Here is a 68,601-nt window from a genome sequence, read left to right as displayed (position 1 = left end):
TGAAACTTTTTCTCTACTGCAGCTGGCCTCCAAAGTGAAATTTCTAAAATCGGTCCCAGATCTAAAGTCCTTGAGGGATTTCAGAGGGAAACAGTGAGGCCTGCTGGGGCCAGTGACCAGCAGTGAGTGGCGGCGGTCGGCTCACACAAAGACACTGAACAGAGGGAACTCGGACTGATCGGGCTGCAGGAGGTCGACAAGGAAGCAGACGGTCCCCGACAGGCCTTCGAACAGGCTGTAGACGCTGGTCACTGAGTGGGAGCCCGACTTGAACTCCTCGGTAAAGAGGAACTCTGCAAACCTGTGGACAACAACAAAGAGAATCAAGGATTTCAGCTGTTGAAACGGAGCTGCATAATATAATATAATATAATATAATATAATATAATATAATATAATATAATATAATATAATATAATATAATATAATATAATATAATATAATATAATATAATATAATATAATATAATATAATATAATATAATATAATATAATAGCACACATATGTGGGAAGACATATTTTTGGTGTTAATGTTTTCGAGCAGGTTTTTGAAAATATGTTTATTCCTGTTGTTGAGGAGATTGACAGTAAAACTGTGCTTTACAGATCAGATGAATAATTGGATGTCTTCATAATAAATTGTACTCTTTAAGAAAAAGAGCCCATGTGTTGGACCACAGTGATGTTTTGTTTGTTTTGTCAACAGGCATGGATGGGCTTCTGTTTACTCTATAGTGCCACAAAAGGCAGTAAGGGCATCAACAAATTCTATTCATTGGGTAAAATCATCTCTTTTACCCAAATAGGGGTGCTGCAAGCCCCTCGGGATTTCTGAGGAAACTGAAGACGTTATTCACCTTTAAACATCCATTGTTAGGTTTTAATGTCCTTTGAATAACTAATTGTGCATCCCTATACAATTACAGACAGTTTTTATTATAAAGCCCAATATATATGAGGAAAAAACTTTGATCAAGATGGTCCAGCAACATGATTATTATTATACAGCCGGCAAATATTTTTAACACTCTAATCTGACATTATTTTGATTAGTCTGTTTTTAAATTACATTGTTCCTGATTAATTTGATTATAAATCCAGAAAGGACACATCTGGCACATCCTTGGTCATCAAACTCTTTTACAAATGAGGGTTTTTTTGTTGGCTTGTGGAAAAAAAAAAGACTATCTTCTGTGTCCCCGGGACTATAAAGCAGAAAAGCACAGATGTGTGGTGAATTGGTGATTCTCCAGGAGGCTGTCTCTCTGCGTTCGCCCCACGATGGACCGACGGCTTCAGGATGCGACCTTCTTTCACCCACAGTCAGCCGCGATGGGCTCCACCGCCTCACAAGACCTGGGAGGAATAAAAGATGGATGGAGCAGGAGGAGCGTCTTGCCTCTGAGCGCGGTAGATATATTTGGAGTGGCCGGTCAGTCGATAAAGCAGGAGGAAGACGTAAGCGCTGCCCGCGACTCCGTGACAAATCCCGGGTCCTTTCTTCAGCAGACCTTTCTGCCACACGAGCTCCCCGCTGCGGATGCAGGTATCCAGGTACTGAGGCTTTCTATTGATCAGATAGGCTTTGGCAAAAAGGTACGCCACACCTGCACAAGAGGATGGAGATTAATCTGCAGATTAAACACAGCCCAATCCTTTTAATCAGGTGAAAAGGAGCAGGCAGGCATGTGAGTAATGTGGGGGGGGGGGGGGGGGGGGAGTGTCAGGGTAGGAATAGCACTGGGAGTACCAGGGGCGCCGTGGCACCAGTGCACCAGCTCGTTCTCTCTCTCGATGATGGCTCCCAGCTCCGCGGGCCAGTTACAGTTCTGCTCCTGATTCATGAGGAAGTCCACGCTCTGCCACACCAGGTCTCTGTCCGCCCCGCTCAGCACGTCCTGGTAGCTCAGCAGCATCTGCAGCACCGACGAGAGGCCATGGGCTGCGCCTGGTCAGAAGGATAATATAAGGGGGAGACGCGATGCAAGGCAACCACGCAGGCACAACCTGAAGTAGCAGGATTACCGGAGGACTTGTCTTTGTCTTAACCTGAAGCTCACGTTACATACTTGACAGCTGCAACTGGCAGTGAGGAGGAAGTTCTCTCTATGTGAGGAATTAGCAGCCCAAACTTGGAAAATGCCACAGTAGGTTATTGTCTGTCAAGTACATAAGCAGCTGTATGACCTCTGTCCAACAAAAACAAGAACAAAGATTTCTAGACATAGAAGTTTGCCCAGAAATTACATGCTTCACTCCAACTGCAAGAAAGTGGAAATACCCCAATGGACCAGCAAAATGAGAGTGGTAAAAATATTCAAAGTTATCTGGAGTCATGCTGGAACTTATTAATGAACTGATCTCGAGTTATAAAACACATGCGTTCAATGACAAGAACCAGTAAACGTGAGAGTATTTACAGTCTTTACAGTCTTCCAAGCACTTTTCAAAAGTCAAAATTATGAATAACGCCACAAACAAAATGAGTGTTACTTCATCCGATGCCAATGCTTTCCATGGTGTACAAATTAATATCGTCAGTTAAGTTAATTGGAAATGGGGGAGGTCGGATAAGAGCGCTCCCCTCGTAGCAAGAAGGTCTCCAGACTTTCAACTGAACTCCTGTACGTATGAATGTGTGACTGTCTGTGTCGTTGTATTTACTCGGCGATGAACCAGTAACCGTCCTGGAATAAAGTGCCGTCAGCTGGATGTGCACACAGCGCCTTGGAACTGTAGAACAACTACCAGATAACGTAAAGCACAATGCCCTGAAAACACAAATTAATCTATTTCTCATCTTTAAGACAGTCATGCTATTGTATTGTTTACTTGGATTTATTTAATTCTCTCTGCTGATTCGGCAAAACAAATTCACTGGAGAATACCTCCTCGCCAGCATGAGGTGCAAATGATAGCATTTAGCACTATTCATCAGTGAAAGTACTAAGCTACGCTAAATCACGTTTCTTTTATTTATTGATTATTTTATCCATTCACACGAAGAATTTAAATTTTTTTGCCATGAATTCTAACAAAAGAAAAAATCATTTAACTCTTCTACACACTAAAGTCTCGGCTCCTTGTTCGGCATGAGTTTTCCTGCATTGGCATTGAATGTAAATCGTAAAGTATAGCGCTATTGAATATAAATTAAATACATTGAGATGCTGCCTCAAGGCTTCCAGATAAATGCTGACCACATGCAAACCGCAGCTCTCTGGGGTCGGTGGATTTAGTCCAGTCCCAAAAAATGAGTGATATCGAGAAAATCAAGTAGAAACTCCTCGGTATGCAAATCTTTCAGGACAGGCAAACTGTAACACATGCAGCCCCCTCAAACACTTGTGTTCATTTCACCTCCAGATATTACTCATTTAGAAAGAGTGTCATTGAGTTGATGACAATATTGTCCTCAAAGCATCGTATCCATGCAAAAGTGTCCAGCGGGGCTATGCTTACTATGAGCTTTGTGTTGTGTTGAAAGTTACTGAGGATCTCCAACCCTTGACGGGTTTCTTCATCTGATGCAGTCGAGAAAAAGACAGTTAGCTTTACACATATTGACACACTAATGCTGTGAGTTCAGGAGATCCTCTGACACTCCGTCAACTTCAGCTGTGAAAGTCTCAAGAGGAATGGGTCTGCTCATCAGTCACCAAAACAAACTGATCTTCTTACCAAGATACTCTGTTCCATAGTATGAATACATGAGAGGGAAAGGCTTCCTCTTCCTCCGGGAGTATTGTTTTCCCGACTCGATAATGGCTCGGCAAATATATTTGAGCTGGTCTTTGCTCAGAATCTGCAGACGAAGGTAAAGGGTGTCGTTATTTGCATGCGTGACATAAATGACAACCAGAACACAACCAAGGATAACAGGACTGTTCGAGGATGTGCACACTCACACAACGGCATGACCTACTGATAAAGTTTTGATCAAACTGGTGCAAACATGCCTGATGTATTTGGCAGGTATGGTTATTAACGTTTATAATGTGATTGTTGATTTAGTCCAATGTGTCGTGGCTCACTGAGGGTTTCATGGGATGTCGAAAGGAATTGAGGAATTTAGGCATCAAGAAAACCAAAATATCTACAGACATAAAAATCTGAATTAAGATTTGAATACACTGTGCTGAATACTTACCGTTTTCTGAACGTTTTCCTCTTTTTACAACCACAACTGAAAAGTCTCAACTAAGAATCTTCCTTTAGTTGACAGATAAATCAGTCCCAAAGAACATCCCTAATCCAAACACACTGTGTGTCTGCACTTAGATTATTAGTAATACTTTTATTTAGATCTGATGTTAATTTATATGTGTATTTTAATTTGGGGGAAGGCTCAGGATCACATCATCAGCTCTCTCTGGCCTAAATATCAAGCATTTCTTCCTCCTACACGACAATCAAATCAGTCTGTTTTTTCCACCTGGTTAAGCATAATTTGATTGTTGATGAAAACGTCATTTTACATTTTGTTTGTTGCAGGTGGTCCAGGGATTGGCCCTCTTTATTCCCAACGTTCAAACAACAGGTTGAGTTGAAGACGATGGATGGATGGAGAATTAAAGCCCGGAGGTGAGAGACTTTGACTGGAAAGGTTTGAGTCACACTGTCCCCAAATCCAACTGAGGTTTGTGTCAGGACAAAAGGTTTTAATGTGAAATGTGTGCCAAGTCATGCACATGGATCAAATGATCCATGGTGTTAAATCCTAGAAGGGAGGAGCTTTATGATAATCTCATAGTGAGACCTTGTGTCTGTCAGAAGTCGTGAACTATGACACAGAAATAAACAACACGTGATTGAAGGTATAGGTTCAATCCGCTCATGGACTCAAGGTCAGTATAAAAGTTGGTGAAACGAACGTTTTGAATCAATTATTCTTTTGGGAAAATCTAAACAGCGTATCCCCGGTGACCTGTTACAAACTCAGCAGGTCGATGAACAGACAAGAAGCCTCGAGGCCCGGTGAAATCCTTTGAGACAAATCATCTATTTCGTGCCTCCAGAGAATTATGTAAAGTCACAGAAGACCTTATGCAGCTTTTTCCTTCTTCCCCATGCAGTAGCCCTCCCTGGAAGAAAACTTTGCATTGCAGACCTTCCAGGGAAAACAAACACAGGCTATGCATAGAAATGCAATTCAAACATACTATATGTTCACCTGATTTCAGACTCATAAATAATTACGTTAATTAATAATCTTATAGGTAGCTAAAGTGACTTATAACAAATAAAACACATTTGTTCTTGTTGTTGTTTTTATGAGATGACTGATTAAGTAAAACAATGAAAAATAAATAAAACAGAAAATAGCTGATGGTCGATCTGCGCGATCGACCATTGTGTTCCATTAAACAATTTGTCTGTTTGTCGACAAACAATTTGTTTGTAGATATGGGCTGTATTTCATAGGTGAGTGTCCTCCTGCGAGGTTTTCAACTTAGTTTGGTGCTGCGGGCGGTGCGCGCTCACCTCTATGCCCAGCTTCTGTCTGAGCACCAGGGCGGCGCACAGGTACCCAGCGCGCCCCACGAACAGCTCGTCGGAGCCGCACTCCAGGAAACTGATGGGCGCGCACACCTCCCACAGGTTACGGAATTTGGTCAGCGGCTTGACGAAGTCGGCCAAGCCCAGGGACTTGTACACGAGGGCGGCCACGGCGTAGATGCCCGCACCGCCCAGCAGGAACGCTGCGCGCATGTTTTTGTCCGGCTCCGCGTCCGCGTACCGCACCGACACGTCGATGATGCGCTTGGCCGCCTTCAGGTAGACCTCCCGCCGCCCGGAGAACAGCGGACACTCGCTGACGTGGTACAGCATGTAAGCCACGCCGGCCGGACCGTCGTACAGCCCCCCGTCACAGTCGTCGACGGGAACCGTTTGGAGGATCTTCTCGACGGTGGCGACCACCGCGTCCTGCGCGCCCTGCCCGGGCAGCAGCGCGCCCTTGTAGTCGGTGAAGCGGTTGGCAAAGCAGCGGGTGTTTTCCATCACGGATGCAATAGACATAATAATAATTTTAAAAAAAGCAGCTCTCCTCTTCAGGTATCCAAGGATGTGAGAGCAACAAACACTTTGCTTGTTCGTCCAATCCCGTCCGTTCTCCGCCGATTGGACGCAAACAGTGACGCTCAGCCTCATATTGGCTGACGGATGGGACACAGTGCAGCGTGCGTTCATGATCACAGGCTGTTTGCACAAACCATGAGCACAACGTCAGCCTCGGTGGGTTTAATCGGGGGAAAAAAAGGGTTCAGGTCGAAATTGTACACAGCCGGGAAGCTCTTCAATCAAAATCACATCAAATGATAGAGAACTTCACACCCAGATTGCCAACATGGTGACCAATGATTGACCCACCCGCTCTCCAATCTCCCCCCGGTTTTCACTGTGGTCTTCAGAACCAGCCAGTTCCAAAAGCACATCTAATTCTTACAATATTGTCTTTTAATTCAAATATTTATACTTTTTTAATAACACAAATATCGGTAGGAGCTGATCTTTATTTTCCTCAATTTTCACTATGTGAAGCCTTACATTGAACAAACAAACACATGTGTACTCTAAACAGGTAATACACACCTGTGCACATCTTTTTCACACTCAACAAAGTTATGTACTGTTTACAAATACATGCACATTTTTCACTGCTGGTGTAAATAGAAATAGTGCAAAACAACATCCTCTTCTCCTGCTAATATAGCCCAGAATTAATGGCCCTGGTCTTTGCTCTCTATACAGACTCAAAGATTATTTAATTACATCTTGGTTGCCAATTGGACACTGAGGAATACAGCTATACACAATTGTCAATTTTTTGACACCCAAAATGTGTTTATTTATTTATTTGCCTAGTTTAATGCACCTCTTGTCCTCCCGGGTCAAACTTACCTCGTTTGACAGCCTAAATGTTACATAAAACAGAGTCTAATTTTAAAGAAGAAAGCAGAGTGAATTATTATGGGATTGCAAACAGAGGCACACACGTTTTGTTTAATGTCACTGACTGAAAGAAGACATAGTTTAGTCGGGCTATTGCGTTGACACTGCTTTTTATGACAGAAGATTATTGATATTTTCTTTATAAAACATGCGTAACACAACAGCTATCATCATAATTCGAATTTGAACTGTATGGTATCAGTCCATATAAGTTATGTTTACTTAAGAAAGAAATAAAATTGTCAACTTAACACATACATTGTCTTAACCTTCATCATACTTATTGTTTCAGTTCATCGTCTCCACCACTAGGTGGTGACAAAATGCCACAGGAGCCTCCGGTCACTGTCCATGGTGCTGAAAAATACGTTTTTAGTGTTACTGGTTACATTTCTTGATAGGAAAATAATAATGAACCCTTTCAGGGACATTCATTGATTGATTTGAGATCAGAGTGTCTCGAGGTAATTCAGTACTCCAGGATCCATGCTATCCACTGCCTTTGTCCTGTGATATATTGTAATATCTGCACAAATGTACCATAAACATGACTTTTGTATATGTCTGAAATCTTTAACTAGTTTTATGTGTATACTGACTTGCTTATGTGCAGGAATTCAGAGTTCTGGTAATAATAATAATAATAATAATAATAATAATAATAATAATAATAATAATAATAATAATAATAGAGTTCTGTAACACAATTATGCAAAGACATGAAGTACAACAAACATCTGCATATACAAAAACGTGTTGAAAGCAGACAGTGTAGAGAAGTGTTGCTTGTTGTATAAAGATTAAATTAACTTTTAGAGGACAAAATAATTACAAATTGCTAAAATAACCACTGCAAATATCCTCAAAACGTTCTCAAATGTCATAAAAGCTCAGTGCATTCACAGAATCTCAAATCTAAACTTAAAGCAGCTCAACTAGAAAATGGTTGCAGATGACCTGAGCTCATTTTCAATTATCAGCACTGTCAAACAAAGTTTTAATCTGGATCGCGACAGTTAGGATTGTGATGAATTTTCCAAATGAAAGTGGGAGCTGGTCCCACAACAGGGACAAACGATTTCTGAAAGGTCAGCCTCCCATTCTACCTTTTGGAAACTCCAGGTACCTCCAACAACCAGCAGCATACACTCAACAGCGATGTGTTTAAACAGGGATCGAAATTCAAACGTATGACACACAGCGGTGGGAAACCAGTAGTCATTGTTCAAATGGAAATGTGCATGAAATGGTTTATTGATTTCATACTGTGACGTGACATTTGTCAGTTTAACACTGACTTGATAGCAGCTGGATGCCCCTCAAAAGTCTTTATATTGTAGAATATTGGACATACGTCAAGGCTTTTATCTCCATGAATGGAACATCAAGTACAGCTTTGACATACATTCAACCACTACAGTATGTCCAGTTATATTAAAGCTATTGAGAGGGTTCATAACAGGTTTTCTTCATCTTGAAAGGTAAATATGTTTGATTATTGCAGACAAATCTCAAAGGAAGCAGGTGACTCATGTAGTCATTTATGTTCCTGATCCCTGAGTAATTTTCTTTCCATTATTATTACTTATTTCTCTGAAAGCCATGTTGTGTTTCTTCATGTAGCTCGTCTTTCTTCAGCAGTTTCTTTGCGCTTTACAGAATCAATACTATACTCCCAGAAGCCGGCTACATGTTATCTTGAAACCATCTCACTTTTAGAGATACATTAAAGCCACGTGGAGGTCAAATCTCAATATCATTTTACTTCTAAAAGAAAAACACTCCCGGTAATAGGATGATGCGAATATAAATGTAAATTGAAAACAGCTCTTCTGTGCACTTTTCTTCAAACACTGAGTGTGAGATGGATGGAGACGAGCGACTATAGGAGGCGTGAACACAATTGGAAAGCAATGTGTTTATATCTTGGAAAACAAATTATTCAGTCCATCTAGTTATTACTGGGGAGAGCAGAGAACGGAATCACTACCAGCGTCCAGAGTGGATTACTGCTTCTGGTAAAAGCCTGATTCAAGTGCAAATAGGCATTTTTTCTTTGATGCCATCTTTGCCTCGCCCGTTTTTCTTTCTATAAATACCAGAAGGAAAAAAAAATCCAAATCGAAATGGTTCAATTTGAACTCTGGGAATCTTTTTGTGTCTTTTATTTGCTGCATCGATATAAGAAAAACAAAATTTGCATCTATATTATAAATGATTAAGCGCTTTTTCGTTTCCAATCTGATGTGGCGGGAAAATGTGGATGGAAAAAGAGCAAAGAAGCTTTTGAAGAGCAGCAGGAGCTCTGACCTTGAACACCATGAGTGAGAAAGCAGAAGGTAAACAGTAGATCAGACACAATCGACACCAGGCTTCTTCAAAGTTTCTAATTAAAATGTTACAAATTTTTTTTTTTTTTTTGTAAAGGCGTGCATCATATTTTACAGCCACGTCAAACATGACACTGAAAGGACAGACAATAGTACCCTGCTGCTTCAAACCTCGTTCATTTAAATCAGGTGTGTTGGAGCAGGAAGACACACTCATGATGTGAATCCTCAGAAATGTATGTGTCCTTGTCTATGTTTAGTTCTTGTTCACGCATTTGAAAAATGGAAAATGTGAATGCCATTGTTGTTATTGCTGTCATAGTCATATTATTAGAAATTGATTTTATGTGCATTGTGCTGTGGTATAGAAAAACAAATAAAACCAGTCAGAAGTTGAGCTCTTCATTACCTATAAATGACTAAACAAACATTAAATTAATCAGTATATTGACTTCAGTTGGTGCCCTCCACCCAATAATTGTCTAGATCCACCTCTGGTTTAGAGATGGTCATTTCTAGTTAAAGCGGCATTTTTAAAAATTTAATATGAAAAATAAAACACTGGTGTTTTTTCCAGTAACATGAGACTTATTAAACATTCAGACAACACAGAATGGAATGAGTTGGTGCAGATCCTTTGGAGCAGATTGTGAGCCCACCCGGCTGGAGGCAGAGGTGGAGCTGCACGTTCAGTCAGATCAGCCTCAACACTCCAGCCGTTCTCCTCCACCTCCACCGTTTGGCTCCAACAGAGCAAAGCGACGCCGACAATGTCTCTGGAGGACCCGTTTCTCCTGCCCCCGGAGGAGGACGGCGCGTGGCTTCCCCTCAACGTCTCCGCGGCGCCCGGTAACGCAACGGGCGCGCAGTACGACATCTGGACCCCCGGGATCGGGATCGCCGCCGTGTACGGGCTCATCATCGCGGTGGGACTGGTCGGGAACGTGACCCTGATGAGGACGTGTCTGCTGGTCAAGTCCATGCGCACGGTGCCCAACTTGTTCCTGTCCAGCCTGGCCCTGGGCGACGTGCTGCTGCTGCTGACCTGCGCCCCGGTGGACGCCAGCCGCTACCTGGTGGACCGGTGGCTGTTCGGGCGCGTGGGGTGCAAACTCATCCCGTTCGTGCAGCTGACCTCGGTGGGAGTCTCCGTGTTCACGCTCACCGCGCTCTCCGCAGACCGGTAACCCGCCTCACACGCACACCGCACCTCCAACTTCTCTCCGTTTTCGTGCGTAAAAATCATCTCTAACGTAGAACAGTAACTCTATTCTCTGCTTTCTGAAAAGAATGTTTGAACTTTTCAAACATTTCTCACAGAGCAACAGGTTTTACTCTATTCTTCAAACAAATTTCACAAGTTTAAATAAAACACAGCTGGGAGATTTCGGATAAACGTCAAACCACTTTCCTGCTGTGGCGCAGTGGTTTGCACTGTTGCAAAACAGAGATTTTTTTTGCAGGTTTGGGGACTTTTTGTTAAAATAGCTGCACTCTCTAAATGCACACTCATGTAATTTTATTCTATTAACTTATTTTCTTCTTCGAACTGTGTGAAGATTAGATAAACAATATTGCAAATACAGGGTCTTTATCGCTGATACTGGAATTTCCCTGCTGTGCGATTAATTAGGTTTCATGTTATCTTTTCTTTTCATGCAAGATAAAATAAACCTGCAGTGACCAAATAAATAAATAAATAAATAAATAAATAAGCAAGGCCATGTGAAAAACTGTGCCATGGTTCTGTTTGCTTTTTGTTTGTACTATATATGAAATAGATTATTGTGGATAGTTCTCACCTCATAATGAGAAAGCTTTGGCTAAAGTCTTTATGAGCCCTTATTGTGTGTAGTTCACATGTTCTCCCTTTGCGTATGTTAGTTGTCTCCAGAGGAACAACTGCAGTGATGAAAAAGTCCAATTTTAATACTCTTGTTTTTTTGGGGGGAAAAAAAAACCCTCAACAGGGATTCATCTTCATGCATTACTTTTCTTTGTGAAGGTACAAAGCCATCGTCACACCGCTGGACCGGTCCGGTGCCACCCTCAGCGTGGGCCTCCGGGCCGGAGTCATCTGGCTGCTCTCTGGTACTCTGGCCATCCCCGAAGCCGTCTTCTCCGACCTGCACACCTTCACCACCAGCCACACCAACGAGACGTTCGTCACCTGTGCCCCGTACCCCCACACAGGGGACCTGCACCCCAAGATCCACTCCACCGCCTCTTTCCTTATCTTCTACGTCGTCCCGCTCTTCGTCATATCCGTGTACTACTGCTTCATCGCTCACAGTCTGGTGCGGAGCTCCGCCGACCTTCCCGCCGAGGGCCGGCTGCACCTCCACAGACAGGTCTGGCTCCTCCTCTCCTGTGTGTCACACCGGCTGGTTAGAAATATGAATGTTCCCGAATGTTTCTGACGGCTTCGTCATCTTTCGTCACAAGAATGAAACATAGAGGTGAAGCAGCGATCGGTCACATTAACTGAGGGATATGAAGTTTTGTTTTATTTGCCAGTTATTTCAGTGTTCTACCATCAAACCAACGTTTTGTGATGCGTCTCGACACCTTAATGCTGTTTGCTAAGGTACTATAGGATGACTCGTTATTTTATAACTTTTCATTTCGACTTTAAACACTGAAGAAGGTCTGATGCCGACTGGGTCCGGTGACACCACCTTGATTTTGTATTTTATTTGTTATTCGTGACCAAAGTATGTGTTCAGAATTGGCAGGTTTGGTCCATATCAATTACATTCTTGCCCGTGTGCTTCGCTGGCTCATTTACTGGAGTCTGAAGCCTGAACTCATGTGTCATTTCAATCTCACACCGACTGTGACTCGCTCCACAGGGAGCAATAAGGTATCTATCTATGCATCTCTAACTACCAAGGCTGGTTCTGCTGCTGCTGATGCTTTGTTTTAAAGATTATGTCTTCAAAGAAAGGGGCTCAGAAGCAGTTTATTTCTATTCCAGAAAAAGCCTTATTTGGACAAGAAAAATACAAAAGCCCTGCTACGGCTGTGCTGCTAGCTGTAGGAAATAATGTCGCTATACTGTACATTATTTAGAAACATACAGGTTTGTGCAAAAGTGTTTATTTTCTCTCCTCCACGAAACAAAGAGGAAGAATAAACAGAAGATCTCGGTCATATGAACACAGTGGCTTTTGTTCAACGCAAACTCATTCATCACAAATCGAAACACATACAAATACACACAAACACGTAGGCCTGTTTGTTCTCCGGACAAGAACAAGAATACCGATAAACGCAAACGTGAAGACGGAGATCCAGGCTGCGTGTGCTCAGAGGGAGGTCTGGGATTATGGCAGAAGGGCAAATCGACGGAAATCATATAAATGAGCAGCAAATACAATGTGAATACAATGAAAGGCAACGCTCCAAAATGTATGTGGTGGTGAAAGCTGGTGTAATGAATGTAATTATGTCGTAATGGCAAGACCGTAATAAATCATTCAGGACAGTCGGTTGCACAGACCGACTTGAGTTGTCTCGTTCAAACCAAAAGTCAACTCAACAAGTGACTGTGGATCAGCCACTGACAAAGAAAAAACTATCTTTGAACAAATGGAGTGTGTTTCTCACCCACGTCAAAACATACTAAAGCCACATCAATAAAATATCTAAGGTGACATCAATGATTGCATAAATATTCATTCCCTTCACGTCGGCATTCGGTAGATTTGGCAGCAATCATGGCTCTGAACGGTCTTAAACGAGCTCTCGCATCTGGACTCTGTAGTTGTTTTGTTCTTCTTGATTCTTGCTTCCAAATCAGCTCCAGCTCTCAGGTTGTTCGGGGATCAGGCATGAATGAGCAGCTGTTTTCAAGTCCAGCCACGAAACCTCCATTGGATTCCGATCGGGACTTTGAATTGGCCACTTCAAAGCGTTCACCTAATTGTCTTTGGCACATGTAAATCTTGATGGTGCCACCAGCGTGCTTCATTGGGAAGAAAGTGCATCTGTGGCAATGGCAAATGTTTGTTTCCCAAAGATCAGTCTGGTCTGATCTGGTCTGAGATTATTTTTTGTTGCATACTAATGAATCCTCTCCCGGACGATCGTGGATCATTGCCTCTGTCTCACTCATCAGTCTGAGAACGAAGAGCTCAAAGCAGCTTTGAATAAGTGTCTGAACAAATTTGTTGATGGATTTAACTGAATCCAATGGTGTTTCTTTCTTTTTTTTTCCTGAGTTGCTTAGAGTGTTTGTTTTTTGTGGCAACTTTAGCAGGATTAGTGACGAACCCAAGACCGAACCTCAGAACTGCTGGTGTTTTATTCAACAGTCACTCATCAGTTTCTATTTCGTTAACTGTGACGCTATTGCCATGAACCAGCGTCAGTTGCATCAGGCTCGTCCCTTTAAACTGGGTCAATATTATACCAATACTTATTTTAAACTGTATATTTTAATTACTCAAAATCACTCTGTAAAAAGTGATGTTCACGTTGACTTGAAATAAACTTTTGTGGCAATTTATTTACAAAAAAAGCTGTTTAAAAAAAAACCTGTGACTATTATAAATACCAAGGAGAGTGAACTAAAAGGGTGTCAAATACAAAATACAACATCAACATCATGGCAGATCCTTCTGACTCCTGAACGTTATGCTGCTCAGCTCCTCTTCAACTGCTTCAGGTCAAAACGCTGGGACTGAACTTAATACCAAACGTGAGCTTGCATCTGTTACACGCTGGAGAGACGACCTCAGTCGCACACGTTTCAGATATTAAAAAAAAAAAATTTGTGATGAGGAGTCGAGACCGGAGCTGCATGAGCCCGAACACGTGAAGAGCTCCGGGTGTCAGAGGGTCCAGGTGAGACTGGGCAGGTTTGCACTTTAGAGCACTTTAGGTGAAGCTGCAGGATATAATGAGAGTTTGTCGAGGTGGACATAATCGTATAAATTAACAGGAAAGTGCGGTAAGAAACCGAGAGTGACTCACAAGCAGGAAGTGACAGGGAAGCTAATGTGAAACAGTTTCACAGTGACAGACTGTCAATGGTCATTTTTCTTGCTGTCAAAAACACTTACTGAGTCAATTGTTATATTACTGTACCTTAAAAAGTAAAATCAGTACATCGACTTTAGTTAATAGTTCTATCCATGTTGTACTTTTCTTTTCTGTCCCCTCTTGTCTCAAGTGTCTGGTGACTCTGCCCTCTGTACTTCTTCTTCTCTGATTAGATTTGAAGTGTTTCCGCCTGTGTTGCGTCAAGTCTTTCCTCCCGGTTCGTGTATAAGCACTCAGTTTGTCTTTGTCAGTGTTGTTATCTGTTCCATTGCTACGAGTTTTGATCCACTTTTCTGCAGTTCCAACTGACAAATTCATCTCACTAGAAGAGGCTGTGGGCTTTGTGCTTGGCTTCTTCTAGCTCTTCCTGAAGCCGTTAAGGTTGGATTCGGGAATTCCACCAACGTCCTCCAAGCAAACAGATTTACAACTATAAGCAAATGTCCTTTGTTTTAAAATGTCCACTCTGATGTTTATCTATATTGTAATAAATAATAAAGCACCCTTACAGTTGCAAGGCAGCGGCACATCTCCCCGTAAGTCTTCATTTCATTTTTTCATTCAGAGCGACTTGTTTTGCTCCTCTGATCTACGCAGAATCAAGTTATTATGGATTCTTTTAGAGTTTCTCTAAGCTTGAAAGCTCTAACTAAACAGATTTTATTCAGGAATATTAGTGTAGTAGGTAGTGTGTTTGCCTATACCTCTTTTTTCTGCCCTTTTGCAGTGCTCCTTCTCTGAAAGCCAGGCCTCCCAGCATTCACACACGTATTTCAGCTGAACATCGTTGTTCATTGACACGTTCTGGACGATCCGTGGTTTCTGCTGTTGCCGTTCCTGTTGAAGCCGCTCATGCCTCTCTGCCATTTCAGGCTTCTCATGCTTCTGTAGGCTTTCTCATGTGTCTGTACCACCTCATGCTGCGGTTCCTGCTGCTCAAGCTTCTCTTTCATTTCAGGTTTCTCATGCAGCTGTACCTCCTCACGGAGCTGAACCTGTTCTGGCTGCTCAGGTTTCTCTTCCAGTTCATGGAGCTCCAGCTTCTCTCGCTGCTCATGTTTCTGAAGGTCCTCATGCTGCTCTTCCCTCTCGGGCAGCTGTTGCAGTTTAGTCACCTGTACCTGCTGAGACTGCTGTTCCAGGTCACTGCCCTCAGGCTTCTGGATCGGTTCAGGCTCAGGCTGCTGTTCAAGCTCATCCTTCTGTACCTCCTCAGCCTGCCGTCCCTCTTCAGTCTCCCCAGGCTCATGTCCATGTTCCTGCTGCTCCCTGGTGACACTCACTGTTTCTTCTGCACTCCATCCTCGCCTTCGTCTCCATCACCTTCCATCTCCTCTCCTGGAGCTCCTTCATTGGCATTCTCCTCAGCGTTCTCCTCGGCATTAGAGGAATGTAATTAATCCTGAAGATGATCAAACAGCGTGTCGTATTCCCACAGAAGGGGCGGTCTGATTCTTTAGACTTATCGTTATAAGATTGTTTGAAAATCCCCAACATTATGGAAGAGCTGGATACAAACCTCAGAGGCCACAATTCAGCGTTTGTCTGCATTTGGTCTGTGTATATTATAAGTCAACCCGAAAAGGCTTGGACTTAACAAACTGATTTGTGGCGTTAAACGATAAATTGTTGAATACATTCCTTTGCATGCACACACCGAGACAAAGATAATAGTCCAATTGAATGGACTGACTCTATGAACTGATATTTAATGGGCGACTCGATTCAATTCTAAATGCTTATGAAGGAAATACTCTTTTCTCTCCCGTCAGATCGAGTCCAGGAAGCGTCTCGCCAGAACCGTGCTGGTGTTCGTCGGCCTGTTCGCCGTCTGCTGGCTCCCGAGTCACATCATCTACCTGTACCGCTCCTTCCACTACGGCCAGGTGGACACCTCGCTCAGTCACTTCATCGCCAGCGTTTGCGCCCGCATCTTAGCCTTCACCAACTCCTGTGTGAACCCGTTCGCTCTGTACTTGATGAGCAAGAGCTTCAGCAAACACTTCAGCAGGCAGCTGTTGTTCTGCTTCACATCCAGAAACCTGCACAGCCAGAATAGTGGAAGCACGCATGTGACCACCGTGTGAGGGAGCGCTGTTTAAGAAGGGCCTGTTGGCCATAGAATGCGAGAATCGACCTCTCGTACTAAAACACAAATTTGTAATGTGACTGTAATGTTCACATTTCTTGTCAAGTTTCCCAAATTGCCCCAACTGTTTTGTCTTGTAATACAAAGTTGGACCACTAGGTGGTGTATTGCACCATTTAACAAAGTCGCAGGTGTGACTGAAGCTTTTGGCCTTTTGCACAGTACAGTGGTCGAATAAGCAAGTTTACACCATTTGTCCACTGGATCCTATTTGTCCTGAGATTCTAAAATACAAATTCATTTTCTCTGCTGGTGACGTTGCATTCATCTCGGTGCCACTGTTTTTAGCTCTACGTGTCGCCAGTCCACTGCTGAAACACAGTGTTGCTTTGCTTCAGAACGACTTAAAAGAGAAGAAAATGTTCTTTGGAACAGAGACTGACAAAAAGAGTTATTCATGGGAAAAATTGTTGTGGATTAATACAATAACCTGCGGCCCTCATGCCGTGTCCTCATGGGGGTCTTTTACACTTCATCAGTTCCTTTCAGCTTTGACACCGACATAACTTCAGAAACGCAGACCTTGCTTTATAACTTGACGTTTCATGACATGTATTAATCACGAATAACAGCCGACACTATATATTTACTGCCACTTTACGTCTTGTGAAACATTTGTCATTCTGCACTCCTCGTCCACATACCGTGACCGCCACGGCCGTCATCTGTACATCTGTCGCGTTTAACCAAATTGAAAACGATGCTTGGGCCACAAATGTTTTCTAATGTACACATCGGCTGAAAACGTGGAAACGTTCAAATCAAATCACTGACCTTGTTGCCTTCTGACTGCAACAAGGTCATTGTATTGTTTTTTTTTTTTTACGTGGTCAAAATAGCAACAAATCTACATAAGTCATGGCTTTTGTGCCGTTTAAAGATATCTGGAATTATCATTTAAACAAGGACGATTTGAACGTGATGAGCTTTAAACGGTGTAATAAACAGGAGAAAATGTAAATCCGGGCAATTCGTCCTGAGCTGTAAGAATAAAACGCTATTGAAGATGATGAATGGTAAATGGATTTCAGTTATGTCGCTTTTCTACCGCGTGGGGGGGTCCCCAAAGTGCTTTACACTGTTAATCACATTCTCCCATTGACACACAGCTGCACAGGTCGTCAATGTAAACGTTGGAGGAAATTATCGGCGTACTATAGGGATGCAGAAGATTAAGTAGAAAAAGACAGAATGACAATGTTAACAGCACCTGTGATGTTACCATGGCAACACGTACGTAAGTAACTTACTTTGTATAGATGATTACTTTGCTATGGTCTGTTGGCAGGATGATGAAGGCTGCGTCCGCCTTTGTTTGTAGTCAAGTGTTTGTTTTTTTATATTAACTGTGCATGTTTTACCTCAAACTCCTTATGATCTTCATGTATTCCTTACGATTAAAAAAAAAGGAACTTTCACGTTTCTCTGGAGCCATGAGAGCAAAAGCAGCGCAGTAAACTGAATCAAACTCCATCTGAAGCTGCCTGCTTTAAGAGCTGATGCATCTATTTCTGTGAATGTCTCTTGGTCGTGAAACGGTAATAAACGTGTTAATCGTCTGTATTTTACTTCTGTGGTAAAGTGAGACATTATTTCCGTTTGGGTGTCAAAATTAAACAAAGGATGGTGTTTCCATATTAAGTGAGGAAAAGAATCGCGCGCAGGGTTAACCATGCCGGAAACAGCTGTATTTATTGTTTTTGTGATCTTTTTTTATCTGTGGTTTAAACGTGTCAATAGAAACGTGGCGGCGGAGCAGCTCTGTCCTCTCACAGGGTGAAAAACATTTTCAAGAATGTTGTTGTTCTTGTTGGTAATATGTGTGTAAAATCGAAGGCAGGAAAATATTTGTGTCTGATTTTTCAAGTGTCTATAATGAATTTTTATTTTGATTGAGAAAACTGTTCTTAGTTTGAACTAAATCGAATCACAATCTGTGTCATTACTAATTAAAAGTTACAATAACAGCTTGTGTGTGTGTGTGTGTGTGTGTGTGTGTGTGTGTGTGTGTGTGTGTGTGTGTGTGTGTGTGTGTGTGTGTGTGTGTGTGTGTGCGTGTGTGCGTGTGCGTCTGCGTGTGCGTGTGTGTGTGTGTGTGTGTGTGCATGTGTGTGTGTGTGTGTGTACAACCTCAACATCCCTTAAAAACAGGTCAAAGATGCCTTTTGAAAAGATGTCATACATCAATACGATGAAACATTGATTTTTAACTTCTGCTTATATACTTGAGTTAATTTCAGAACCTGTAGTTTTGTTAATTTTACTTAAATGAAGAAGTTGATTCTCTACTCTACTACAAAGTAAAGTGACACTGTGTTACATTGTGGCGTGATGAGAACGTTTTTTTGCTTCGCTTACGTTGTTAATTTAATTTTAGCTGCTGTTTGCTGATCATCAGTGTTTTGCAAGAGTAACACATCAAGATATTTTCTGTGTTTATTGATCTGGTCTTTGATCAGCTTGTTAAGTAAAAAATGTAAACTTACTACAATTCTAGAGGTAAGAATGAAAACCTAGAGATTCAATATTGAGTATAGTAGCCTTTGTACCTGTGATGTGTGTATAACTACTAAAACCTTCGGGATCCACGTGGTCACAATGTGCACGAGACGACACTATTTGATGTGAAAACTTACTGGATTGTCTGGATATTTCTGTCAAACTGAACTATGTTTGTCCCATTTGGTTGCTTTCTGTTGTTGTTAACCCCTGACAGTGAATAAAAATACAAAATCTTCCGCAGAATTGATTTGTATCAAAGTCTTTTATCGTGCTGCTGGTGTGACCTTTTTCCCCAGAGGGCAACGCAACTGAGTGAAGATTCAAGTCACGGGCTCAGAATGAATCCTCGGTTCGATTCCCCGCGTGAACAGAATCATCACAATAATCATTTCTGTCAGCGGTCAAGTTGGGAGACGAGCAGCAGGAGACCCATCGACAACACGGACAAATGAAGACACACCATCACATGGCATGACCCTGTTTTAAGAACGTCTGCTGAAGGCTCGGGCATTTCTTTGCTCTTTAGGTAATAAAATGTCAAGTTCAGTCAGTTCGGATGATATCTCTCGGGTTCGCGCAGATGTAACCTTTCTGGGTGGCATTTGAATGCAGGAGATAAATTCCCCTTCAGCAACTTGAGCCACAAAAATTGCAGTTCTTCCCTTCAGTTCTTTTACAGCCACCGACTCTCACTGCTGCTTCTTTCCACTCCAGCCACCTATAATAACTTCCAACTCCCTCGTACACAGAAACTCACTCGGAGTTATGGTGAGCGTCACAGCTTTGATAAACACGACACAAGTTTGCTCGTAAAAAAAAACGATTTGTATCCACCACAGACAGAAAACAAGGGATCGAGAAAGCATCGGGATCACTGTGCTTTTGCAGACCAAGGTTTTGGTGTGCTGAGACTGAAAAAAATGATTTTTGAAGGAAATTCAATATCTGGCCTCATTTAACCAACTCGCACCACCTGAAGCATGTCGTCTGCCATTGTTGTTGTTGTTGTTGTAGTGTCCAAATTTCTCCACATGGGAATCCGTTTACGAAAATAAAAAAAATAAACGTATTCAGGCTCTTGAAACGCAGCGCAGTGCGGTCGGTCGACCAAAAACAATGCAGTTCTCATGTGGACAGGCCCTTTTCTGCTAAATTTAATCGATTCTTGTCAAAACTCAAACTACAAATGAGGCACGAAGAACCAATAAACAAGTTTAATAAAAATTTTTATGTATACAAATACAATCTATGTGCTGCAAAATCTCCCTCCACACACCGTTTACACGACAACCAATACGAGTTTACCTGCTAAACTTTATGTGCGAATGCACTAGAGGTTTTTATACAGGCTCAAGTGGTGGAGAGATTCTTTCCCCCCTTCCATCACTTGTAAACAAACATGGCGGACCGTGGTGGTATGACTCTGTGTCCATATTCTAATTTTATCTACCACATCAGTAGTTTAATAGTTGAGACTCACCCCTGATAGCATCTGATGCGTCATCAGTCCATGTGAATGTTGGGTGCTCTCCATTTTCTTCACGTTTATAGTGTATTGTTCTTTGCACACCTCTGTGTGGTTTCATTACAAAATCAAGCAACAGCGGCTTCCCATGGCCCGGCATGTAAACTGCATGGTTGTCTCTGTGTCCGCTGCTGCAGTGTAAACTCTTTTTTTTTTTTTTTTAACATATTAGGTGTCACATGAAACAAATGGGGCCTTATAAATACACCATTTCCTGCTACGTTACATAAGCTGTGTGCTTGGAGTCGCGTGTTTGATCAAAATCAACAAGAGTGAAAGAGAAAGTATGCAGTGTAAGTATGCTATGTAAAAAAAAAAAAACAAAGGTGGAAAAGCTTGCAGTTGGGAGTGAGCAGGATGGGCAGGATTGAAAATAGATCGATAAGAGGGACAGCTGAGGTTGAACTGTTCGGAGATGGAGCTGGAGAGGCCGGGCTCCAATGTTGTAGACATCTGCTGAGGACAGATAATACTCAAGTAGATAACACAAAGGATGCTGGGAGATGGAAGACGCCTTCAGAGAGGACTCATGGATGTGGAGGTGGTCGGCGTGACCGTAGATAAGGCAGGAGCGAGGTTGAGATAGAGGCAGACGATCGGATACCGGGATGGCCCGAAAAGGTAATTTACACTGCAAGTTGTTCAATGTTGCATGACTGAATTGATTTGACATTCGCCTGCAGTATCACTTCGCTAAGATGAATTCCTGCCAACTCTTCCCTTTGTGTGAAAAGATAAATGCATCTCGCGTAACAATTATTTTCTCGCGCCAACTTCTGTACAAACAGTACAAAGTCATTGTCACAGGTCAGACCGTCAGTTTCTGGTGACGAAGATCCTTCTTGAACATCAAACAGACCCGTAGAGCATGTACTTTATAACACCATTTCAAAATAATGTGCTGAGATTCAAACTTTTTTTTTTTTTAACTGTTTGAATTGGAGGTAATCATGCCTTTATAGAAGGACCTACAGTCGATACGTGATTTATTTTGAAGTAAAAGTTTTTATCGACCACATTTTATTTGTGTGGAGGAAAACAGAAAAACGTGAAATTCCTTCGGAAAAGCCGTCCTCAAACAAAACTTTGCAATGTAGCATATTTTGTTTTTGATATTCAGTGACACCTTTCACTCTTGATACGTAACTGGCTCTGCTTGACCTGGATTATAAACGAGTTATTGTGTGTCTGTATGTTAAACAAGGTAGATGTGAAACTGCAATAAAAACAATCAGGTAGAGGAGCTGCGTCGAGCAGCAAAACACGTTTTACATTGAAAGGAAAACTCTTCAGCCTAAATTTCAAATGACTAAATGTTAATTTATTCAAATTGATTTCTTTTTTTTAATTTTTCTTCGCTCTTAAGCTCATGTTTTTTTAAATTGATTTATACATCCCTCACTGAGATTGGCTCCAGAGCCCTGCACAGGATAAACAGTATAGAAGATGCATGGTTTTCTATCAGTTTTTGTCGCAGTAGTCATCATAGTCAGGTTATTTACAATGAATTTCTTTCTTTTGAACCTTTAATATTCAATCTTTATGATTTTTTTTTCTCCGTTCTTGTCTTTCCGTGTTTTTATCTTCCTCTAACTGCATCAATCCTGCTGTGAGGCACTTTTAATCCTAATAACTGCATTACAACGGCTCAATAAACAAAGACAGATTGATTACGGCTGCAGAGTATTTCCAGCTCATTGTTTGAACCGTGACTCCTGGTTGATGATTATGTATCTTGGTGTGTGTAGGAGGAAATTGTTAGTTTATTCAGGACAAGCGGCACACTGATGGTATAAGTAGGTTTTCTTTCAGATTTATTGAATGTAAAAATCACAATGTTTTCATAGGCAATTTCCTCTACATTGTTTCACAACCCAGCAATTAAAATATGTAAAATTATGTACATTTCTGTTAGCAGAATAAACAAAAGCAGTAAAACGTTCACAAAGTGCAGAAACAGAGCTTGACCCATTTCTGCTCCTATATTTTTTCAGGTTACGTTATCCTGGAAAAAGAAAAAAGAAAAACATTCCCCTTCCTTCTTCATCACCAAAGTGAAGGCCAACTTTACCCACAACGCAACTTCTTACAGTTGTAGATGTACATTCATGGGTGCAGGTAGCGTCTGATGTAACCTTGAGGTAACAAACACAACCCATAACGTCACTTCTTTTTTTCTTTTATATATCCCTGGTCTTCACATGTGTTTCAGACCTGTACAGTCTCCACACAGCAATAATTCAAGCAAACATTCCCACAATTCCACAAGGAGCAACGTGAGGTTTTCTACAAGAGCAACACCCGTAAAAACGACTCCGACCTGTAAAAAAAACGTGACCGTCTCCCTTGAAGAATGCCTCAACCTCACGCTCAAAAATTATGTTTCCTGAGCGATTCCTATAATATTGAAAGAAATCATCTGAATGCGTCAATCTGCACCAGAAGCCCCCTCCAGCAGGGCGGCGACTTCTCACTGGTAGAGGAGGAACTCCTTCAAGAGTCGAGGGAGGACGAGGTCGGGGATCTGCTGCAGGCGATTCGCTCCGACGCTGCGGCGAACGCTGACTCGGCACAGCTGGGCCAAGGAGCAGATGTCTGGGGAGGACAAGAGAGGCATGGATGGTCAAACTTGGATGGATGGATGGATGGATGGATGGATGGATGGATGATGGTGTAAAGCAGGGAAACAGAGTTTGATTTCAGCAGTGTGACCAACTGTTCCTCCACACACCTCTCTTCGTCAGTGCAGCCCTGACCGCGCTGTTTTCCTTCGCCAGGTCCAGGGGAGTCAGTCCGTTTCCGTTCCGGTGACACTCGTCGGCGCCAAAGTCCAGCAGCAGCGCGATGATCTCTGCAGCGTCGCCTCGAACCGCGGCGTGCAGGGGGCTATCCCGCCCGCTACCGAGCCTCACGTCAGCTCCTGCATGGCAGACAGGAAGGAGTCAACATCTGATTGTAGTTTCTGACTGGGAGGCTGTTTAGTGGTGAGTACTACTGTTTTCTTGGTACTGCAGTTTCATTCCTTGGTCGAAACACAAGCATTTAAGGTTGACTGGCAAGCTTTACCTATTCTTAGCTGGATCATCAGTCCATACGGATGTTGGGTTCTCTTCATTTTCTTCACATTTACAATGTATTGTTCACGACACACACATCTGTGTGATTTCGTTACAAAATCAAGCAACAGCGGCCTCCCGTGGCCCGGCATACTAACTACATCGCTGTCCGCTGCTGCAGTGTAAACACACTCCCTTTTTTTTTAACGGTGTTGTCACATAAAACGTTGTCGTGTAAACGGGGCCTTGAGATCGCAAAGATATCCAGCTACTCACCGGCTTGGAGCAGAAACTCTACGCAGTCTGACGCCTGGGACATGCAGGCGGAGTAGAGCGGCGTCCCCACCACCGGCAGCTCCGAGTCAATGGGAGCACCACTGTGCAGCAGCAGCCGCAGACACTCTTTATGATCTGGTGAGAGAGAAACAGCCCTTTAGGTCACAATCGGATCAATTCCCGAGAAGCTTGAAGTTTTCAACACTCAAGACGTGTTTTGCGCGACGCACTTTTCTTGGCGGCCTCGTGGAGGGGGGAGGCCAGAAGGTCGGCAATGTGCAGAGAGGAGCCGTGTTCCAAGAGGAGCTGAACACAGTCGGCGTTCCCGCTGCAGCAGGCGTAGAACAGAGGCGTGGCTCCATCCAGGGTTTCTCTGTTCGGCTGTGGAGAAGCACGGAAGGAAGGTGAGCAGCTGGGCGAGATACGGGAAAAGTCATTACAGTCAGGTGGAAACACTGAAAGGTGTTGCTCAAATCCAATGTTTTCGATCTTTGTCTGCGTTTTAGGCTCTCATATGCCTGCCTTTTGTTTAGATTTGTGGTATTTTAAAGTGAAATGTGAATACAATTTAGATACAATAGAAATCATTGGAATGAGCAAAGTTGACCAATGTAATTTTATCTAGTCTTTTAAAAGAAAAAGAAAAGATCTGATTGACTGACTGTCCTGAGCCAGAAGGGAAAAGAAAAGCAAAGAAACCAAAAAGGAAAAAATTGTATTAAAAAAAAGTGGAAAAACAAAAAGAAAGCTTTTCCTTTCCAGTTGTCATGACAATACATGATAATAGCATCCTGCCAACATCATGCAGTTCCCAGTGGTTTGTTCTGACTGTTACTAATACAGTAACTAAAAATGCAGAATACATATATGCTAAAACCTTAAAATGAAGTTTCTTTGCCTTTATTACATATTTAAGTGAAGTCGTCACTCAGGAAAGCAACTCATGTGTTACGTCTTTTTTTCTTGTTCTATTGTGTTACTGTGACACATAAACACTGTGAGTCAGTCTGAAGACTGACTCTATTCATCACGTCATCAGAAGTTGCGTCTGATCATTGGAGGAAGATGCTCTAAAAACTGGATGTTTGCAGCTCTTGAAAGAAACCGATCCGGAAAATATTGAAAATATGACAAGAAGCAATAAAACAGCTGAGGTGGAAATGTTGAAATTTACAGTTAAGCTTTTTTTGCTTTATATTTTTAAGATCTTTCCCATGTTAAATGTTAAAGATCTTTTTTGTGTTACCATCAAAGCATTTGTCTTCAACGTCTCTGAGCTAAAGAGTCTAAGCATTCGATTCACATGGGAACATTTTCATTTCCATAAAAATGAAATCATTTTTCTTACGTCTGCGCCGTTCTCCAGCAGGAGCTTCACACACCCGTAGTGACCGGCGAGACAGGCCTCATGGAGAGCAGAGACATTGTCCGTGGTGACCGTGTCCACTTCAAGACCCTGAGGGACACCAGAGGGTAAAAGAAAAGAAAAAAGAAAAGTCAATTCCCTCACATCTTCAACTTCTGTGTTCCGTAATGTGACAATCAGACAAAGTGAGGTTTACATAAGTGAGAAGGTTCCGCATGTAGTCCAGTCGGCCCTCGAAGGCCGCGATGTGGAGAGCAGATCGGTCCGTCCAGTTGCCTGGAACACATGAGAGGGACATGAGGAAAAGGAACAGTGCCACAGTTCCAACTGAGACCAAACAACGAACCCCCACAGCTACGCTTTCAGACATTTGATTTGTCTCTCAACTCACCAGCCATCACTGGGTTTGTGACCGTGCGCGCACGGATCACCAGACTCCTGAACCAATTCCGAATGCACTCCACCTCGGCCATGATCAGCAGCTGACTCCTCCACCACTGAGCAGCACTCAGGCCTGGACCTGGACCTCTGCCCCTTTATAATCTGGGTGTTTGACCCCCCCCCCCCCCCCCCCCCCTCCTGCCCACCTCTATCTCCACCCATAGGTGCGATTCACCTCATGTGCATAAGAAAGGTCTGCGGAGCCCCCGACCTGCCACCTGGAGAAAAAAGAGCTGAGAATTATGCATGCAGGGAAACTGCAGGAGCAGTTTGAGCCAGTTTCACTCTGTGTCGGAACCAGAGCAGAGTTTTCTCTCAGTCTGGGACAGAATCGCAACTATTGAGTCTTTACAACTTGTCTTGATTGGTTAAATGTATCAGTTTGAACATGGGCTCATTGAAACATTCTGGAAATCTTCACTTCTTGCTAAAAAAAAAAGATTGTCAAAGCAAAGCAGAAACGTCCCAAAACAAACTTCATCGATTCTTTCAGGTGAGGATTCTGGGAGAATTCGCCCACGAGTTGTCCGCACACCCAAATAACGTCTACCGATTTTAATAAAGAGAACTGGGAGTCTCCAAGTTGAAGAAATAATAAAAATACTTGCGGGGTGTGTGTGATGTTTTCACATTTAAATACACAGTGAATCAGTAATTGCAGGGTGGTAACAACATGAGACAAACATACTGCAGTACATCACCACAGAGGAAGCGGCTCAGATAATTGAGTAAAATTACTATGATTGGTCCAGAAGACTGAATGATTCAGGCCCAAAATACATTTCCGATCTTCTGCTCATGACCAAACAATGAAGGTGCTTCTAGTAATTCTACACAAAAAAGGACGGCTGCACCTCGGTGTCCTCAAAATATCACTTTAATGTTTCCAATTTGTTCTGTTGTTTTTCTCATTTTGTTTCAGGTCATGTTCCTGAAACATCCCTTTTTTTTTTTTTTTTTCTCCTGTAAAACCAAAAATTAAAACATTAACGCTTTTGCTGCATGTAGCGTTGACGTCACCGCGGCTCTGTGACCCGCAGCTCTTTAGCTCCTTTTTAGTGGCTCCCTGTGGCTTCCACACATTTCAAAATGTCTGTAAATAAACATTTTAATCATCTTTTTTAATGTTGCTCTTTTCTCCAGGTGACAAAAGTGACTCAGGCACATCATTTATTAAAGAATGGCTCATGAGTAAAAGCAGTTAACTGAAATATGCCTCACATCAGAATGATGGTGAAGGAACATAATGATAAAGAAACTGAAAATAAAACTGCTGAATGGCAATACATGTATGAATCAGATAAAAAAAAAAGTGAAAGAACTGAAACAGTAAAGACAGGAGAAGTCTAAAACACAACATTAAAATGTCAGTAAGTCTATAAGATGCCACTAGTTTATTTTTTTTTTTGTAAAAGTTTATTTGGCTATTCGCTAAATTGTCAAAAACAAAAACACCAGACGTTAAAGGTTGCAGATGAGGTGGAGACGTGGAAAGTCATGTAGGAATTGTACTTTACATAACGCATTGTGTTTAAAGGGGGTTTGCATAATGCGGTGCAGGACTCTGTTCGCACTCGATGCAAATCCCCATTGTTCAGCCTCGACCCCCCCCCCCCCCCCCCTCCTCCTCCTTCATTCCTCCCCCTGTGTGGTTAATAACCTCTACATCCTGACCTTTTTGTCAAGCGTCTCCTGTTTGTAACGCGTGTGGACACATCGCACATCAGCCCGTGGAAATCTAATGCTTTCCAATGTTCCTGTGAAAGTCGCACTCTCGTTTTGAAGAAAAATCCCAGTTTTCCTATAAATATGTAACATCTGGAATAAAAACAACCCCATAAAAACTGCACAACTTCACAAAATACACTTCCATCTCAAAAAGTTTAGTGCTTACTTTAGAAAATGTCTTTTTTCTTTTTAAAACTGCATTTTTGACTCATGAGCTGATAAAGAATAAATAAAAAGACTTTTAAAAAATCTGTTTATTTGTAATAAATCTCAAATATTTGCAAGTTTCACAGTTTCCATGAAAACATAGTCATTCATTTATATATAACTTTTTTTTTTAATGTATAGATGTGGGGGTTTTTTTTTGTTTTTTTCCCCCCCAAGAGAGTTAAAAGTTGAATTCAGTGTTTAATCACCCTTTTCGTCCTGCTCAATGCAATAAACATTCACCGGCCTCCCCATCAGTACACAGGTTCAACCACGAGTTAACACAAATCTATAAAAACTCAATAAATGGCCACATCATGGTGGATTATAAGCAAGATCAAGCTGCTGAAGTTCATCCTGAGTGATGAGATGATGAAGAAATATTGAATTGACATGATTGAGAAAAAAAACAAAACACATGGAGCCACTTTTTTTATCCAACTATCCTCGGGCGTCAGAAAACGGTTGAAAAAAAATAAAATACCCAGTGAGAAGCAGCTCTCTGGGTAAGGATGTGGTGTTGAGTGAAAGCAGCAACTTCATGTGGGGGAAAGAAAAAAAGATTTCTGCACAGATAAAAACCCTGAAGCAGGAGAGGCAGAGGAGTGTCTGCCTCTCCTGCAAGATGAAAACAGGAAACCGAGGCAACAATTCACACAGATTCACCAAAATCAGACAGGAAATTAAAAACAGTAGCTGGTCTGATGAGTTTCAATCGCTGTTACAGTATAAAGCGTCAGTGACTAACGGAGCGTTAAACCTGTGATTCTCAAGAGATCCATCCGTAACCCTTAGTGACAAATTAAGAAACATATTAAACTCTCATTGGAATAAAACGAGGTGCAGTTGAACTGACCGTCTTGGGTCCTGGTTAAAAAGGCGCAAAAAAGTTTCAAAAGAAAAGCTTCTGGAACTGCGAAATGGGGAAAACAACCAAAATGTTCTCAGTAGATTTTTAAAAAATTAACTATTTCAATCGATAAAAGGCTAAATTTGCAAAACATGACAAAATAATATAAAAGAGGTTAAATATCTGGAACTGCTAGAAAAACAAAAACAACTAAAACCACAAGAAAAGTTTTATTTTTTTGGGGGGGGGGGCTAATTTATTAAAATGGTCAGAATTGGCTCAAGAGTAAAAACCAGCAAAACTTCTAAGTGTGAAAACAGTTCAAATGGCTAAAATGGTTAAAGCCTCTTGAACTAAAGAGGCAAGACCACATTAACATTGACTGCAAACGTTGAAACAACCTAAAATATGACAAGTTATCCACTGTTACAAAACTTAAAATACAGCTTTTGCATGTTTACAGTTACAGATGTTTACAGTGTTTTTTTGCATGTATTGTAAAACTACAACATGCAAAAACACTAAAATGTGCACAAAATGTGTCATTTCCGCCGTTCCGGGCGACTTCAAGCAAGAGTTAAGTCGATGTTGAAGTCCTGGAATGAAGGCACTTCTCAAAGTGACGGAGGTTCTGCTCATTACCAGCGTCGTCGAGCGCCACCAATGTGGCAGTGTTTCTGTGCGAGTCTGCAATTATTGAGATTTGGTAAGAAGAAAGCATTAAATATGTTCCACAGTTCTAAAAGCAGGCGTCAGGCTGTGGTCATGGCAGTTCACTTTTTTTTTTTTTTTTGTAAACAAACTATAATTAAAAGCAAAACGGCGAGCTCCCGCTGTCAGAGCGCCGTAGCTGTGGAAGCGGAGCTTCCATTCGCCACCGTCGTCTTTGAAATCAAAGATTCAGCGATGCAGTTTGGAACTTTCCTGCCGTTTCCCTCTCTTCCACTCTTTATTCCATTCTATTCACTCGAAGAAGAAGAAAAAAATGCGTCAATTAGTACATCGCACATTTTGGCGAATTCATTTTCCCATATTTAAAATTCCTGAACCCATGACTAATGTGCACCGTCACTTCTGGACTATTTAGCTCAAGGTTGGAGTTACACGATGCACTTGAACGCATCACCCGTGTATCGGTGGCATGAAGCTTGTTTACCCGTCAAAACCCATAGATTAGCCGAGTCGTTGTTTAAGGCCCCGTTTACACGACGACGGACACGAGTGTATCCGCAAAACTTTCTTGATTTTTTTGAGGGGGGGGGGGGGGGGGGGGGGGTCTGTTCACATGACACCAGTTTAGTTTTTATCCTGGTTCCCAAGGTGGAAAGATTGTTTCAGTCGCTCCTCCCCCCCGGAGGGCCGATACTGCACATGCGCATGCCCGCCCCCCCTCCCATTGAAAATGGTTCCTTTTGTTCATGCACCTGTGAGGAAACCTGGACCCAAAAAAATGAATGAAATGTAGTGTAAACGGGGCCGAAACCACTGGGTTCAAAGCGTGTTTAAAAAAAAAAAAGTAGGGGCTTATAGTCCGGAAATCACGGTAGTGCATGTTGAGGTCAACAAAAAAGTGTGAGATTTGTTGTGCAGCCTCAGTAAGACGCTCAGTCAGTGATTATAATGTCGTTACAGACACAGGATGAACCGATACGAGCTGTTGTGATCGTCTCACTTCAACACATTTGTTCTTGACCCACATTAGAAAAAAGTGCTTAGATTCCCCAGAAGCTTCCATTTAATTCTTCCCTCTGAAAACCCGCAAGCAGCCGGAGTTAAAATGCTTTCACAATAAGGTCCCTTTTAGTACAACCGTAAATGTAAACACTGTTTGGAGTGACCATGAGCTCGATCAGGAGCTCCGTGAAAAATGTCTGTCGGCATCTGGTGGTGAGGTGAGCCGAAACATCGTTCTATGTCTCTGCGGGTTGCCTCGCTGTACGTTTGGAACGAGTCTTATTCCTTTCCGCCCCCCACAGTCCGCGGGGGCCGCTGCCGTCGACGGCCACGTCCATGTTGCGATCGGGTACCAGCCACTGCAGGAGCAGCAGCAGGAGGAAGTCCACCACCGCTATGAAGGCAAAGATGGAGCCCGCCACGGGGCCGCAGTGGGACCTCAGCCTCCGCAACCGTCTGTCCAGAGGGAGGACGTCCTCTCTGCAGACCCTGTCGTACACCTGAAGGGGCGAAACGCGACGTTGAGGAGCACGAAGCCACATGCACATTCACACGTACCCAGAAATCACATCGTGGGAAAAAAAACACGTTCGGGCACTTTAATGATTGTATCTGTGCCCATCAAGCTGGAATTCCCCCCCCTCCTTTTCTTCTTTTCACGGTTGTGTAATATCACAAATATTTGTCTTTGTCCTTCTCCTTCTCCTGTAGTCACTCAGTCACTCTCTCTCGCTCTCTCTCTCGCTCTCTCTCTCTCGCTCTCTCTCTCGCTCTCTCTCGCTCTCTCTCTCGCTCTCTCTCAGTCTCAGTCTCAGTCTCAGTCTCAGTCTCAGTCTCAGTCTCAGTCTCAGTCTCTCTCTCTCTGAGTGAAACTGGAAGGTGGTGGTCTGAGGCTCCGCCCCCCTCCGTCTGCAGCCAGCGGATCCGTCTGCTGAACTGAATGTAGAATTTCGACCCCCTCAAACCAAAACACGGTTTGAATCCCTCACCACATTATCTCCGTCTGTCCTCTCCTTTTGTCTCCTTCCACCTCCTCAGCTTTTCCCCTTCCCACCGTCACTTATGCTTGCTCTTGTGGGATCGTTGAGTGTTTTTTCTCTGTTAAAGTGCCTCGAAATGACTGTTCTCTTTGGCGCCAAAACAAATAAAATGCAACTGAATTGCATTTTCAATCAAGACGTTTCTCCTTTACAGGACAGAAGTGTTTCATTTGTGCTGAAGCGACCCACTGAAGCTGTTGAGTGAGAGCCACGAGCTGCAAACGCCACTGTTTTTCTTTAATGGAAAAGTCACAAGTCCGGAGAGAAATCATTTTTAAAATGATTGCTGTACAAGACGGATATTGTGACAGGAATTAAGTGTGCACTTTATCGAGGAAGCTGCATTTGTGTGGAGATTTGTTTGTCATCAATCTATTACCAATTTTAGACGCTGACAAATCATGACAAGAGTTTTCCGTTTTCACTTGAAATCAATATAAATCAACGTTCGCGTGGAAAAAAAACAAAACTACCAAATAGTGAGGAGATCTGAACTGATAAGATGCCGACAGGAAGGAGCTTCGACTGAACTTTTGCTTGTAAACGACATGACGTTTTACCTCGCTGTGGCACGTTGCCATGGCAGCGATGTCGTCGATATGATAAGACCACAGATTGTGGAATTACCCCTTGTTGTAAGAGTGAGAGGTCAGGCACAAGCCAAAAAAATAATAATAAAAAAATCCACATATGATCCACAGCAGGAGCAGGAGAATGTGCCAGTCCACTCAGTTCACTGTAAATTATTAACAGTCGCTCAAGAATAACTGAATCGGCGATCAAAAGTCAAAGACACAAGCATGCAAGCCAAATAACTTTTAACTTATTACGGCCCGGGGCTACGTTTGAGTGGACGCTTTTATGTTGGCAAAATCTGTATGCGGGATGGCGTACGATTCCACCTTTTCCCTCATTTCTGCAGGTCATAATGAACCTCATAAATAACAGGTCCTTGAATATGGCGTAGATTAGTTGTAAAGGGAGATTTGCGTTAGAGCATTAAAATAAAGAATTCAGTCAGTCATTGCACAATATAGAAACGTATGAAGACGGCTATTATGAATCGGTTGAAGCATCAATCATGCTTCTTTAATTATTAATAATATCAATACATTATATTAAAAACATCATATCCGTCAATGAAAGGGCAGGTTTTGGCGAAGCCTACTTTTTCTGTTCTCTCCGCCACGTTCTTCCAGGTGTAGAGGGTTCGGACTCGAGCGTGGACGGAGGCCGGAGGAGGGACGGCGCCGGACCGCTGGCGGGCAATGACGGCCTCCAGACCGGCGCACAGCGACCGCACGGTGGGCTCGCACAGGGTGATCAAGTCCTCGGGTAACACCTCGGGGATGCCGCCCACACGAGTGCTCACAACCTGAGAGGGAAGCCGAAACGAAACACGACTGTGACGAGACGTGAAATCAGGAGAATTTAAAAGGTCCCATATTATGCTAAATCCACTTTTCTGTGCTTTAAACATCACAAAAGTGCTATTTGGGGTTCATTTACATCCCGAAAGTGTTTTTTTTTTTCATCGATTCCCTCAAGCTTGAGTTCACAGCCATCTTTCTCTGTTCTAACCGGTGGGGGAGCTCAACGCGTTGATTCAATTTGATGACGCGGCAAAACCTTGCTGACGCGGCAAAGAGCTGGAGAAGCCATGAGATGAAACGATGAAAACCTTCTTCTCTTCGTTCACCGTTACTTTTTTTTTTCACTCTTTGTTTCTTTGTTCCTCGTCATTTTGGACCAATCAGTATCCAGAAGTTTAAAAAAAAAAAGAAAAGAAAAGGAAAACTTTTTGTTTTTCTTTCTTCTTTTTGTCATAATTCTCACTTTCTGTTCCTTCGTTTGTTTAAATAACCCGACTCACCTCTTTTTATCCTCATCCAGTCCGGGAAGACTGACATGCGGAGAAACCAAAACAAGACACGCCCACGAGCCAACGAGCGCCTATCTCAGTCGATGCTCACTTCACATTGAACGCTGCAGTTTTTGTTGCTGTCGATAACTGTTTTCGCCGTCATGTCCACTTGGAGAAAATGTGTTTTCGGGTGCAAGTCTGTGTCCACACTATTTGGCTCGACTTTTTTTTTCTTTTCCGCAAAGAATGTGTTTGTTTGCGAGCGACACTTCACCAAAGAAGCTTCTAGAACTACGGGTACTGTGAAACTGGACTTACTCAGAAGCTCATCTTGAAACCTGCTGCTATTGCGCTAACCCACAATAAAAGACGCCAACGAGGCGCCGAGATCTGTAAGTACATTACTACAACTACGAGCGTGAGCTGCTGGCTACGTCACCCAGGGGGTGGGAGGAGGTGAGAACCTCCCGTTTCTTCAGAGGTGACGTCAGCTCAATCCAAGAAATAGCTATAATTTCACAAGTTTTGAGTGTCGTCTACTGCATCACCCAAATTATTATCCCACATGAGCATAGGATGGACTGTGAAACATGAAATATAGCCAAATATGGGTCCTTTAACACATTTTCAGTGATCAGGATAATTCACCTTCTGTGTGATGCTTTGAAAAAAAAAATTAAGAACAACATTAATTCAGAGTGGGTGAGAAGAATTCAAGGAATCGAGTTATTCTGTATCTTTTACTTGAATCCACACACAGTTTGACATTCTGGTTTAATTTATAACTCGTCATCATATTTTAGTTTTCAAGAAAACTGCTAAAAAAACCAGGATGTGATACTGATGATAAAAAGTCATTTATTCCCCGTTATTACTCGTTGTAGTCGATATGTATTATTTTTAAGGGCCTTTGCAACTCTGGAATCTTATCACACTTAAAAAAAAAAAACCTTTTTTAGAGGCAATTCTACTGGACGTATGAGTGGAAGTCATTCTATAAAGAAGCTTGCGACAGAGTGAGAGTGTGCCGAACGCAACTGACCTCGAGTTAATAGATCAACGTGGGCTATTGGAAGACGGCCTCAGTCTTTGTCAAACACTACTGCAGTGGCGCACGTCAAAATGTGAAGTGACAGACATCCGTCTCTGAACCCTCTTGCTCATCCATCTTTGACTGAAGGTTATATTTCGATTAGGAAGTTTTAAAAGCACAGAAGAATTAGAAGTGATGGAAATGTGAATCTCTTTCAAAACTACATGTTTTAGAGCAAGGTGAAAGCCTGCATGCACAAAATAAATGGTGAGACCAGTTTGAAACCTTAAGTTGAGGGTCTTTTGATGTGACTCACAACGATCAGCCACAACATTAAGACCACTAATAGGCAAGAGTGCTGAATAGTGGCCCCACTGAATAAATACTTACTGTACATTCACTAAATGTGAGATAAATGTAAACACATACAAAGTGCTGTGTTTATTGTCACTGTGATTCCAAAAGAGGAGTCACGGAGTCATAACAAAAGAGTGTCATGACTGATCAGTGTATCATTAATTTAATATTCTGAAAAAAAAGAAAAAGGAAAAAGGCAGTTGAGCATGAGGCCGGACACGCTATTCTTTTCCTGCCTCACTTGTTTGCTCTTTGGATAAACTCTCCTGCGCAGATTTGGCAGCGACTTGACCTCGTCTCGAGCTTAAGAGAGCAAAAATAACTCTGCGATAATAAGTTATAATTAACATGTAGCGGTTCAGATTTAGTTTACAGTCTAAATCACTGCAAACATTTGTCCTGTAACGTAAACCCTTCAGGATGTAACACCTGAGCTTGTGGTTGGCCGACGCTGAGCAGCGAGGCTTTGTTTCTTTTAAAACCAAAACAAACTGCTCACAAAACAATGTCCTTTTTTATTTTTTGTGTTCAGAATAAATGTCCAACTGCTTTCATCCATCTAACAGTTTATTTTACTGCCCTGTGTGTGTATTTTCCACAGTTTAAACAAGGCGGATGTCTACCGTTTACGATAAGAATGTTGTTTTTTTCTTCTCTCCCTCTCTCCAGAGACAGACCAGACTCGTCCTCCACTGTCACACGTGTTCACCTCCGTCCTCCACACAAGCTCCATCATTCTCCCATTAACGATTATCATCACTAACAACAGTTTGTCTTCATGTTGCATGTTTTCACCAACCATAAACTGGTCAGTCCCGCTACAAAGAGCGGGGTAAAATGTAGGCAGGTCGCGAACGACGCAGCGATCGAAGAACGTAGGGAGCTTCCTGTATCTTTGACAGGAAAACCGCTGCGCTGTGGAGCGCCGACAATCCCGGGAGGTTCATTGCAGACTTGTTGAGAGTGACGGCAAAGTCTCGTGAATTACACAACAACTGAAGGACATTGAAAGCCACACCGCTCACACTCATGGTTCTAAAAATCCCAGATCTCCCACATATATCTTCCATTTTAATAATGAGTAGCACTAAAGGAGCTGATAGCTGCAATGCATTATGGGATTTTCTGTTTGTCGTGTTTTAAATGTAATTATTGGGGGTTATGTTAGGTTCGTAGTGTTGCTAATAATTGTGTTGTGTTTTTGTTACTTAGTTCATGCAGTTTAGTTTATTAGTTGTAAGTTGGCAACCAGCAGTGAAGGTTTTGTGTGTCGTGTCCTCCTGGCATGGTCTGCCTTTGGGCGTGTCAAAATAAAAGGCTGATGTCCATGTCTGTTGTAAAGTACATGCTTTTATTCTAGCGTGCTTTTTTTGACAATACTCACCAAAATATCAGTGCGATATTGTGAGTGCCAATGTATGCATGTGTGCGCAACCCTCTGTTCTTTTTTGAAGGTTCAACATGAAGCACTTCCCAGTGATTGACGCTCGCGCAGCAGCAGGTCAACTATATTGCTAAAACACTTGATTGTATATACCTGTGGCCATAAAAGTCATTGTATCCCTGAAACTTTAACGAGTTGAATAGCTCAGCAAATACTTTTGGCAATATAGTGTATTGTTGTTAAACTACTTTGGAGCGTGGCGAGTCAAAAGTCCCCGTTTCCACGACAACGTTTCACTGCAGCAGCAGACACACAGATCAGCGATGTAGTTATTATTATGGAACCGCACAGACAATGTGTGCAGAGAACAATACACTATAAACATGAAGAAAATGGAGGGAACCCCACATCCATATGGACTGATGACACATCGGATGCTATCAGGGGCTGAATCTAAACCAGAAAACTACTGATGCGGACGATAAAGCTAGAATATGGACCACGAGTCACACCACTATGTGGCCGCCATGTTTGTTTACAAGTTGATGAGCAGAAGGAAGGGGGAGAGATATGCGCAATGCGCGGTAAGAGCTCCACAGCCTTGGAAAGAATCTTTCAGTTGCATTTTGCCGAGTGCATGTAAAAGGAACATGTGTTCCTTGAGTTTAGCGTCAATCGAATATCGCTTCAACTGCAAATCTTCACTTCGCATTTTAGGCTCCTTCACATCTCCTCTGTCTTGTTAAAGGGATTCAGAGAATCTGGTTGTTTTTTTTTTGCCTCAGACTTTATCTACTTGCTTAAAAACATCTCAACAAAGCCAAATTATTGAATTAACATTTTACACGAGCAATAAATGAAATTTCACCGACATTCACGTGAGAAGACGGTGGATGTAAAAATGTTACGTAAACTCAATGACACGGCTCGAACAGCAAACGATCAAGATGGTTGCAGTGCCATTCAGGCATGAACACGCCTCACAGAAAGCACCTGGAACCCACAGATAAACTATTTCGCAATCAGCCTCTCGCCATGTAAGGTGGGAGCAGGTGTTTACAGTTACAGAATGGAAAGTGTGGGAGCCGGTTGAGCTGGTTGTTGCCTCACAGCCAAAGCCGGCAGAGCCATTGTCACGACACGATGTTCTGAATGAATTAACAGACCTGCAGCCCACAGCTGGCTCCCTCCACGATGGCCATGCAGAAGGCTTCCGTCAGCGACGTGTTGAGGAAGATGTGACCCTGAACCAAAACGCCGCGCACGTCTTTATGCTCCAGAGCCCCCAGCAGCCGCACCCTACAAACATACGAGTTAATACATGATGCTCACACATTAATACTAAAGTGCAAACGGAAGTTGATATAATACTTCATTAAACGGGTGCAGAAATGAGTCCCAGGTGACTACAAACTGATGTTTTGCTTTGTTTTGGGGTTTTTTTAAGAGTCTGAGACAAAACTGCTGTACGTGTAGAAACACACAGAAAAGACTCAGTGTTGCCTCCTTATCAAATCACCCCCAAGATAATGCAGAGTGTCCGGCTGTACCTGTCGTGAAGCTGGTATTTCTCTCTCACTTCCTCCAACACGATTCTCTTCGGTCCCTCTCCGCCGATGAGGAAGTGCAGGTCAGGATGCTTGAGGCAGAGCTCCGGGATTATTCCGCTGAGGAGATCAATTCCTGGGGGGGGGGTAGAAGGAAAACGTCAACGCTTAGTTTCTTTCACCATTAAAAGTCAGAATGTCAATTATTAAGTTATTGTTGGAGTCACTGGGTTGCGGAAGCTCATTTAAAAGATACACTCACAAATGATTGAACTGAGTTACTACAATATAAAGAGACATTATTTTGCATGATACGATTGTATTGAATGATGTTTTAATAGTTATGCGAGTTGAACTACTTTTTAATGGGGAGAAATATGTTATTAGTAAAGTAGAAATCACTATTTTATTTTTAATAAACAATGAATACAAGAAAATAAAAGCCCGGTACTTGAACTTTTAGTATCAATAACATCTCAATCATCACAGCGTAATGCAGCTACAAAGCCCAGCTTACTATAACAAATGGAAAAATAGAAAGCTAAATTTAGAAAAAACATAGCTTTTTCTGTATGTGGCGATTCTGGAATTCTTCATTTCCAGAAGCAACCTTTCCAAAACGAACCAATAAAGTTGAACCTCGTCAACAGGCACTTGGTACCTTTGCGGTAGACGAGACGGCTGATGACGACAATCGTGATCCTGTCATCTTGGCGCTGGGCCGGGTCGGGGGTGAAGTCTGTGGCGTCGACGGCGTTGGGGATGACGGACACGATCTCCGGGTCGAGGGCGGCGCGGAGCACCGTGTTCTCCTTGCTGGTGTACGACACGCACACGATGTGGTTGGTGTCGCACAGCGACACGGTGAGGAGCTTGTTGGTCAGCACCGAGCTGACGTCGGCAAAGCCGAAGAGCGAGTGGTCCGTGAACACCTGGGAGTGGTAGAAGTGTTTATGTAAAAGGCGGCTCAATTTTGTTTTAGTTATGTAAACATTTGAAACTTTAGGCAACTAAAAACTAAAGCAGACTGAAATTAGATGCATTTTTAATACCAAGTAAAGGGAATTCAACATGTATTACTTGCATTATTATTTTAGTTTCATTATTGAATGAATGTATAATTATAAGAAACTGTTATCATTCCCCACATAGAAAGGCTAGCACGCCACTGTAATATAATAAGTGGACAGTAATTACTTTAAAGCAAAGGTTCCCAAATCTTTTCAGGTAAAGACCGAAAAGAAAAAAAAACTTCTCGTGACCCAAACGAGACATCAACACATTTATAAACAATAGACAAAAAACATGAATTTTAAACATTCACTTAACAATCCTATATCCCATAGAAAAATCGGTTTGTGATCAGCTTAGGCCCTAAAAATAGTCAGATTAAAGATATTTCTTTCCAAACCACTGCCTTTTGGAGGAAATCAGACAAACTCTGAGCTACATCGGTGTACGAAACCAGCTTTTATGAGCCGACAACATTCATCACAGCTAAACTGTGGCTTTAGTTAAGAAAATCTCACTTTCAATTTTAACACTGAATGCATGTCAATGAAACTGGAAAACCTTTTTACTGATAGAACTGAAGCTAACCCCCCCCCCCCCCCCCCCCCCCACCCAACAAAAAACGTGAAATAATCGTGATGTGTCGTACTGTGTTGAGGCCCATAGTCTTGGCGTGGAACAGTGCGTCGTGGGCCATGGCGGAGAAGGAGCTGTGAGCGTGCACCACAGTGATGCGCTCCCTGAAGAACACACAGCGCATCAGGGGCAGACTGTGGTAGACGGTGGTGGAGGTGGACTGGTTGTACATCACCTGCAGAGGCAGGTAGTACACCTTCAGCCCGTTGGTCAGGTATCGGACACCTTTCCTCCTGCCGTAGGCGTGAGTGACAATCACCACCTTGTGGCCCTTCTCAATGAGACACTGGGAAAGCTGATAGATGTGACTTTCTACTCCTCCCATGTTCGGGTAGAAGAAGTCAGACACCATGCAGATGCTGTGCTTCCTGCTGCACACCCTGGCAGCCTCCCCAGGAGCTCCAGAGGCGGGCTGAGGTGCAGGTTTGTTGGCAGCTGCGAATCGTCGTCGGCCCATTGTTGAGTCTCGATGTGATCACTGCTGAAACAATAGAGACGATTTACCAGTCAGTGTCAATAAAAATAAACAAAAAAACAAAAACAATAACACAACACAGCAGTCATTTAACAATGGAATCGCCTGTCAGTTCACACGTAACTACGGTGTGACTCACGCAGCCACTCGTCAGCACAAACCAGATTTTACAATCACCGCCCGGATTAAAAGAAACGATGTTTTTATGAGCTTTTTATGAGAACATTAGCATGAAGCTAACAAACATTGTCTTTCTTCTACACACTCAGCGAACATAACAGCAGTTTCCTCTTTCCCATTCACCTTACCTGTAATATAACTGCTAGTTTATTCCACCCTCTGAAAACAACCGCATACTTAATTGTTGGATTCATTTTTATCCGTTAAGTCCGAGCTCGCCAGTCAGCAACCCTCAGTAGTTCCTGGTTGTGTCGAACGTGATGACGTATTACGTAAAGTTTCTCTCAGCTTTGGACCAATCAGCATGAGCTCTGAAGTCATTCCCAAGAGCGAGACAATTGCTTAAAATGTGAACTTACAAGTTAAAACCATTGAGATATAATGTTTAATCAATGTAACCGCCTTTATTTACAGGCGATCTCTTGTTAACACATTATTACACATTATTATTCTCGATTATATTTTTATTATAATTTATTTAATTCATAATAGTAATGATAACAATCATCATCCCTATAATACCCCTCAAACACAAAGCGCAGCTCATTTCTTTTACACAAAACTAGAAAATAAACCACTCAAAATATCTATAAAACTAATTTTTTTTTTTTTTTTAAACAACAAGGGGATATTTATATTTGGGAATGTGCATCAACCGAAACTGAACAAACAAACAGAGAAAAAACACGTAAATGGACAATTTTTGGTATCAGGATTGTTCAAATTGGGGTCATGGAGACGATAATATCTTTAAAAATATAACCATTACATAATGTCATGAGATCCTCTTGTATCGTTGTCCTATAACGTTTTTCTGGTAAAATCAGTTTCCCCTTCTACTGCACAAAATGTGATTGTAGTTTCTTCTGTAGTACGTTTATTAGACATCAAAAAGTATTTTACTGAGAAAAGTGTAATCAGATTAAGAGAAATAACTTCTTCTGTGTGTATTTTTGAAGAATTAATTAAAAAGTAACCACTGTTTCAAGTTTATTCGTTGGGGATCATATCATACTGTGACGTGATTGTATCTGAAGACACTGAGACTGCAGCCAAGACAATCAAGCTGGGGCAGTGAAAGTTGCTTAATTCCACTACTACAACTAATTCCAACTGTGACAGTAAGTAAGTAAGTAAGTAAAATTTATGTATAAAGCGCTTTTCACAGATAAAAATCACAAAGTGCTGTACAGGAGAAAATGGTAAAAACAACAATATAAAATGTATATACATGTGTAAAATTAAAGTACAGTGAATGCAGAAGGCTGGAAAATACCTTAAGTAGTGGTGTTACAACCTTTTGCAAATGTTTCTTCTTATCTTTTTGGGGGGGAGATTTCCCCATAGTGTGCAATTTTGTTAAAATTCTATGTGGTAAAAACCTTTGTAAAATAAAAGAAAAAGTCACTTTTGCAATAAAATAAAGAAAACAATGGAAGGTGTCAAGGATTATATGCAGCAGTTATTATTTGACAATTATAATAATTCGGCCCACTGGAGATCAAATAGGCCTGAATGTGACTGAACTGAACTGGTACAAGAACTGAGCTATAATTTCTCCCCTGTGAGCTGAATAACTCAAAATACTTCAAATAAACTCTGCAACTATAGAAGTTATTAATTTTAAACAGATTTTACATTTATTTCAAATAATTATTTCAAAATATATATAGTGGCGATACATTTTTTTGTTAAATATCCAGTGAAAAATCAAATATTGTAATTGTATTTTTTTAATTGACAGTGTGTTGCATGGTTCAACAATAAAATAAGACACAAGCACAGTTGATTATCACGTTTTAATTTCTTTTATTAAATACGTATCATGTTGCTATTGTACAAATACATACAAATGTAAATCCAGGTTCTGAATGAAACCTTGTTCGGTATAGAAATGTGCCAGTGACAGTGAAACCATTTTTGAAATAAAAGTAACAATTACCCCACAAGTAAAACAATAAACCGACAACACAATAGCAACAAAATGATGCAAAACATTTTAACAATCCATGACTAAGACCTTTGTCACACACTGTTTATACTGTTACTGCCTTTCATGCTTTTGTAATTAGCAGTGTATTTTGTCCTGTTGGTAAAAAGCAGCGAGCCACATGCAGCTTTTATCCCTATACTTTGTGAATACATTTTCAAAGATTAATACTGTATTTTATTTGTCTCACAGGTAATTGAAGAAGGATTTTCATTCTTGAGCAAATTCAAACTATGTACCAATTTGATTTGACATTCACTGCATCACTCAAACAGTATAATTACTGAATTAGCTGCCATAAATGTCACTAATCTTCAACACAACTTTTAAATCTTTTGAAGATTACATTACAGCAACTCGCCTGCAATTTGCACCAAGGCTCTTCCCCCGAGAACTGTGAGAAAAGTTATTTTAAAGTGCCTGAGAATTTTGTTCCTCCTAAAAAAGATAAAAAAAGAAATCTTCCATTTCTCCTTATTCGAATTCAGAATCTTGGGAGCTTTGGATGAAAAGAAGTGGAAGAAGCTTTGAACAGGACCAAAACAGATGTTTTCAAAAGTATTCATCCCCATAGAAAGTGCATTTCCAGACTTAAGACTATTCTGATGCTTCTGATGTGCAAAGGATCAGGATTTTTGCAGTTTAATTTCCAAAACAGACAAGCTTTTTATTAAAATATTTACATTATGAACAAAAATAACAATGAAAACCACAGAAATATATACCATATTTACACTCTATGTTCAGAATCTTAGCAAGCACTTTAATTTTACTTATTCATTTCTAGGATTTTGGGAGCAATAGCTCTTTATCGTACCTGCTATAGTAATCTGAATTAAAGTTTTATAAGTGTTAGTCCATTTATGCCACATACTCAGAGGCTAAGATGGTTTCTAATGATGAAGGCTCGCAAAAACAAACTTGAGTGGCACATATCCAGCTTTGATAACCAACTCCCCCCCCCCCCCCCCCCAATATGCAGAATAAAATTAAAATGTATTTTCATAGATGACATAAAAATATCCCCCTTTGTTTGTCCCTCTCTAATAAAAAAAAAAAAAACAGCACATCACCAACGCTAATAAGATGTTATTTTGGCACCGTGACCTTTCCTCTAATGCTCAACTGAGAACAGACTGTTCTGTATTAGTATCTGTAATTTGCATTGATGTCAGTAATTACTTTTTTTTCCAGACTACTAGACTCTTTATTCTAAGTGATACTCGGAACAAACATTTCTCCAGCCTGAAGCTCCTGAACAACGTTTTACCATTATGCGACAGGTTGGAGCCACATTGAGAACAGTCAAATAACATGAGCGTTCCTTAGTAAATGGCATCAAAATCAAAGGAGTGAACAACACCTTCTTCTATAGTGCCGTTTCTGAATTCAGATACATTGCATTTCCCCGTGAGCAGAGCATGTATTTATTTCTTTTCACTTTTTCCACATTTACGGAGATTTGTGAGCTGTACATCTGTTTTAATACTCTGTTTTTGTAAAATTCATACCCTGTTCATATCGTATTGATTGCCCCTGAAAAGTAACCTTTAACATTCAAAAGCATTTGCTTGCTGAACTGGAAAAAGATAAAGAAGTTCACAAACCGGGATGTCCTCAACAATAAATTGCACAAGTGGAAACAAGTGATATAACTTGTCTATGGGCAGTTATTTCAGGTACCAGGCGACATCCAGGATCATCCACCTCTAGAGAAGAGCGGATTTTCAACTGAGACGATCTCCACAGATTCAGTTTTCGCATATCCCCTCTTCCGCCTTCTGAACAAACAAAACAAGAAAAGAATAGTGACAGTTATTGACGATGGAAAATATTGGCCTTGTAAATGTTGGTCTTTTCTGGATTAACCAGTCGCCCTGGAAAAGAACACTAACCGTGCAACATTCCACAATAGACACAAACCCAGGGAAAGTCCAAGCGCCAACACAATGGGAACAATAATATATATCCAGAACGTGGCCTGTTGTGGTTGCACAGAGGTTTTCTGATCTATAAAGATGACAATTAAAATAGATGTCAGATCAAATATCAGAATGAAGCTCCTGTGCGTTGAAGAAAAACTGTTGCATTGCAAATATGTTAGATTTTTGTATAATTTTTTTTTTATTTAATCACCCACCCCAACAAACAAACTGTGACTCACCCACGATGTGAAGATCCACGTGTTTATGTTGAAAACCATCTGATGCGGTGTGATAGTTACATTGGTATTTGCCTTCGTCCTCCGCTGTGATCTTGAGAAGCAGTAAGGAGCAGTTGTTGATGCTCTCGTTCAGAAATAATTTGACTCTGCCCCTGTATGTATCGTTTATGGACTTGAGTGAGATTATTCCTGTATTTGGATTGACTTTCTGCCAGGTGAAAATGGCCAACAAGCTGATATTCTCGCAAATACATGGCAAGAGCACGTCTTCATTGACGAGGCGAGAAATGATCTTGTCCTCTTGATCACCTGCAGGAGGAAAAAGGGAACTCAGAATGAGTTTCAGTCTCAGCGTCTGCTGTAAATACAATATGTGAAAAAGAAAAAAAATGTCAGAGCACTAAATATCAAAGTTAAGTGAAGCTTAGAATTACACAAATTTGGAGCAATTTCAAAAGATATCTGGTTGAAATCTGCTTAAAATGTGATATAATCTATGATATATTCTACATCTCTTCTATAACACTTTATCCAAGGTGAAGTAGCACAATAGCCTTGGTTTGAGTATAGATACTTGTCGGTTTACACTTGGTAAAATCACTAACTCTTCAAGGATAAGATAGGAAATAATAATTATATTGTATGAATGGTATGGATTAATAAAATAAATGATATGTTTTTGTAGAAAAATCCAAACATTCACGCTGAAAAGTCATTTGATATCTGTGATGTTTGGCTCATTTTTATTAAGCTTTTGTTATTGTCTCATGTTGGATTAATTGCGACTCTGCAGAATCAGCTTTTATACTGTCTAAAAGAGTCTGATTACATTACAGCAGTGTGTTTATTTAAAAGGTTCCACTCAAATTGATTTTGATTTGAACATTTAAATATTCAGCCTAGGAAGAAAGAAGTTAACAAGAAGGCTTTTACTACTTTTATTTAATTTGAGTGCGTTCTGAATGACGGAATATAAATTATGATGACGTCATCATGGTAAAAGAAAACATTTTTCTTTTTTATTCCAGGAATACGACTGTTTGTGTGTCTGTGAGTCACATTAAATATAGTACATGGATACTATATTAAAAAGTGAGAAGCATGACTATATTAGATTCAGTGTTGGAAGTTGTAGCTGTTTTAAAGTGGAGTCGACGCGAAGGAATATCTCCTATCTTAATAAAAACATGAGCAGACGTTCGCCGTCAACACATGCCAACACTTTGCCTTATTTATCGCCGTCAGTTGGAATGTCGCTTTGTTTTTCACTTTTTCGTCGCCGTTTCTATAGAAACACAATAAAGACAATGTTTGAGAAAGTATGTCTAATTTTTTCCGCATAATAATAATAATAATACAACTTCACACTTGGCTGCATATAACTTTCTTATTTCCTGTAAATCTCCTCCGTTCTGCACGTTCACTCGCCCAGTTTAGGCACAAGATTGTTCCATTGTTTGGGCCAAATCAACGCAGCCAATCCTTGGAAGACCTGCACTGTCAGGCTACATAAGCAAAATTCAGATCGCAATGTTACTCCAGTTTTTTCAACAACAATTAAGAAGTCATTTGGTTCACATGAGGCATATCGTGAAGGATAATATAGTCATTGACCGTAGAGCTTTGGTGACGTTGTGCCAGCAAACACACGATTCCCACCATCTGCTGTTTCCATCTCTCTCTTATCAGCAGCTTTTTTGACCCTGATGACTGTTTCCCTTCTTCTTCTTCTTTCTCTTCACCCGGGTTCACCGCCATCTGCTGGTTCCCGTTAGTCTACACTATTCCCACCTCTTATACTTTCCCCAATAGTCCCCTCGCCTTTAGGAACCCAGTTAAATGTCTTTTGCTCCGTCCTCGTTTTTCCCATCGCAGTATCTCCTTCACTCCTCCTCCTTTCATTCAATCTCTCTTCAAATCCTCCACCATATCCCCTCTTTCACTCCCACACTTCCTGCTTCTCACCAGCACTGTTCCACTGTTCCTGATTCTGGACAGCAAAGGCCTGTTGGATGTTTCTCCATTATGTGTCTTGTACTATTTAAGTATGATCTCAGAATAATAATTTCTGTGCCTTTCCATTAAGGCAGGAACGACAATGATGTGGTTGTTGTTGAAGGAATTATGTTATATCATCTATCTAAAAGTCATAAGTACACCTCAAACATGATGTGTTTTTTTAGGAGATTAGTAAGTGCACATTGTGAAATTTTCACCCTCAGCCTATAACATCTGGCTTAACTATGGCTTAAGTAAAATGACTAAATTGAAGTGCATCACCTTGAAACATGTATATTTTAAGATTGATGGTATGGTAATATTTTAAAAAGGAGAAGTGTGGTCTTCATTTTATTTTATAAAATAAGACCACATAAAATAATAAAATAATTATTTATTTTGCTAAATAAAGCAAACATTATCAGATTCCTGCACATAGGTCAATTACGAAGCAGCTGCATAATAAAAGCCTTGTAAAGTTCAGTGCTCTGCTGAACAGTTTTATATTATGAACAACCTAATAAGATCAAGAAATAAGGTCTACAGACATGTTTTTTTTTAAGTTCAAATATTTGAATAAAAATAACTTTAAAGATACCTTTTGTCCTTTTAAATTTTGTTTGTCTTTAAACCAAAACCACAAAACAAACTGCTTAACTTTGCATCTTTATCTGGCGGAAATGCAATAAAGAACTGAAACCATGAATGAATGAATTAATAAATGAATACTGTAAGTTTTGAGCTGACGAAGGCAGTGCGGTCTGAACAACTCATGTTGTACTTAAGCTGTTCGTGTCTTTTTTCCTTTAAGACACACTGTTACTGTTTTTCATAAAGATCATGTACTTAAAGTGCATACATTTTAAGTTGACGCTATGAAAACGTATGAAACCCTATAACTTGGTTAATTATCAAGAATTAATTTACTTTGATTTATTTATCTTATTGATCCTGTGATGAAAAGTGTTGTAGCAGTAGCAGAGACAGCATTTGAGTGAAGTAATATAAAGGGTGGTTTCCAAGCTGTTAGGTGAGCAACTCACCTGAGACCATTAACGCCATTACCAGTCCAAGAAATATCCACATGTTCGTCCTGCAGACAATTCACTCTGGTTATGGTGATCAATCCTGCTGCCGTGGCTTCAAATCATTAGTAATATAAAAGTTAATCAATTAATCTCCGCGTGTTGAAAAAGTTACCACTGTCCTCGTGCGCCTTCTCCAAAGCAGTGAGCTGACATACAATGTACCTGGAGACCGATCCCTCCCAACCGGAAGTGTCACATGTCATGACCAATTATGGAAAGATAAATTTAAGTACATAATAAACCCATACTTCTTTTTTGAACAATAAAAACAAGGCGTGGAAAGCTAAACCAACTTGGAAATGGGACTTTCCAAACTGGCGACTTCTCTTCTGCATGCATACAACATAACATATGCAGTTTTAAGAGGTTTTTGCTGTTTGTCATTGTCACTTCACGTATGAAAGAATGGCTTATTTCTGATCATAATTCAAGACAGGAAAACACCAACACAGACTGCTGACTTTAAATGAGCAAAAAAATGAATAAAATATAGCCAAGTGGCTTATTTGTGTCGATTCAATGGACTAGATTAGAACAGAAGAGACTAGAAGGGAATAAATATATATATAATATATTTTATTGATTCTAGGGGATAATTCTTGTCCACACAGAAAATAACTGTTAAAAATGTACGTACTTACAACTTATATAGAATAATCCAAAACAACAACAATAACAATAACAAAGCTCTGTGTCCGAATTGCTCCATCGCAGGTATTTGTTTGTATTGGAGGTGTAAACAGCCTGGATAGTGTTATATGAGCTGCACGGAGAGAGAGAGAGAGAGAGAGAGAGAGAGAGAGAGAGAGAGAGAGAGAGAGAGAGAGAGAGAGAGAGAGAGAGAGGAGAGAGAGAGAGAGAGAGAGAGAGAGAGAGAGAGAGAGAGAGAGAGAGAGAGAGAGGGAGAGAGAGAGAGGGGGGGATCAGCGGGATTGGATCAGCCGAGCTTCCGCTGCTGCCGCACCGACGCGTACAAAAGAACCGTTTTAATCTCTCTTTCTCCCTTCCTGATCTCCGACCGGACTCCTCGTGAACACAGGCGGCGGTGCTGGGGACCGGGAGGACGGTATGGGGGAGCACACGGCGTTTCTGCTCTCGCTGCTGGCGACCTTGACGCTTTCATCCGAGGTGAGTGTCGTTGGAGCGACTTGGAGCCGCGGGGGCAGCGATGGCCGGCTCCGGGGCCCCCACAGCCCGATAGCCCCACGGTGCCACGGCCCTGGCTCCGGTACCTCGCGAGGACGCACTGTCCCGCAAACCAACCGTGGTGACATCGGGGAGAAAAAGAAAAAAAAACAAGGCGTTGAAACGCGTCCGTGGGAACGTGTCTGACAGCAGTGAGCGGCTTATAACGGATAACATGACGGCTGTTGTTTAAGCACCAGAGCCTCCGTGGGCTCATCCGAGGCCGCGCACTCCCATCGCATCCCCGAAATTAATACCCACCGAGTCATTTAATTTTAACGTTTTTCTCCGTTTCTATGACTGTGATCGCGGTAATCCACACGGATTTACTGCGTAGGATAAACGAGCTTCACTGCCAGCTTTTTGCTCCCGAGGCCTGCCGTTAGATGTCAGTGATTGACAGTTTGCCCCGGAGGCTTTCCTTCTTTCTCATGTGTTTTCCTACCAAAGTATCTGTTAAATGCCCAGCTACTGTCAGACAGACCGGTTATATCGTGAAATAGTTGTGCACCAGAGAGCTGTGGGTGGTTGTGACGGGAGCTAATGTTTGTTAGCTTTTTTTTTTCTTTACAGAAAATCACAACCCGGGCCGAAGTTAGCCTCTGATTCGGTAGTGAAGGTGAAAATTAAGAACCCTTAAAGACGGATTATCAGGGTTTTAGACAGATTATAATATAATTCTAATCTTAAATCTATTTCATATTGAATTACTATATTGAAGGATATTTTTCTCCTCACACTGTGTCTTTAGGTCATACATTATTAGCCTGTAAAATCTCGATTGTATCCTTGAGATGCTAAACATTTAAGGTGTTATTTGTGAACCATGCGTTTATTTCATAAAATTGTTTAAAAAAAACAAAACATAATAGTATTGTTAGACATACTAATGCCCAGTTTACTTTAAAATTGATTGATTTGATATATGGTTACGAACCTGATAAATGGAGCATTTTGGCAGTCAGGCATTATGTTTGGCACCCCTGTTTTATAATAGTAGGTTTAGTCTGTTGACGAATTAAAACCTAAAAAGGATCAAATGTTTGAGTTTGTTTAAACTTTTTATCTGAAATAAAGGACATAAATCGCGTGACTCTGTTAAATATCCCTTAACTTTTCCCTTAAAGGTTAATTTGAGGCCAACTTCAGTGAACATGGGCATGACAACTGAGCTTTTACGACGTGATGATTTTTTTTTTTTTTTTTTTCATGTAATCAAACACACTGATTGGACTTGGGGGGGGGGGGGGGTACATCTGTACACGAGCCTGATGTGATCGTGCACCATGTCCGGCCGCGGATCTGTTAGTTAGTTTGGCCGTGTTCGGGTCCGGCTGCTCAGACTGCTGAGGATGATGGAAAGAAAAAAAAAGAAAAAAGATGCAGCCTTATTAGTTTCACACAGGCAAGATGGCGCCTGCAGCTCTGCTGCTGCTGCTGCTGCTGCTGCTGGACCAGGCAGGGAGGAGAAACATGCAGTTTACATGAAGCCATATATATATATATATACACGTGTGTGTGTCTGATGCTGCTGCAGGCCTGCAGCCTCCTCAGTCGATGATGATGGTGATGGTGGTGGTGATGCTGCAGGAGGAGAATGTCTCCACTGCACACATGATGTATGACACACTGGGATTGTCGTGACACGACACACAAGCTGTGTTATTTCAGTTCAGGTTATCGAGTTCTGTTATATCACTTTGACATGAGGAAAAGGCTATTTTTCCTTTGGAAGCTTTCGAAAAAGACGGGGGAGTAACTCCTTAAGTCAACACAGTCCTGCCTTTTAGCCTATTTTTTCTTAACTGCATGGCAGTGAACATGTTTTTTTCCCCCCTCTTTTATTAACTACATGCAAACTACTTCCAGAAATTCCTCCAGTCAGACTCGAACCAGAGGTTTTCTCATGGTGAAGTGAGAGGGTGAACCACTACACCACAATGTATCCCACGTTTAGGCCAAAACACTTTTACATAGATTATTTTTAATAAGAAATTATGTCGTACAGCTTTATTTCAATTTTCACAGTCTTGTGTCTTTCATCCTTTCATCCCACACGTCTCAACCCCGGGTTTGTCCGGGGAAACCTTTTGTAGACTTCACCCAGTATTAATCCTTTGAAAACCCGCCTCTCGTGTGCAGTGTATTTACTGCGTGATGCATGTTTTTAGGCTGAAGGCTGAGTCATGATGGGGAAACGACGCAGAACACCCCGAAGCAGATGTGATGCTCTGTTTGTTTGTTGTTTTTCGCACCGTTCACTGTTTTCGCTGCTCTTACAGGAGCCACACTAAATAATTGAAAACCAGGTTTCGCACATTTTCGAATGAGAATAGTAGAGAATGACCAGCAGTGCGGGAATTGGTCTAATTGTGCCTTTTGGCTTAAATTCTCCTGCAGGGGAATGCGGTTTTCTTGCACTAATTTATAGGCGTTGGGACGTGTCTTATTCTCGGTTTTTACAGTACATCTGGACCTATTATTTCAGCAGTCTGGGCCGCGGTTGATGCACTTACCGCTTCATCAAGAAACACCCGAGCTATTTCTCGGTCGGATTCGGAGGAGGAGGGTCACGTTATGCAAATCTTAAGGAATGAACACAAGATCAAGTCTGAATTAGTCACTTATACATGGGCAGCAGATGGCCTCTCGGCGAGCTCTTTATTTTCAGCGTGCAGCATTAGTCCTCTCTCTCACGCCTCCCTGCCAGAGGACCAAAGAGTCCAGAAGGTGAAACACGTTGCGATTTCCTTCCGTCGTCTCCCCCATTACAATGGGAGAAAAGGACACTGTGTGCAGATGGCTGAGCCACGTCTGTGGAAGAAGGGTGTTTCCCCGCTCGCATTCGCTCGCAGCTTGATTTAATATCATGTGTCATTGTGTGATTCCTGCTCCTACTTCGATAAAAAGGAATGAGTTAAAAAAAAAGAAAAAAAAGAAAAGAGGGCACAAAGCACATGTGCTACCCTGTGACTGTAAATGCTTATCTCTTTGGCGTTCGTCCTCAAATGGATGTCGTCTGCCGAGCTTAGGCTTTAAGCAGTTGTTACTTAATGTATTAATGCAGTAGTTGTATAGCTTTGCCTTCATCCTTCTGACTTTCTAATGCTTATGATGTGTGTGTATAGAGTGCAGCCATGTAACTCAGAGGGAATTAATGCATATGAGCAACATAAAGAGGATATGTCTTGTTGAGCTATACTTAGCCAGCCTGGCATTGTCTTGTCTTCATCGTTGTCCTCTTCTTCATCCTCATCCTCATGTGTGCAGGTGCCTGCTGATGACTCTGTGGGCTTGCTGACCGAGCCCCAGGTGGCCATGTTCTGCGGGAAACTCAACATGCACATCAACGTGCAGAGCGGCAAATGGGAGTCCGATACCACGGGGACCAAGAGCTGCATTGGCACCAAGGAGGGCATCCTGCAGTACTGCCAGGAGGTATTACACCAGAGTAAGGCCGGTGGGAACGGAGGAATCTCGCGGCGCTGAAATCTAAACTGTCTTTTTGGCTTCAGGTGTACCCAGAGCTGCAGATCACAAACGTTGTGGAGGCCAACCAGCCCATCAGCATCCCCAACTGGTGCAAGAAAGGCCGCAAGCAGTGCCGCAGCCACACGCACATCGTGGTGCCTTACCGCTGCCTGGGTAAGCACTGCTAATGTGAATGGCGAGAGAGAGACTCCTCAGCACGTTATGATTATTAATTTGGGTTTATTTTTTTGCCCCTTTTGATGTATAAATGCCGTTTTTAACATGCATTCCATTCCATGTGACTCATGGCATCGGCGTCCGTTGCAGTCGGGGAGTTTGTGAGCGACGCCCTGCTCGTTCCCGACAAGTGCAAGTTCCTGCACCAGGAGCGAATGGACCAGTGCGAGAGTCACCTGCACTGGCACACCGTCGCCAAAGAGGTGAGGACAGCCAGCAGTCGGCGGCGCCGACTCTCCCTCCGCTTTGTGTTTCTCTCGCTACTCTCTGATGCCCCATTTGTCCTCCTCATTATCTTTCACCTGATGACTCAGCACTGCCTAATGTCATCCGGCCGTCTCGTCCAATCTGCTTTTTTTTAATCGTTGTTTGTTTGTGTGCAGACTCTCACTAAAGCCTGTCATGTGTCGATATATTTCGCATTTATTGTCAGAAAATCAGACTTCTTAAATGTTTGCTTGAGTGAGCTTTTGAAATGACGAAGCCACACAAAGTCATGCTTCTCTTTTTATAGCCAGATGTGAGGAAATCATTGTGGGGGGGTCAGGGGGTCATTTGGATTTCAGTTGTGGCGAGAAAAATCACAGAAATGTTCCAAACCGTGTTAAAGGGGTTACAGACAACTGGAGAAATAATTCCTCTGCATCTTAAAGGTTTTCCTCAGATCTTTAAAAACTTGTATCCAAAATTTTGATTTGTTTAGTTTTTACTTTGTCATGTCGTTTTCCTCATCAGTGTCTGCTTCAACTGTGAACTGGTGGTCGTGTGTCATTCACATTCATTCCAATTGGCGACTGAAAGCATCAATGAAATCTAGAAAAATGTCCCATCGACTTTGAGGCTTTCTTAGGAGCTGTACATGCGTGCCGTTTATGAATATTATATATAAAGACACAGTTGAAAATGATGCATGAAATTAAGGTCTCCGACGTTTAATGCCGTTTCTTCAAACCATTTGGGAGTATTTTCAATGAGCGTCTTTCATTTGCACAGTCCTGTGGCGACCGCACCATGAACCTCCACGATTATGGGATGCTATTGCCGTGTGGCATCGACCGTTTCCGGGGCGTGGAGTTTGTCTGCTGCCCCGCGGAAGCCGAGCGGGAAACGAACAGCATGGAGCCGGAAGGGGAGGAGTCGGACGTCTGGTGGGGCGGAGCCGACGCCGAGTTCTCCGATAACAGGTACGGCCGCTTGGGCTCGCTGGTCCATATCGCGCGTCGAGTCGCGGGCTGATCGCCGCCGCTCTGCCGCCGCAGCATGCCGCGCCAGGCGGACGCCGAGCCGGCCGCCACCGAGGACGACGAAGATGATGATGACGACGACGAGGAGATGGAGGCTTTCGAGAGGGACGAGAATGGCGACGGGGACGTCGACGATGAGGAAGACGTGGACGACGTGGACGACATGGCGGATGAACGCTATAGCGACGAGCGCAGTGCCAACGTCGCCATGACAACCACCACCACCACCACCACCGAGTCGGTGGAGGAAGTCGTCCGAGGTGAGCGACCTGGCAGCTCCTCTCTTTTTGTGTTTTGTGTTGGTTTTTCCTCATAGTTTTTATTTTTTACACTTTTTAAGTTTTTCATCAAATTCAAATGCTTTTTTTTGGTTTTGCATTTAATTTGTTTTTTGATATTTAATTTGCGTGTGCGTGTGTGTGTGTGTGTGTGTGTGCGTGCGTGCGTGCGTGCGTGTCTCAGCCGTGTGTTGGGCTCAGGCCGAGTCCGGCCCGTGTCATGACATGCTGGAGCGCTGGTACTTCGTGCCCGAGCAGGGCAGCTGTGCCCTCTTCTTGTTTGGGGGCTGTGGGGGCAACAGGAATAACTTTGAGTCGGAGGAGTACTGCCTTGCTGTCTGCAGCAGCTCGTGTAAGTCCCGGTGGCTGGAGCCAAAGAACTCTGAAGGGTCCACATCACAAGTTTGATTTCCTGTCATCGGGCCGCTACCGTAGTTCCTCTTCCTCATTCACTCTCTTTGTCTCACTGTCCTGAGTGTCATTTAACCCCTCGGAGCTCTGACGACTGGATTCAGCTGCTCGCTCTTAGCCTGTGTTGTGTCTTCTCACAGTTTGTCCTCACTAAGATAAAGGTGTCGTTTTTAAGTTCGGTGGAGATGGCTTATGAAGACTTATTTCCACACGTAAACAAGCAAAATCAAATTACACACAAAAACTCAGGACAATTGTTGCTTTGTTTTTTTACACCATTAAAGTCAATGGATTCCATTTTAAATGACGCCACCTTTCCAAGGAATATGCATTTGTGGGATGAGCAGCAGAGTTTAATACATGTTGCTCTCATTGCAGAACTGCAGAACCGTCTCTGCCGATGCCAAACAGCTTTATTTGTTTAGATTGATTCATCACACAAATGCAAGTTTTTGACAAATATGCACTTATAAGTAAACAGACTTTTCAATGGTATGAGCTTTATTGCCAAGAAGTTTTCTTAGAATAAAGAAATAATGCAAGTCTATGATGCTGGGACGACTCTGTATTATTTTGATTGGAGGCCAGACAAAGATTCAAATCATCCATTACATTTAAAAAATAAAAAATAAACAACATATAATTCTTGCTTGAGGACACAAATGTGTAAAGAAATATTTGAAATCGCTCAATGTATCATTGTTATTGGCCCGCATGCTAAACGTGAGCTGAGCAGAAGAACACCGGTGTCTGCAGAGTGAAGCCCGTCGCCAGCCTTCAGATTGTAATCAGAAAGAAACAATGGTGACGACCAATAGTTTTTAGTGAAAACACACCGGGGATTGAATGGATTATCTTAACTATCCAACAGCAGGGAAAACATGGTTTGTTGGGACTGTTTCCAGCCTGAAATTAATGAAGAAGTGACGAGTAAAGAGCAGACCTGATCATTATAGATGTTCAATATCTTGTTGTTAAAGAATAACCGCAGCTGAAGTGAACGTGCAGTCGCTCGCCTCCAAGTCTACGTGATCGTATCTATAACTAACCGATCCCTCTTGCAGCATGTGGACAAAGCCATGTGAACACCAAACCTCCAATGTCAGCATGCGTCCCTGCGCATGTGTGCCTGCATGCTTTTTTTTAACCTTCTGCTGGAAATTCATGTCTGCAGCTCTGTAGTGGTGTGAGCCAGCAACTGTCTGTCTGCCACAATTTCACCGGGTGTGTGTTTTAACCAGCTGAGTGCGTAAATAACTTGAGTGTCTTATGTGTGTGTGTGAATGGGGGAAGCGGCGCCGCTTAAGAGTTAATGAGTTGATTTGCTGTTTCCATCCAGCGAGCTCCTCAGCGGTGCCGCTGTCTGCCCTGATGCTGACTCGGCGCTTTGCGCATCTTATCTCTCGCCTCCCACATTAAACAGAGACACAGTTGGGCTTAAACACACACACACTTATTCTGGGAAGCTGGTCCTTGTTTGTCCGCAGATGACCTATATGTCTTTTTCATAGTTGTATACACAGATCCAAGCATTTTTGTGTGTGTACCTAACCGGGTGTGTGTCATTAACCCATTTGTTTAGTATCTGTAACCCTGTGTGGAATGCATTGGGGATCAACGTACGTGTTTTTTTCCTCCATCATTACAAACACTCTGCTTCACTCAGCTTCGGCCTTCTCCATATCTGATTCCTCCCCTCTCGCCCTCCTCCAGTGCCCACCATGGCCCCGAGTCCTCCGGACGCCGTGGATCAGTACCTGGAGGCTCCTGGTGACGACAACGAACACACCGACTTCCAAAAGGCCAAAGAGAGCCTGGAGGCCAAACACCGTGAAAAGATGTCCCAGGTACAGTGTGTGTATTCAGCACCGGGTTCTCGATCATGAACTGTGAGCCGCGTGGAACGTTTGCGTTGAGCCTCGATGTTTCTTCCCGTTTGTTCAGGTGATGAGGGAGTGGGAGGAGGCGGAGCGACAGGCCAAGAACCTTCCTCGCGCTGATAAGAAAGCTGTTATACAGGTAAGAAAGACGTATGTGTGGTTTCGACTTGGCAGATTTACTTCATTGAAATTCGGTTGGTGTGGCTGTTATATGAAACAATGCTGCTGTAAAATAGGAAGAAATACAAAGCAATGAAATAGATCAAAATTGTATGTGTGCGTGTTGGGGGGGGGGGGGGGTCTCCTTTTGCACCTGTTTAATTTAAGCAGTAAAAGTATTGGGAAAACTATTCTTTAGTCTCTTCATATCCTCAAGCACTAACCAGTAGCACAAAAACACACCACCTCTCAGAGGTTTCGTCACTGTTTCCTATGTTTACTTATGTGGATTTGTTCGGGTTGTTTTCTTTATAAAAGTGTCATGAGAAAGATGCAAAAGATCAACCGTCTGTAATTTAATCTATCAACTGGACAGTTTAGTGTAGTCATTCACACTCAATAAGGCCAAGCAACAGTGAGTGATGGAGAGCGTTCTTGTGTGTGCAGCACTTCCAGGAGAAGGTGGAGGCTCTGGAGCAGGAGGCAGCAGGAGAGCGTCAGCAGCTGGTGGAGACCCACATGGCCCGGGTGGAAGCTCTGCTCAACAGCCGCCGTCGCCTGGCTCTGGAAAATTACCTCAGCGCCCTGCAGGCCACTCCCCCGCGGGTACAGACGCGCTGTGGATTCAGTTGATTCAGACACGTGAAGCGCACCCACAGTGAGATCGTCCCACTAACAGCGAGCTCCTCCTCCTCCTCCTCCCCCCGCAGCCCCGTCAGGTGCTGAGCTTGCTGAAGAAGTACGTCCGCGCGGAGCAGAAGGACCGGCAGCACACGCTCAAACACTACGAGCACGTCCGCACGGTCGACCCGAAGAAGGCGGCGCAGATCCGCCCTCAGGTACGCATTCACGTGACCCTCAAAACCTGAAATAAAGACCATGGTTGTCGAACATAATCCTGGTTGCCACGCACAAACTTAGTGGGCAAGCAGGTTGCTTAGCAACGGCCTGCAGCACACATCATCACTGTGCGCCTCAAACACGAGAGCCTCCGTACTTTGAATTTGACATTATTTAATAATGGTAATGAAATGTGTGAATACAGAGCCTTGATAGAGATACTGGTAACCACAAAGAGATTTTAAAAAGCTTTATTTTGAGGGTCAAGAAGAGATTCATCCGTTCTATAGAGATTCCAAAGTTTGTTTCACTTGAAGAACAAATTGGTTTGATATGTATATGTATGTGTAACATTTATGGAAATTAGAAAATATAATTGTAGAAGTCCTACTCATGAACACCAGTCTTAATGGTCAATATAATTTTATTAGGTTGTCTGGGGCTCTTTGTTATTCTGCAAATTTGAAAAAAAAAAAGAAAAGAGAAATGATTGTGAAAATGATCAAATATAGGCAATTCATGTTTGCACCTTGAACTGCATGCAGCCTGTTCTAGTTGTAGATTCGAGGTGAATGTTAGTAACCTTCCTTCGTCCTCTAGGTGTTGACCCACCTCCGTGTGATTGACGAGAGGATGAATCAGTCCCTGGGTCTCCTCTTCAAGGTGCCTGTTGTCGCCAATGAGATCCAAAACCAAGTCGGTGAGTGTCTTGTGGACTCCATACACATATTCACAACATCTGCTGTCCAAACACATCAGAACTGCCACACCGGTGGTCAGATTAAACGCTTGGCATCATCAAAAGTCATGAAAAATTCAAATACATGATACTTTTGAAAGAATTTTTTTTTTTTTTACAATATAGCAACAAATGAGTGACAAACGTGATTTTAATTTTCATGCTTTTAATTCCTCTGCCAGACTCTGATGAGTTTAAACGTGCTTGTCGTTTAAAAAAAAACATGGCCTCATTAATCCCACACAGCCTTTCATCTGCAGACCCAACCTGGAAAATGGCCGTCACAGCGTATTTAAAGTCCCACGATGAACGATATGATGATAAATCCGCCTCTGTGCTTAAGTAATCAGTGTTGACTCAACCTGGTGGGCTTTTGTTCTCCATCTCACCCTAACTCCCCCCCCCCTCTCTTGCTTTTTCTCTGTAGCCGTGATCATGCAGAGGGTTCAGTCGGAGCTGTCTCAGCAAGTCTCCTCCCTGCAGAGCGACGGCCGGGTGAGTCCAGTTGCTCCCACTCACACATTCATGGAGTGTGCCCCGTATCAAGCGCCCTCTCCCACCTATATAAATAGAATTACCTCTGCTGAAGGATACCAAAGAGGAAGCAAAGTCGCCGCGCACTCTGAAACTTTGATGCTGACGTGGCCGGGGAGCGAGGGCTCCATGCAGTACAGGACACGTTAGAGAGACGGAAGATGAGCAGAATAAGATCAACTGAATATATGAGGAAAGACATCAAGTCAGGGGGAAAAAATAATCTCGTAGACGTTTTATGGACTTTTAAATTTCCAATGACCCTGATAAACTGTGGTTTTGTGCCGGCAGGTGGATGGCAGGGTGAGCTACGGTAACGACGCACTGATGCCCGACCAGACCTACAGCGCCGCTCCGATGGACCCCGGCCTGGACGGCTTCGGCTTCATTCACCCAGAGAGCTTCAACCAGCCCAACACCGAGAACCACGGTAACGCACCGGGTTCCGTTTCTTTGCCACGCAGGGAAAAGATTTCGTCTTAAACCGAACAACTCATCCGACCTAATCTATTTCTTACCTTAACCATCGTCTATATTAGTCTGCATCTCAAACATTAATGAGTTTCCCCATCGGGGACCTCCAAGGACAAGGCTGCAAGATGCATCTTTGTACACAAACGGACATACTTGGTGCAAGAAAAAATCTTTATTTTAATAAGACCGTTACCAGATATTTTAGTGCGATCAAACCTCTTCAAATGAAACCTTAAGTGTGGAGTTTAGTTTAAATATATTTTCCACCAGCGAGCGGTTTGTGTCCTTATGATTTGTGCAATTTTCTTTATTATTCTGCAGTTGAACCTGTTGATGCCCGTCCCGTCCCAGACAGAGGACTTCCCACACGGCCCGGTACGGACTCCATACCTGCATGCGCCACTTCTCCTGTATAAGCAGAATTAAAATTGCAACAACACGCCGTCGTCGTAGTGAAACGATGCCCTCTGCTTGGGTCACGTTCCCTCTTTCCATCTGGTGACCAGATGAGCATCGTCATGTTGATGTTGCTTTAAATGCTTCGCTGCTTCAAAACCAGTTCTAGGTGTGGGGATTTTTTCTAGCTCCTCCTGCCTTAATCAAGATAAAGTACGTTTCTGCCTCACTGTTTAAGACAAACTGGCTCAAGAATTGTGTATAAACTTTCACAAATTAAAAAAGTTAATGTGCTTCATCAGAATAATATTTGACATACCGTCTAATGTGTTACACTGCCTCCAGGATTTCCAGTTCACCACACTGACCCCGGACTAAAATATCTTGACTTCAGAAGCTGATAAAGAGTTTGAGGACTTCTGCTTGTGTTTATGCTGTGCCATCAGTTTCACTTCCAAAACTAATTTTTTTTTTTTTTTTCAAACCGTTTCCTCAAAACCGTCGTCATGACCGTACCGGTTATTTGACTCCTCAGATCAGGATCTATTTGTTCTTGGATGGTCGAGTTTGAAAGCTGAACATTTATTTCAGGTTATGGAATCCAAAAGTCAAGCAGAGGAATCCTATGTGATTTTAAAAATAAGAAGAAAACCTGGGACCCATTTACATTGAATACTATATTGATGTTTATGATCAAAAGTGTTTAAACAATCTTTTACAGAAGTCCAATGAAGGAATCGGTCTAAAAACGTTTATGTCCATATAGTGATGCCCTCAAACTGCAGCAAAACGGCATCCAATCACAGACCAGACTAAAAAAGGCACCCTAGTAAATTAATTTAACTTGTATATTACACACACACACAGTGCAAGTATATAAGCAGTTTTGTCTTTCGTTGGTTAAATATGTTTTGTAGCTGGTCGATGGCGAAAATGTCAATTTTTGTTACAAATTGCAGATTAATGGACTAATTGTTATAAATGGATGAATTGTTCTTCAATGTGCTCTGTGGTTCTCTGCTTCCAGTGTCTGCCCTGAAGCCCGAGGAGATGCCCGAGGTGCGGATGGAGACGGAGGACAGGCAGAGTGCCGGTTATGAGGTTTACCATCAGAAGCTGGTGAGGGAATCGAACCGTCCACCTCCGGGCCGCACGGGTCCGGCTTCTCTTGAGCCCACACACGCAAGCTCACCGTCCTTCAACCCCGCAGGTGTTCTTTGCTGAGGACGGGCAGTCCAACAAGGGCGCCATCATCGGGCTGATGGTTGGAGGGGTCGTCATAGCAACCGTCATCGTCATCACCCTGGTGATGCTGAGGAAGAAGCAGTACACTTCGATTCACCACGGTGTGATCGAGGTAAGGGAGGAGTGTGTAGTATTGTGTTGTATTAGCATGCGCGAGGCTTTTGTGTTGTGTTTGATTCACTCTGGTCCCGTTCCAAGGTGGACGCCGCCGTGACGCCCGAGGAGCGCCATCTGGCCAAGATGCAGCAGAACGGCTATGAAAATCCCACCTACAAATTCTTTGAGCAGATGCAGAACTAAAAGGACTCCGGCATTTCCTACAGGCGTGTGATGACCCTCCGTCACACCCGTCACCACCCCCCCCCCCCCCCCTCCTCGCCCTCCTCCCCTCACTGACTCACCCCGCTCCAGGTGGGTGCGGGAGGGTCGGTCGTTGCATGTTAGGATCAGGGTGACGGGCCAAAAGGAGGGCGACCTTCTAAATTCACAACCACATCTTCCGTCTCCTGCCGCCGCGCCGCCACTCGCCCTCATTCTCGCCACTTTGACGAACCTTTCAGACACAAACACCCGTAACGTCCTCCGATCTTCTGTAGCGCCGCCGACAGCTTTCACACGCCTTTAAATCGGGATGTATCAGTTCCTTAACTAATACATTTGTATTGGTTAGAGAACTAATACAAAAAAGTTTTTTTTAATATCAATCCTTGCGGGTTCGGCCACAAGAGCAAGATGTGAAACAAACCTTAAATAATTTTCAGAGCCACAGCTGAAGCTCCTCCTTTCCCCCCGGCTGCTCGTTAGACAAAGGTTCTGTTGTACCTGCACATTTCAGCCAATCCACCCCCCCCCCCCCCCCCCCCCCCCACACCCCCCCCAAATCCTCAGTGTTTGTACTGAAAAGCCTGCTTTATTCTGGGACTAGAAACACGTTTAATTCACTCCACACATGCGGAGGGGGTTTGTCAAGAGCGACCTGTCGCACGGTCAAAGCGTTTCAGGTTTGTTTTTCAAAAAAAAAAAAAGAAAGGAAAAATTGCTGGGGCAAAAAAAAAAAAACACATTGAAATTAAGTAAACGCTAAAAGAAAAGGGAATGTTTTGTTTTCAGACTCTTTTTTTTTTTTTTTGTAATGTGTAATATATTAAGACAGAGATTAGCCGTAAGTATAGGTAGTGCATGGCGATATCGATGACTGATAAAGTATACTGTACGTGGTGGACCTCGGAGGGGGACGGTCACTAGATATTTTAGCGGGATTGTACATTTCTAGCGTCTTCTTTGTGATCTTGTGATATGAAGAAGAAGAAAGGAAAAAAAAAAAAGAGTATTCAGAATCTGGTCTGCTTTGTCGTCACACAGACTTGCTTTAACTGAATCTTGGCTCTTGACGCTCATCTCCATGCTTCACTGTTATTAGCTGCATGGGCTATGGAAAAAAACAAAATGACAAAAAAACAAAGCTCTCTCTACGTATGTAATATATGAAGTGTAATAGTATCCGAAAGGAAGATGATTGTGTTACTGTTTGCGTTCTATGCACTCTTTGTCATATTTGGAAGTCTGATTATTTCCACCCAAAAATTATCATTGCTGTTGAGTCTCTGATGCCAACTGTCGCTGCACTTTTGTTCGGAGGAGGATCGAGATCAGACACAAAGGAGGTTTTTTGATGAAGGCGCATCGTTCCACCGTCTCGATTTGTAAATATTTGGACGACGGGAGGTACCCGCCGCCGCCGCCGCCGGCCCGGCCTCACGACCACGTCTTCATTTGTACCGCCTCGGCCCGCGAGCGAAACAAGATGGGGACCTCCTGGGCCGGAATAGAAAGATTTTCCAGGTGGTTGAATCTTTTCCACACACACACGCATTCCTTCACCAAAATCTCACGCACACATTCTATTTTTCTACATTTCCTGTTGTATACATGTACAGTGCTTCTGTTCGTCACGTGGTGAAATATTTCTTTGCCCGCTGTCTGTTGTCCAATCGACCCCCAGAGGTGTTGAATTCCCACCGTCTCACACCCGACACCCCCCCCACCCCCCCTAAATTATTGCTCATAGACATGAATGTGACATGCATATTGTGCATCTTTGAAGTACAACACATATCACCTCTGTGCATCGCAGCCACTCCTGTACAGACACACTAGCCGAAGCTTCTAATCAGGTGAATGTTTTAAATTTGTATCGACGCTCACTCCTTGAAGCCGAGTGGTTCGAAAAGATCTTTTTTGTTTTGTTTCGTCCCCCCCTTCCCCTCCTCTCCTCTCATTGATTCAGTGACCTTCCTGTGTGTAGTTCAATGAACCATTTGCTTAGAGTAAGAAAAAGCTTTCTACACTCACTATATCATGAATAAAATTTTGAATGTACCAGACTGTGGCTGTCCGTCATTGTGGACTGCATGATGATGTCACCCATCCCTCAAGCCTTTTTTTATTCTTACTAAAGTGTTGGATAAAATAGGGTGAACTCTCACTTCACGTTAAAAAGACATCCTGAATCTTAGAAAATAAGAATACAGCAGAAAAGTTTCCTTTTCCCATAATAGAAATCAGTGAAATCTTCTTATATATACCTTTATTACACACATTTCAAACTTTTTATGTGTAATTCTACCTCATAAATTAAACACTTTATTCCAAAACATTTCCACCCCCCCGAACTTGGGCCTCATCACTTGACATTTATATCGTGCTGGAAACATTTTGATGGCGTATTCTTTGTCACTCACTTCAGACCCAGCCCTGGCCTGTCACTGTTTACATGTTCTCACCGTGTTGGTTTTCTCCAGTTGTCTCAAGCGGTTCAAAAACATGCATGCCAGGTTAACTGACGACCCTAATCTGCGCATATTGCGACTGAGGAAGAGGGTTCAGCTCCTCTGACCCCAAAGTGATGGACAGTTTTTCTTCTTCTATGAAATGCACCTTTATAACACTCTGTAAATATTTACACACCACGCAGGTACAGCGGTTAAGAAAGATGCCTGCCACTTTATTCACCCCTCGTGGACAAAATGGGTCCAACAGTTTAGGGAAAGGACGCTAAATAAAATACAAAACAGGTCCTCTATAAATGGAGAATATGAAAATACACTTGCCATTGTGGCTATCAAAAACATGGAGTACCGGTATATACAGTGGAAATTGTCCTAAACTACAGACGAGGACGCACAACATGACGCTCATAGCCGGGTTTCTTCCAGTCGCACATTCAAAGCACTCGGTCTTGTGGACGCGGTCGGTAATTGCAAAAGACCTCATCCTCGCCACGCTTCTCTTGGTTAGTTAAAGAAAAGCAAAAGAAACGGCGTCTGCCTCAGCCTCATTTCCAACACTCAAACTGTGAAGACGAGAACAAAGTTGTTCATCCACACCGACGGGGATCGGCGTTGTATTTTGTATTTGTGTGCCGGCTGGACACCACGTTTCCAATATGCGACGGAGGGCGCGGGGAGACTGGAGGGCGCTGTGACGGCGTCCCGCCCCCCCCTCAGCTGTCCTTGTCCAGCGTGGTGGTAGCCAGGGTCACTGTAGTGATGGGCTGCCCGATGCCGTGCAGCTGCATGCGAGTCATCTTCTTCTGCTCGCACTCTGACACCAGGGTGTTGAGCTCAGCGGCGCTGTAGCCAATCAGAGTCCTCAGGTCACACACAAACTTGTAGACAAAGCGCTTCCCCTGCACCTTGCTGATCATGTCCCCGTCGTAGTAATATCTGGAAGAGACCCAAGACAACCCGGAGGTTATGGCGACGCCGGAACGGGAGACGACAAGTCATCAAGCAGCATCGTGAGAAATGTGGAAGTCTGGGAAACGACGGCGAATGTGAGAAAATCCTGTCAACTCTCCTTTTCTCCACCCTTCGTTATTTAAAAAGATCTGTCTTCGGTGTATTGAGCAGTAACAAACCCAGAGGTTAATAAAAAAAGAGACCTCAATTAGCTCTTTAAATGTAATTACTCTTCACAGCCTCCTTAAAGACTGTGCTTCACTTCAACTAGTAGATTAGTGCACGGCTCCACAGCTGAGCATTTCCACCAGCTCGTCTGGCCCGGAAGCAGATTTAACAGGAAAACATTCACCATCCGGCCCTCGGAAGGACAGGAGAAAGCCGATATTAAAAGAGCAGGAGCTGACCTGAGGGCTCGGCTGAGCTTCTCGTAGTTCATGGTGGGCTTGTTCTTGCGCTGGCCCCACTTCTGAGCCACGAGCTCGGGCTGGTTGAGTTTGAACTCGCCCTCCTCCCCCACCCAGGAGATGCAGTCTGTGGCGTCTTTATCTGTGAGCAGCTCCAGCAGGAACTGCCACAACTGGATCTGTCCGTTGTTACCTGACACCGGAGGAACGGCAGCATCAGCGTCAGGTGGGTTTAAAGGCTGCGCTTACGTCACATAAAACATGCATCGTCGGTCATTTATCACTGCGACAGAACAGACCAGTCCAGGCTGGTCGCTACTAACATTTTCAATATCGAAAGTACCACAATATAAAGTAGTGCAAATTATCTACGAGATAATGGAAGCTAAATTAATGAAAGAGCATGTCTTGATGTTCTTGAACGTAAGATGAGCTTATTATGACACACGTAATGACATTTTAGATCCTGGATGATCTGTGAACTGGATTAGAAAGAGCATATTTATTCATGAATGAATAACTACTGCTATTCTTGATGTTCCTAATAGCTGTATTTATGAGAGATGAAGTGATGCTGCAGCTTTGGACAGTGTGTGCCCAGCGCTGTGTTTGTGTTACCTGTGCGGTTTCCTGGTGAGCTGCGCTCCTCTCCAGAGATACGAGGGGCTCGGGGTCCTCGGCTCTGCTTCAGCACTTTGATGGAGGTGTGCGTGTTTACCTGAGCCGGGATTATCTGCACGGCTGGAGACACAGACGACAGTTTTTTGGTTTTTTTTACCAATCAAAATCACTGTCGGCGTCGCTGGTCTTTTCACTGACGTACAAATGTAGCTATTATATCTGCAATAAAGCGTAGCGTGAAACAGCTACTTCTAACTCTGATCGCTCCCGTGTGAGCGAGTTTAATGGCTGCCAAAGTCATCCACGGTGAGACAACGCAATTCAAGTGTAGCTGCAGGTGTTTAAAAGAATTGAATGGTGCGAGACGACTTCTTTTAGAAACTTTCTGTGCGAGTTTATCACTGGAACACTTACGTTGATCAATGGTGACGGTGGCATCCCCTCCAGACTGGTCCTGGCTGGCCAAAACATCTGAACAGAAAAAATCCCCCAAAAAGGACATGGTCAAACCTGTTGGAAGCTCAAGACTGACACACAGGCAGCAGCTCTGGAATCATATTTCCCACTCCTCACATTAGAAAAAAACCCCAAAACATATGAACTTACATTTGCGCAGCAACTCCAGATGGCTCCAGAGAATCTCTCCGTTTGGTACTTTCTGCAGGAACTCCTCTTGGTTGAAGCCGCACAGATCTCGACCAGGAATGTGAATGCTGCCTATTTCCATCTCGTCAATATTAAACTCCTTCATCACCCACACGGCCCAGTGAATGACTTGATCAGCCGACCACTGCATTGGGTCTGGATAGAGAAAGAGACCGGCCTGGCGTGTTAGAAGTAGATACGTACAACCATGTAGTGACAGCGTGGAGTTTGTGCCACACTGAGGTGTTGAATTAAAGGACTCCTCACCATATGGGATGCCCAGGCGAACCTGCTCTTTGCGATAACCTTCAAGAGCTGCGGCCCAGCGAGTGACCTGCTCCGAGGTCTCGTCGGACAGGGCCGATCGCTCCACGGCGATGAGGTGTCCCTCCTCCACCAGCGTTCCTTCTTCTCCTGCGGCATCTGGATCGATCACCACCTCTACCGTTTCCACCGGCTTCACTATTTCCATGATGTTCAGCTTCTCCTCACCTGGATGAAGACAAAACACGGTCAGGGGGTTTTCAGAACCACATGAGACACTATGGCTCAATAAATAATCATTAAGAAGTTTTACATGAGGCGCATCTGGTTAGAATGGTATACCTGGTTTTGTAATAATCTGCAGGCTGAGCTGCACCGTGCCATCGGTCTTTACTCCCTGATCGAAGAGGCTGTGATCAGGATGGAGCTAAAAGGAAGAAGAAAATCACAAAGTTCAAACAGTCCTCAGACGTGGTTACGCACACGGACACAGCTCAAGTATGTAATGCAAATGTTTACCTGAATGTCCTGCAAGCAGATCTCAAAAGGATCCAGTGAGATATTTAGTCGAGGCTCCAAAAGTTTCTTCAAATTTCCGATTGGCTCTGTGATGTCGATATCCTGCTGAACCAAATCGGCTGCAGTGATAGTCTGCTCCTCCACACTGCAGAAAGATGGGGGGGGGGGGGGGGGGGGGGCACTGAAAACCTGCACCCCATTCAATTCTAACTTGTATATTTTTAAGAGGCAAAAATCTTTCTTACCCTTCCTCCAGACATGCCTGCTTCTCTCGTCCATCTATCTCGATCTCTATCATGTCTTCTGTCTCACTTTTAGACATTCTGTTCAAAAACAGAAACAACCCACATGCTTTTACTTAGATTGGAGCATCACAAGTTAACTTGTCAAAATGTTGACGAACACAAAATAGTGTATATTTCTCAAAAGCTTCAAGTGTGACGACAAATGGAGCATTTCCATCATAAAGGCCTCTCGTCTGCTTATTGTTAATTGCATATTAAATAAAAATGGTTATAGTATTTACAAAAACTGTTCGAATCCAACTGTTTTTATGAGGTAAACTTACACTGTTGGTAAGGCTTTTGCTATGGAGCAATACTTGCAACCACAAACGTGACCAAGTCTTCACATGAACCTGTTTTGTTTTTTTTTATATGAAAAGTGCCATAATTAGAGAGATAGTAGGCATTATTTTAATCTATGGCTATAGCTGTTCATTGTTTGTTGAACATGTATAAGGTTAAACAAAATGGAATACACATTTTACAAGTACTGTTGAGAGAATACATCTTATAATTTAACATGTCTTAGTTCATCAAAACAAAATTTGGCCTCCTATTAGTGAATTTTGTTTAGTTTAGCTTCCCCATTGTTGCAATTAAATACCTTTTTAAAAATGAAATTCCAATTTTCCCCTTGTTTTTTCCCTTTTATAGCTGCTTAAACAGAACTCGACACACTGGGGAAAGCCACAGGTGACAGGGACATTGACTTTAACATCTCAGCAGCTGGAACCTCCGAGCTCTAGCAACCTGAGGACAAACATACAGCAAGATTGTCAGATCAAATCCTACTTTTGCTTCAAAACGTCCCAGAAAACCATACACGTAAACTTCATGGGAAGTCTGTCTGAAAGAGCACAGGTGACTTAAGTCTGTAAACTTTGAGGTTGAAAAGAGAGCAAAACGTTGATCCCATATTGGAACTTGAATACACGTGGAAGTCGGTGTGGAGCTGCAGTATTTAAACGTGCCCCGGGGTGCTCGGGGGGTAAACGCAAGGGACAGTTCGAGGCTGTAAAGGCCGCTGAGCCTCGACTCCTCATTGGCCGTCCGGGACAGTTCATTGACTGCTAATGTTCGCTAACTCGAGGGCGAGGCTGTGGCGTCTAAAGGCCGGGATGTCGGGCCCACGGACCCCGCACGGCGTATCCTCTCAGATACGTGTGGGGGGAGAAACACACCCCGGTCAAGTGTTGTAAACACCCGGGGCCGCATGTTAGCGCTGCCGGGGCGGCGGGCCTGCGGCTCAGATAAGTTAGCTTCAATAATAGCAGCGCGGGGCGAGGCAGCATTACACAACCCGGGCTCCCCGACCGACAAACAACCCGCTAAATATCCCAAAACATCCGCCGCGCTCCTGAAATCGGACAAATCTTCCTCGAATCACACTTTAACCGAGCTCGAAGAAAACTTTTGAAACGGAAATAGAATAAACGGAAACAAAACAGCATAGGGCAAATGGAAAGGAGCCGGAAATCCTGGCTAAAGGTTTACAGCGCTGCGAGACTTCCGAGAGCTGCGCTCATCCGCACCAACCGGGGGGGCTCGCAGAGGGAAACCAGCACCGGGAAGCCACCGACACGTCCCCGATACGCTCCAATGACCCTCCGTTAGATATTATAACAGCCGCGGGGGGTGAAACGCGCAGGTTTGATCGTCTTTGGGTGTGTACGCACTGAGTGTTTGTGACCGGACTGCGTCTCCACTGACGGTTAGCCGCGCAGCTAGCGTACCTCCGGGTCAACAAACCAACCTGCTCTCTGTGTTCCAGCTAACAACCGAGCACCGGGGTCAGCCCGTTTAGCACCCGCACTCCGGTGTTTGTGGGCGGGAGGGGAAAAAAAGTTGTCCGCTATCGTCCAAACGTGTTTTTTTTAGGGTTGAGCGGCCTCTTCCCCGTTACGCTGACGAGGAGCACCAGCAGCGGTTAGCTAGCCACGTTAGCTTTACAAAATAGCGGGAAGAGTCGCAGCGCGAGGACCAAACCTCCCCCCTTCCCCCTCCCCTTTCCCGGCCGACCACCGTCCAGGCCCCCCCCCCCGCTCTCAAACCGCCTCTGTCCCACTAACATCCATACCTCCAGGTTGTTCAGGACGTGGGAAAATAAGGCTGCAGGGGTCGGGGAAGCATCCAGATTCACTCATGCAAGTTTTGGGC

General features: G+C 43.0%; 7 protein-coding genes across 12 annotated transcripts; 2 read left to right on the top strand and 5 right to left on the bottom strand.

Moving 5' to 3' along the window:
* Positions 1-141: 141 nt before the first annotated feature.
* Positions 142-6,003, bottom strand: LOC308131833 (lanC-like protein 3; the record flags this gene model as incomplete). Its single annotated transcript, XM_080498697.1, has 5 exons — positions 142-301; positions 1,400-1,607; positions 1,751-1,948; positions 3,682-3,805; positions 5,485-6,003. 5 exons carry the CDS (start codon positions 6,001-6,003, stop codon positions 142-144), a joined length of 1,209 nt encoding a protein of 402 aa, XP_080354823.1.
* Positions 6,004-10,054: 4,051 nt separating this feature from the next.
* Positions 10,055-16,417, top strand: LOC308131834 (gastrin-releasing peptide receptor-like; the record flags this gene model as incomplete). The annotated part of the gene is made up of 3 exons (XM_080498698.1): positions 10,055-10,467; positions 11,290-11,635; positions 16,103-16,417. 3 exons carry the CDS (start codon positions 10,055-10,057, stop codon positions 16,415-16,417), a joined length of 1,074 nt encoding a protein of 357 aa, XP_080354824.1.
* Positions 16,418-22,976: 6,559 nt separating this feature from the next.
* On the bottom strand, positions 22,977-25,677 carry asb11 (ankyrin repeat and SOCS box containing 11; the record flags this gene model as incomplete). The annotated part of the gene is made up of 7 exons (XM_080498545.1): positions 22,977-23,101; positions 23,238-23,426; positions 23,839-23,973; positions 24,069-24,219; positions 25,187-25,294; positions 25,401-25,480; positions 25,596-25,677. The coding sequence occupies 7 exons, from the start codon at positions 25,675-25,677 to the stop codon at positions 22,977-22,979; spliced, it is 870 nt and encodes a 289-aa protein (XP_080354671.1).
* Positions 25,678-30,329: 4,652 nt separating this feature from the next.
* On the bottom strand, positions 30,330-39,433 carry piga (phosphatidylinositol glycan anchor biosynthesis, class A; the record flags this gene model as incomplete). The annotated part of the gene is made up of 6 exons (XM_080498687.1): positions 30,330-30,604; positions 32,313-32,519; positions 36,949-37,081; positions 37,333-37,465; positions 37,991-38,261; positions 38,990-39,433. The coding sequence occupies 6 exons, from the start codon at positions 39,431-39,433 to the stop codon at positions 30,341-30,343; spliced, it is 1,452 nt and encodes a 483-aa protein (XP_080354813.1). The 3' UTR covers positions 30,330-30,340.
* Positions 39,434-42,651: 3,218 nt separating this feature from the next.
* On the bottom strand, positions 42,652-46,988 carry LOC308131836 (uncharacterized protein). The gene is made up of 4 exons (XM_080498700.1): positions 46,827-46,988; positions 43,786-44,094; positions 43,517-43,631; positions 42,652-43,402 (listed from the first exon to the last, which is right to left on the bottom strand). Exons 1-4 carry the CDS (start codon positions 46,867-46,869, stop codon positions 43,321-43,323), a joined length of 549 nt encoding a protein of 182 aa, XP_080354826.1. The 5' UTR covers positions 46,870-46,988; the 3' UTR covers positions 42,652-43,320.
* A 790-nt stretch (positions 46,989-47,778) lies between these two features.
* On the top strand, positions 47,779-62,343 carry appb (amyloid beta (A4) precursor protein b). 2 transcript variants are annotated; one of them, XM_080498684.1, is made up of 18 exons: positions 47,780-47,999; positions 51,327-51,494; positions 51,572-51,701; positions 51,855-51,967; positions 52,758-52,948; positions 53,024-53,268; positions 53,471-53,638; positions 55,411-55,544; positions 55,642-55,716; positions 56,184-56,342; positions 56,447-56,575; positions 57,177-57,276; positions 57,743-57,810; positions 58,141-58,279; positions 58,645-58,698; positions 59,747-59,838; positions 59,930-60,076; positions 60,163-62,343. In XM_080498684.1, the coding sequence occupies exons 1-18, from the start codon at positions 47,940-47,942 to the stop codon at positions 60,262-60,264; spliced, it is 2,274 nt and encodes a 757-aa protein (XP_080354810.1). In that variant the 5' UTR covers positions 47,780-47,939; the 3' UTR covers positions 60,265-62,343. The 2 variants fall into 2 exon arrangements, with proteins under 2 accessions (XP_080354811.1, XP_080354810.1); XM_080498685.1 differs by lacking the exon at positions 53,471-53,638 and having other exon boundaries at positions 47,779-47,999.
* Positions 62,344-62,941: 598 nt separating this feature from the next.
* On the bottom strand, positions 62,942-68,391 carry gabpa (GA binding protein transcription factor subunit alpha). Of its 5 annotated transcripts, XM_080498692.1 has the most exons (11): positions 68,198-68,391; positions 67,049-67,194; positions 66,406-66,483; positions 66,161-66,305; positions 65,984-66,068; positions 65,645-65,869; positions 65,339-65,533; positions 65,147-65,203; positions 64,730-64,852; positions 64,112-64,304; positions 62,942-63,689 (listed from the first exon to the last, which is right to left on the bottom strand). In XM_080498692.1, exons 3-11 carry the CDS (start codon positions 66,480-66,482, stop codon positions 63,467-63,469), a joined length of 1,323 nt encoding a protein of 440 aa, XP_080354818.1. In that variant the 5' UTR covers position 66,483; positions 67,049-67,194; positions 68,198-68,391; the 3' UTR covers positions 62,942-63,466. The 5 variants fall into 5 exon arrangements, with proteins under 5 accessions (XP_080354818.1, XP_080354816.1, XP_080354815.1 ...); XM_080498690.1 differs by having other exon boundaries at positions 67,049-68,391; XM_080498689.1 differs by lacking the exon at positions 67,049-67,194 and having other exon boundaries at positions 67,237-68,391.
* Between the last annotated feature and the right edge of the window lie 210 nt (positions 68,392-68,601).

This window comes from Blennius ocellaris (genome assembly GCF_963422515.1).
Source record: "Blennius ocellaris genome assembly, chromosome: 6".
In the NCBI taxonomy this organism is placed as follows: domain Eukaryota; kingdom Metazoa; phylum Chordata; class Actinopteri; order Blenniiformes; family Blenniidae; genus Blennius; species Blennius ocellaris.
The sequence above is the reverse complement of the archived record's forward strand: the minus strand, read 5'-3'. Positions and strand labels throughout refer to the sequence as shown.

What these genes read in the sequence shown, in the direction of transcription:
- LOC308131836 (XM_080498700.1), bottom strand. Translation starts at nt 46,869, where the DNA reads ATGTGGATATTTCTTGGACTGGTAATGGCGTTAATGGTCTCAG. An exon ending in AATGGCGTTAATGGTCTCAG is followed by an intron (nt 44,095 to 46,826) that starts GTGAGTTGCTCA and finishes TTCCTCCTGCAG; the next exon opens with GTGATCAAGAGGACAAGATC. An exon ending in CGTGGATCTTCACATCGTGG is followed by an intron (nt 43,632 to 43,785) that starts GTGAGTCACAGT and finishes TCATCTTTATAG; the next exon opens with ATCAGAAAACCTCTGTGCAA.
- appb (XM_080498684.1), top strand. Translation starts at nt 47,940, where the DNA reads ATGGGGGAGCACACGGCGTTTCTGCTCTCGCTGCTGGCGACCTTGACG. An exon ending in ACCGTGAAAAGATGTCCCAG is followed by an intron (nt 55,545 to 55,641) that starts GTACAGTGTGTG and finishes CCGTTTGTTCAG; the next exon opens with GTGATGAGGGAGTGGGAGGA. An exon ending in TGCAGGCCACTCCCCCGCGG is followed by an intron (nt 56,343 to 56,446) that starts GTACAGACGCGC and finishes CTCCCCCCGCAG; the next exon opens with CCCCGTCAGGTGCTGAGCTT.
- gabpa (XM_080498689.1), bottom strand. Translation starts at nt 67,280, where the DNA reads ATGAAGTTTACGTGTATGGTTTTCTGGGACGTTTTGAAGCAAAA. An exon ending in CACCGTCACCATTGATCAAC is followed by an intron (nt 64,853 to 65,146) that starts GTAAGTGTTCCA and finishes CTGTGTCTCCAG; the next exon opens with CCGTGCAGATAATCCCGGCT. An exon ending in AAGCTCAGCCGAGCCCTCAG is followed by an intron (nt 63,690 to 64,111) that starts GTCAGCTCCTGC and finishes GGTCTCTTCCAG; the next exon opens with ATATTACTACGACGGGGACA.